The sequence below is a fragment of the Pseudoliparis swirei genome, chromosome 15 (genome assembly GCF_029220125.1).
Source record: "Pseudoliparis swirei isolate HS2019 ecotype Mariana Trench chromosome 15, NWPU_hadal_v1, whole genome shotgun sequence".
NCBI lineage: Eukaryota > Metazoa > Chordata > Actinopteri > Perciformes > Liparidae > Pseudoliparis > Pseudoliparis swirei.
Window position 1 is genome coordinate 5907067 of NC_079402.1, and position 60948 is coordinate 5968014.

The 60948-nt window shown below is 44.0% G+C and overlaps 3 protein-coding genes across 3 annotated transcripts; 1 reads left to right on the forward strand and 2 right to left on the reverse strand.

Annotated features, from left to right (window-relative positions):
* The first annotated feature begins 29627 nt into the window (after window positions 1-29627).
* On the forward strand, window positions 29628-30940 carry ppp1r3c2a (protein phosphatase 1 regulatory subunit 3C2, duplicate a). Its single transcript, XM_056433010.1, has 2 exons — window positions 29628-29686; window positions 29801-30940. The coding sequence occupies exons 1-2, from the start codon at window positions 29673-29675 to the stop codon at window positions 30780-30782; spliced, it is 996 nt and encodes a 331-aa protein (XP_056288985.1). The 5' UTR covers window positions 29628-29672; the 3' UTR covers window positions 30783-30940.
* An 8145-nt stretch (window positions 30941-39085) lies between these two features.
* On the reverse strand, window positions 39086-39728 carry LOC130205666 (phospholipase A2-like). Its single transcript, XM_056433166.1, has 3 exons — window positions 39589-39728; window positions 39368-39501; window positions 39086-39204 (listed from the first exon to the last, which is right to left on the reverse strand). Exons 1-3 carry the CDS (start codon window positions 39726-39728, stop codon window positions 39086-39088), a joined length of 393 nt encoding a protein of 130 aa, XP_056289141.1.
* Window positions 39729-41377: 1649 nt separating this feature from the next.
* On the reverse strand, window positions 41378-49877 carry LOC130204895 (phospholipase A2-like). Its single transcript, XM_056431883.1, has 4 exons — window positions 49825-49877; window positions 49563-49710; window positions 48618-48751; window positions 41378-41708 (listed from the first exon to the last, which is right to left on the reverse strand). Exons 1-4 carry the CDS (start codon window positions 49871-49873, stop codon window positions 41587-41589), a joined length of 453 nt encoding a protein of 150 aa, XP_056287858.1. The 5' UTR covers window positions 49874-49877; the 3' UTR covers window positions 41378-41586.
* Window positions 49878-60948: the final 11071 nt, after the last annotated feature.

Genomic DNA, 60948 nt, shown 5'->3' on the forward strand with positions numbered 1-60948 from the left:
AAAAAATAACAAACCAAATGCCTGCAGGCTTTGCTTGTGTTTATTGGTTTATTTTCAATAAAAAAATATTCTTTAAACATTCCCTTATTATTGGAGAAGCTTTTGTTTCTTATGTTTTATTATAATTAAAGAGGCATTTTCATCATTAATAGGCCTAAGGGGGTAAAAAAAAAAAAACATTGGGAAAGCACTTGTGCGATTTGTTTTTCCAAGTAAATATTTCAGTATTTTGTGGTCAGCAGAGTTTGGGTCTCAGGCTTCGTCCCGATCAGTATAATTCTGGGGATTCCGTACCATCAAATTACAAAATCAAAGCAAACAACTTTCTGAAAATGCTGGTTTTGCCATGTGAGTCCTCCATTTGTCTCTCTCTATGACTCTCTCTCCCAATAAATCATGCTCTCGTCTCCGTTCTTGAACCCCCTCTCATGTATGAACAGTATTATAAAACCGCTGTGCCTTTCAGAGAGGATAACCAAATCCCCCACAGGAGATGCTTAAGTAAATGATCGTTGGAAATGGGTGTACTTTAAAAACACGGCGATACTAGATCCATGTGTGGGTGAAGCCTTAGCCAGCTAAATCCTCTCGTCCCCTGCAGGTGTTTACCCCCGGCACCCTATCGCTCCAGATCTGAAATCCTGACCATCCTCAAAAAGCCATTACGGACGTTAAACCCCCTCCGTCTACGCCACATGCTCCTCGCTCAGGGAGGCATTATGGTTAGACTGAGTAATTTCATTTCTACTCTCCATGCAAACAATCTTGGATTGGATTTTTTTTCTCCCTGGTGTATGAAGTTCTTATGGGGGGGGATACAGTATGTATGACAAGATAGTGATGGTAAACACTGCAGATGATGCGGTATTTTCCCCAGAAATGTTGTTAAAAAGCAACGCAGACAAGACATGAAAGGCAAGAAATGCACTTAGTTTTGTGGCTGTGTACTTTTGTGATTCTTGTGACACAACAGTGGAACACTTTGGATTTAACAAGGCAACATTTAAATAATGAAAGTGAACCAGAAAGAGGGCACAAAAAAAGGGAAAAAACTTTGTTATCACTTTTAAAAATTGTCTTTAGGGAGTTAAGTTCAGGCAGCCAAGTCGGATATCATTTCTACTATTTGGATATGTTCCATGCTAGGCTCACTGTTTTATTCCGACGTGAGGGGAAATCAAGATAAGTAGCCGACAAAGAAATAAGGAAAATATCCTCGTAGAACAGCCGGAACAGACACATGGTCACCGGGGCTGAAAATATGAATGTGTATGAGAATATAATCTAATGTGTCTCCTGACATGGATGTCATTAGGGCTCTGACAGAGAGATACTTTTCTGAATTTCCCTGAGCAGTTCTGCATGCACACTAAGGTAGAAACAACTTTTTTTCAAAATAGTCACATGCTGCAGTATGCGTAAGGCTTATTATTATGGATGTTTTTTCTCCAGAAAAATAAACAATAAATTCTGCCATTTCCTGTGTATCTGTAATCATTTTAAACACAAGTTAAAGTTTTTCAGTTTTATTTATTCAGGTGGACTCAGATGATGGATTAGCAGATTATTTTTATACATTACAAAAAATGTTTTTCCTTTCGGTGTTTTCTATTTCGACAACTTTGTACATATGCACGACCGTTCAAAAGTTTGGGGTCATCCAGACAATTTCGTGTCTTCCATGAAAACTCACTTTTATTCATCAAATGAATTGAAAATTGAATAGAAAATATAGTCAAGACATTGACAAGGTTAGAAATAATGATTCATATTTGAAGTATTAATTTTGTTCTTCAAACTTCAAGCTCAAAGGAAGGCCAGTTGTATAGCTTATATCACCAGCATAACTGTTTTCAGCTGTGCTAACATAATTGCACAAGGGTTTTCTAATCAGATATTAGTCTTCTAAGGCAATTAGCAAACACAATGTACCATTAGAACACTGGAGTGATAGTTGCTGTAAATGGGCCTCTATACACCGATGGAGATATTTCATTAGAAACCAGACACTTCCACCTAGAATAGTCATTTACCACATTAACAATGTAGAGAGTGTATTTTTGATTAATGTTAATCTTTATTGAAAAAACAATGCTTTTCTTTGAAAAATAAAGACATTTCTAAGTGACCCCAAACTTTTGAACGGTAGTGTATATATATATATATATAAATGTATATATGTGTATGTATTTGTATGTATATATAAATGTATATATGAATATATATATATATATAATGTCTATATGTATATGTATATATATATATATATATATATATATATATATATATTCATTCAGTCTGGACATTGCTCTCTTAACTTTTTTTTTTATTTTTTTAATTACTGAATTGCTACTTATTATTAAAATAATAAATAGTACAGCAACTTGGTGAAAGATATACTAAAACACTGATTCTGATTCTGATTCTAAATATTTCGGGCTTATTGTCACTGGTCTCGGATCTTGCCAGTTGAGTCTGTATCGGCCTGATATCTGTGACGGTGCATTCGTGGTTAAAATTGTTCAAGTTTAAAAAACGATAATCATATAAATGCAATAACTGTTTGTATATTTTTTGGCCACTGGGGGTCAACGTGAACCAGCTGCAAACACCACGCTGATGATCACTTTTTTTACCTTTAAATATGGGGAACAAGTCAACCAACATGTGGCTGTATACACATCAAGAAGATACATAGCAACATTAGCATTAGCACTTGATGAACGCAAGTTGAATATGGACTCCTTTGTTAGCTCTGTTTTGGTTTCTACCAACTTTTCAGGGAAGAAATGTCTCTTTAGCTGCTAAAATTAGCTTTTATTGCTGACCACAGATATGGCTGAGAGCAGTGGAAGCGAAGCAACAACGCAAAGATGCTAAAAAACACAAACGATGGGCTAAAAAAATAACTTGCCACATAGAACTTGAGGGGAACTGCAATAACGGCATCATCAGGGCATCTCCTTTCACATTACACATGGCCATTTGATGCAATTATATTGCATTATTGATGATTTTAGCCACTTTTAAGTGTTCAACATTCAAGGTACCATGCGGGGAATGAAACTATTCCCATTCAGCTCACATCCGACTGCGTAGCTCTCGTCCGAGCAATGCAAAGCTCCCCATTTTCCTGCGGGAGCTTGCACTTAAATAGGATCAACAGTTCCATACAGGCTATGAAACGAGATCCTGCTGCATTTAAAAGGAAACATATGCCAGATCAAAATCCTTCTTTTTCTTTGCTTTTTTTCATTTTTTTTACATTGTTCCATTACATTTCTTGCTTACCTATTCAGGTGGGGTTTGTCGAGGGAAATACAAAGAGCTGTGTTGTTGTCATAGAAATGCTGAGAAGAATAAGAAACCGAGGCCACCGTTGCAAATTAATGAATGACGGAATGTCTGCATACGCAGCCGAATAACCTTTTTAAGATGTTTACAAATCTGTATAGGTCATGGTCAGGCACCAAATGACAGACGATGTCACCAAATGAAGAATCGCTAACAGATGCGCTGAGGCCTGCTGGCACACTGCCGGTATCGGATCCTCTCGGACCCCCTCTAAAACCTCCTCTGGGGGGGCCTTTAATGGAACAACAGCTGTGCCGACGCTATTTCTCATTCAACTCACTTAGAGGCTGCATTCTTATTACAGCCTTAGAACCATAACACGAGGTTGACCCTTCCAGCGTTCTCACCGTTTCTCCACAGCTCCCTAACGTGATTGGAAACTTTTAAAATTTGATCGAAAGCCCCCGCTCGAGAAAGCGAATCCGAGGGCTCTCTCGGAAGCAAAGCCCCCTATCCCGGCCCACAAGACGCCGAAAGATCGCAGACGCCGCCGCGCTCACGTAATCATAAACATACAAGCACACACCCAAGAGGGCCACTAATATAATTAGGCACAAACCAATTATTCAAGTAGTCAGTCTCAGTTTGATGATGTGTCAACACTCCTCGTCAGTCCTGTTTGCCAAACTGTTCTTGAGCTGCAACTCTAATTGTTGCATTCATACTCTGCATCCATAAAAGCTTGCACTCCATCCTCAATTAGAATCGTTGTAGCCTCGGCGATCAATAGCGAGGAAAACACGTCGACAAGAGGTCACAAGTCGAGTCGTGAAATATTCTGAAAGTGTGAATTTAAATGAGACACTCTGCTCGTTATCCTCCCATGACAGACGCTCCAAATGGGCTACTTAAATGCATATTGCCACCTTCACACGGAGGTTAGGAGACATTTGAAAGGGTAGAAACTTTGGAGACCAAAATAAACGTGGATAAGAACCCCGAAGAAGGAAACGCACTGCAGGTGAAGGAAGGTAATGCACCTGTCAGACAGGAGTTTATATCCGTTTATTCCGTTGCTATCATTGAGGATGTACTCATTAGGCAACTTAGTGTGACATCATTCCAGTTCAGATACAGCTTACACAGAAATAGCTTTAACATTTCCACTGACGAAAAGACAAATGTGTCATTGCGGGCAACCAAAGACTTTGTAACGAACTTCAGAATCTTTTGGACCTAGACTTCAGATATCTCTGTGACTTGTGAGATCAGAAGTAGTGGGTTCATGAAGTTTTCCCACGACCAACATACAGCACACACAGACTCTAAAATTCTGGCTTCCTCCCCGGAGTCTTTGTGACCTCACGTCTCATAGGGTCCATTGGACCCGGCTGTGTCGGATGCCTCCTGCCTGGTGGGTCGGCCTCCTGCAATGGCCCTGCTGACGCCGAGGCAATGTCGGTCAGTAGGTCCACCACTTTGGCCCAGACTTGATATATTACACACTTAGAAACGCTTTTGTGTTTCCCAGAAGACGAATCCTAATCACTTTAGCGAACCTCTTATTTTTCTTCTATCGCCACCACATGTTGACATTTGGGGTTTTTAACAAGCCTGTTCTCAGAAACCACTGGGTGAGTCGCCTTGAAATCTGGGGCATACATTTATTGTGCCCAGAGGACGGTTCCTAATCAGTTTGGTGATCCCTTGACTTTTCCTCTGGTGGCATCGGCAAGAAGAGATTCAATTGTTGTGCTTGGTTTATGACCAAATAAAAAAGAAAACTATTAAGGACTATTCCAGCAGCCTCAGCTGTGCTTCGTGTTCGGTGCTAATTGCTAACATGGAATCAAGCTAAACTACCTGCTACAGTAAACAGCAGCATGTAAGAATGGTCAGTGTGAACATGATGGCTTGCTGACATTTAGCGGCGGCTAGAGACTCTTATTTTCTCTCCACTGGCTTGTCAATATGTATTTAGCAACTGTGAAAGTTGACAAGAAAATATTTATGAAAATGTCTCGCCAACTCAGTGAGAATATTTTCCTTCTACACTGACTTCCACTTCTTATGCCATAGAACACTTTGTGGTTAAGTGGTCTTGGGTTTTGTGTGTTGCATTTTGGGAACCAGCGCTGCCAGCGAAAATACAACAAATATGTATTTTTTTCTTCTTTTCCCGAACCACTTCTCCTTGACCTCGATGGGAAACCTAATCAGGTCAAATATCAATCAAAGGTGTGATGAAAAATTCCGAAGAATTTTGGAAAAGATGACCGCGGTGCTACCTGCCAATCATAAGATAGCCCCGCCCCAAAGCATAAACCTGCTTTAAGGTCTATTTTACTCAAAATGAGATCATAATGTATCAAATGATTATTATGCTGTTTTGAACAAGACTTGATTGAGACCATAAACTCATGTTGACGGTGTTTACTTAGGTAATGAATCAATTGAGAAGCAGGGCAATTTTCTCTTAAACCTCCCGTACAATCAGCTTTTCTTTTGGCATTCAGGAGTCGCCCCCTGATGGCCATTAGAAAGAATGCAGGTTTAAGGCACTTCAGCGTTGGCTTCACCAGACCGGAGTGTGTTGCCTTGTCTGCGCTCTACTTGTGTCCACTGCTCCAGCTCCTTTGACAGCTCGGTGGTTCATAAGGACAGTTTGACAGCATCTCGTTTGCCTCAAGTCCTCGATAAGCCCGTTCCAGATTGCAGCATGACCACCACTTCTCCACCTCACAAAACACACACACACACACCTACTCTCTCTCTGTCGAGTCAACTTTGGCTTGCAAACTTGTAGAGGATCGCAAGTGAAACCCACTAATGAGGATGCTTCAACAAATATTTCAGCAGGCTTTGTCAACTTCTGTTGACATGCGACCTAGCTAGCAAGTAATTTGCCCTAAAATAAGATGTTTTTGGGAGAATCATTCTTTTAAAGCATCCTCCATCTCGCAACATGCCAAATAACTCAGCGGTCCTCAAGATGATGGAGATGTAAAGAGAAATTTAAAAAAATATGAGCAAAAGATCACTTAATGACTTAGCTAAAGTTAGCCTGATGGAGTTAGCATGCTAACTTTTTTTGCAAATAAAACCCTTTTTTGACAAGCTCCACCTGAGCTACAGCAAGGCTGCCGACTCCAGTTTGGTACCAGCCATCTGAGCCTTTTCACAACACAGCCCCCACTTTAATTCAACAACTGTCAGGTCTGGCGCCATGCAGTCAGTGCAGCTCAGTTTATTCGTGTCGTGTCAAGGAACACACCAGCGCCGCCATTCTTTTTGAAGAGCAGGCGACGAGACACCCGTACGCGTCCCTCCGGGACTGTGTCGGGGAATGGGAGCAACGAGATGGCATCAAAGGGTCTTTCTGAACCTTCACCATCGGGTGCTCATTTGGGAGCTAAATTTACGTCTGCCATTCTTATTTTCCTTATTGGAGTCTTAACTTGGGGCTAACATCACCACTTAAGATTCACGGGGAGGGGAGCAAAAAAATATCAGGAAAAAAAATTCTTTTCTGAGAACAATTCCGGCAGAGATTTTGCAAGGTTTTCTCTGTGTCTTGCACATGAGAGAGAAAAAAAGAAGAGATGAATCATGAGTGTAGTAACTCTTGATGACTAAAGAATCCCACGTATTTCCCAGTGGACTAGCGGCTACCAACAAATCACTGGCGCAGACGCTTTATTGACAGCACAGGTGAATGACAGCAACTCCCCGGCCGCTCTGCACCACATCGCAGGGCCCTGCTTCCCTTTTGAGTGGCGTATCCCCCCTCACATCACACACACTGCGCCCCTTAGCACTCGCACACACACACACACACATCCTTCAGACCATCTCATAGCCCGCGCTCCCTTTTTTTCCCATTCCTCATTCCATTAAACCCTGAATTATTCAAAGCAGATGAAATTGATTTCTTGATAGTTTAATCGCAAATCAAAATCCAACCTTGGGCGCAGTTCATTCCCTCAGGGCAATTTTTGACAATCAAAAATTCATGGAGAAATGAAATGTTAGCAGATCATTCCTGCTTCTGGCTGATTAGGCAGACACAATGAAATCCAGACGGAGAAAAGAAGGGGGCATGGAATTAACTTTCGTCAATATGCCACGGAAAAACAAAATTGAAAGGGAGATAAGATTTTCAGACTTCATTCTGTGATCCAGCTGAAGCCCCCGATATTGCCCTCTCGTGTTACAGCAAGGCAATCTGATGCATAGAGTAGCACCGGATTAACGAGTACACATCAGACCCTCAGTTCAATTTATTTCTGAGTCCTTAAGCTTTTATCAAACAGACAAGTTTGTAATTACCTTCGCATTGAAAATGCGGAAGGTTATGTTTTGATCGCTGTGTATTTATTTATTTATTTATTTGTTTGTTTGTATGCGTGTTACTCGCAAAACTAAAAAAGTATGAAATTTAGTGGGATGATTGGTTACTATCCGGGGACCATTTGATTAGATTTTGGGATTGATCGGGTCAAAGGTCAAGGTCATGAAAAGGTCAAATTCTTCTTTTTACCATAGCGCGGTCAATTTTTATCCAATTGGCATGCAACTAATGCCAACATGTTCATAATTCAATGCCCAATCTTGTGATATGCGAAGGTATGCGCTCTACTGAGTGCCCATTCTAGTTGTTTAATGAATCACAATGTTGCAAAAAGTCATCAAATGATAGACATTGCTCGATAGATATCCAGTCGGATGTTTCCTGAATAGTTTCCACGTCCCTCGAGACCGGGTGAACCCCAATTTGACCCCATATCTTACCCCATCTCCAAGCTTAAACCACATGCATCTCAGATGTATATAGATCCTTCAGATAATAGGTTGGTATCAGCACTCGGCTATTCAAATACAGAGCCCCAGATGTTATCTAAGCTTTCTTTTGAACACCATATATAACGCACAACACCCAAAAGAGTGTGTTATAAAGATGTTCACCCCACAGCTGTAGGCTACTGTAAAAGATGGCTCACGGGTACATTTTTTTTTTAAATCTTAGGACACTGCATATATCTGGAGCACATTATTTTTGGAAATATGCTCATTGTTGTCCTTCATGAGAGCTGATCAATACAAACCACTGTGGCATGAGTTATCAAGCTCCACTTTTTGGAAGCAACTTCCACCATCAGTCCGAGAGGCAGACACAAGCCGTTTCTCAATTCCAAGTTCACTGAGTACAGACTTGTGTTCTTTTGGAGTCTGGACTTGGGAGTTTGGTCTTGAGAGTCCAGACTCCAGAGGACGGGAGGATGGGAGGACGGTTTTTCTGCGATTGGAACAGCAGCTGACTTGACGTCACCACATCAGCTGTTCATGGTCATGAGTTTACTCCAATTATTCACTGTAAAGTATTCTTTATGACAACCCTGATCTTTTCATTATCTTTTAAATATAATTATTTTATTTTGAATTGTGTGTGTGGATATATATATAAATATATATATATATATTATAAATATTTAGATCATATATACATATGTCATGTGTATATATATATAATAAATATGTTATATACCTACATATATTTGTACATATATATATATATTTGTGTATATATATATATATATATATATATAGTTATATTAAACATGTAACTGCAAACAATTCGGTCAAAAGTGAAAAGACACCATTATAGTTCAATGTTAAAGTTTAATTAAAATATGAAGTTATGAATCTTAACCCTCAGTCAAACTGACTTAACGTTATCTGTGAATAAATAATAAACTCTTTGTGCTCGTTAGATCCTCCGAAACCCAATTATTTGATCTCATGTTTAACCGCTACGGAGACATCAGAGCCAGCGGAGCATTTTAAAAAGTCCTGCTGAGATCAGGCTGCTGTCGGCGGCCACACAGCGCGCTGACCGCCCGGCGCTCCGGAGCTCACTGAGCGAGCAGAACCTCAAATCTACGGCGCAGATCTTTATTAGGCTGAATCATAACAAACCGACCACAGATTTCATTTTTAAACTACCAACTTCTCGTCTGAAAACATCCTAAAATTACATTCCGTGACTTCAACAACAGTAGTATTTTTTAAAAAGTCATCTGTCAGTAGTTTATTTTCTCGTCCGCTATTGTTTCCGGTTGATGGTGTGAAATGCATTCTGGGATGTCGGCTGGCCAGAGTACGCACAAGTCTCCTCTGATGCATCCTCCGGAAAGTGAGAATCAAGTCCCATACGGGTATTTTGACCGTGCTTTGCGAGAAGAGGACTTTGAATTGGAACATGTACCCGGGCTGCGACTGATGACGTTTCACGAGTCCACGAGAACACGAGTACAGAGAAGTACAGACAAGAACGCATATTGAGAAACGCCGCACGTCACCTCATTTAAGAGTAGACTCTGCCCGTTACGACCCTGTTTGCCTGTTGACCCGACTTAAGATTTTAGCCTGCCCTTTTTGGATTTGTTGCCCTGTTTGACGGACCACCCGGTTTTGACCCTGCCTGAATCACCAAGTAAAGATCCTCCTCCTGCAGTCCTGTTTACGAGTCGTGCTTTTGGGTTCCAGTACCTGTAACCATTACAGGTCTCTTCATTGCAAATTACTAACCCAGTCTTAGTCTTTGTGCCTTCTCACCTCACAGGGTCCAATACGACTTGGCTGTGTCTGGAGCCAGCCCTGGCTCCTGGGCCTTGCTCCCTGTCACCTTGCCCCTGCTTCCTGCCTCCTGCCCCTTGGCCCTGGCCCTGGCCGCCTGCCTCATTGGCCCCGCCTCCTTCGCTGTGCCACCTGCCTCCGTGGCCCTGATGATGCCCCTTCTTTGACCTCCTTCTGTTTACATGAACTGTGGTTATCTGGATCGTGATCCATGCCTACGACTCATTATTCATAATGTCTGTCATATTCATTGAGTGTGTTGTAGCTCTGTAAACGCTGTCCATCTGTACACATTACATCGATTGTTTCTGTCCATCCGGGGAGAGGGATCCTCCTCTGTTGCTCTCCTGAAGGTTTCTTTTTCTGGGAGTTTTTCGTTATCCGATGTGACGTCCTGGTGGATGTCTTATGTGTACAGATTGTAAAACCCTCTGAGGCAAAATTGTAATCTGGGATTCTGGGCTACACAAAATACACTGAATTGAAAGAAATGTTGAAAATAACATTGCAAATCCGCATTCAACGATGAAGGTCAAGGTCTGTGAGTGAATGCCTGGGACAAAAGAAGCGAAGATAAAAGCAAAAGTTAAGATTAAATTGTCGAATATATCTGTTCCCGAGGATATTCCGTCATTTCTCTCAATATGTCGTAGATAGAGTTACGCTACTTAAAGGCTTTTGTTTATGTTAAAGTGGAAGTTTGGCAACAAGGCTACAAAGTGAAAAACTTCAGAGCTCAACACCACTTTGTCAAATATCTCCGATTTAAGGTGGTTTCATCCTTTGAAGAGCAAGTGGTCACAGTTACTGTTCCTGAATTGGGCAGATATGAAGGCGGGCACAACAAAGCGCTGGTATTCTTTTTTTATTTTTTAAAATAACACTGCTATCTTCTAAAAAACACTATACCTCCAGGTGGGGAACACTGTCGGCAGATGCATCTTTTCACCGAGGATTTCAGCTTGCAAGGAAATGAATTTCTCACTTTAACAAGATCCATGGTATTTATAATTCAGGGTAGAAGAAAAGATGAACACGTTCTCTTTCATTTATTTTTAATTTCCTCACTTATGTCTATTGTCAACTCTCAACATTCTAAACCCTGCTTTTATTTATGTTCATGGGCAGTGTCTTTTATGAAACAGATCAGTGAGTAATTTTTCATTTAGCGACGATTAATGATTCAGAGTTTCATTTCACTAATCTTAATGAGCTATATCATTGAATTTCATTAAATCGTAAGTGTGCTATCAGCATCATCACCACTTTCTTGATTTTTATTTAAAGGGCAGACAAGAGTGCCATTACATTTTCTCCTCACTCATCCACAGAATGAATTGCCTGTCCATCACCAAACAAAAGGAGGCTTGATATGACTGGAATCCTCCTCCTGAGACGTAACCCTCCGATGATTTTAATGTCCATTTGGGTAACTTGGAATTGCACAATAATTCCATGGGTTTAAATGTTTTGATATAAAGAGGAAATGAAGGAGTGGTTGGGGTAAAGAGCGAGGGCACGGAGAATAAAAAGGGGCGAGATCAAACTGCATCACAGGAAATGAGGAAATAGAATTTTTGAATACAGTCCGGCCTACCTGCGTGGATAATTCCCTCGCGTCTCTTTCCAGCCGAGAGCCGCTCCAATCCGACTCTGTCTTTTCGAGGCAGAGGGTGACTTACTCGCACTGACGTGCAGAGCGGTAAAATCTGATATATTAGTTCGACTGATTGCATTATGGCTCGGAGCACACATTTTGCCCAGCTGCTTTCTGCAGCATCCTTCCTTTCCCAACCGGGGTTATGTTACAAGAAACACAATCTTTAGATGACTGCAGGATTACTTTTCTTATTTCAGGGTCACAACATATTGATTAAATAATACTTCTGGTTCTGGCCTAAGTTCTTCTTCTATGTGCTTTGTTTTAGTATTCACTAGGGCTGTGAAACGATGACAAATTGTAATCAAATTAATCACAGGTTTCTGTGGATTAATCATGATTAATCACATATTACCGATATTCTCGGTATATTTTTGTGAGAACATGAAGATTTATGACAAAAGACGGATATATACATTTATACACAGGGATGCACATAACTGCGAGCCGAAAAGAGTTGTTGACGGGGGGACGGGGGGTGGGGGGGAGTGCAAGTGACTTTTTTTTCGTCCCAAAGTCGCCGGCATCGGAGTCGTGTTAACGCGACACGTAGAGACAGAAATGACTTGCTGCTGGTTAGAGACAACCAGCAACAGACGTATTGGAAGCTCATTCTGCGCATGCGTTAAATGCGTTAAAAAAATTTAACTAATTAATCCTGTAATTTAATCATAACGCGTTAACGCGTTATTATTCACAGCACTAGTATTCACATGTCCAGTGACATCACAACCTTTTGGTCATAAAGCAACAGCCTCAACTGTCTTAGGCTCCCGGTGTCTCAATAATGCTGAAATCCACTGGCATGAAACTGGAAGACTTCGCCACGCAATGCCTATGGGGATCATGGCATGCGTTATGGGAAATAAGCTGTTCGCAAATTACCCTGCCCAAGGTCAACACACTGCACCATGCCACCGCAGAATGCGGCGAAAGGAGCCACATATAGCACTCGAGATGTTTGCATTCCCCCCGGAGCTCGGCGGGGATTAGAATCCATTATTTACATGCAGTCGTCTTTGGGCCACCACGTACATGCCGTGTATACGTTTCCACCGCAGCATGGAGGTAGTGCTGCCGCAGAGCTTGATACGACTGATACTGGAGACTGTGTGTATTCTACTCGATCACCGGGGGCAACGGCTCATGCTACCGAGCGAGCCGTGGATGGGAAGTGCTCTGGCATACTTTCCTATTTGCATAATGTTTTAATGTGTTCAGTTTATTAAATTGATATTTTCTACTAGGCCCGGCAAGAACATCGGAAGGTCATTATTACCAAGAGTAAAAAAATAATAACGCAATGCATTTACATTTCTGAGAAATCAATTCAATTCAGTTTATTTTGTATAGCCCAATATCAAGAATTACAAAATTGCCTCAGAGGGCTTTACAATACAGACACATATGACATCCCTGTCCTCGGACCTCACATCGGATCAGGAAAAACTCCCAAGAAATCGAAAAAAAAACCTTTCATGGGGGAAAATAAAGTGAAGAAACCTTCAGGAGAGCAACAGAGGAGGATCCCTTTCCCGGATGGATAGAAGCAATAGATGCCATGTGTACAGAAGGAAACATTAGAGTTAAAACACATTCAATGAATATGACAGAGTGTATGAATAGTTGGTAGTATGTATATTCCATGATCCAGACCTATGCAGTATGGTTGCTCTGTGCCAAAATACAGACAAAAACAGTGTCTGGCAGAGGACCAATAGGCTGTTGTTTAAGCTCCAAACAGCTCCTGCTGGTATAGTCGGTCCAAGGTTACAGAAGTTGCTTGCGTTTGTGGAAAGTATTTCATGAAGCTGATTGAGCCGGAGCAATGGGGAAAAAAACGCACCTGTGGGCCACACAGGCCAATGTGGGTGGTGCTGTTCGTAATGAAGAAGAAGAAGAAGAAGAAGACGGTGCAGCGGCGTTTTGTTTGCTGTGCTTGTGTTTGGTGCATGGGTCTCAATGATGCAGATGAGAAAAGGAGGCTTGTGCTGATTGCCATGACTGATGCTCTACTGCCATCCGGTGGAGCCGAGAGAGACTGCACGCGACGTAGTGCACATTCTGGGTGAATCGGGCACGAGTAAAGATGTTGTTTCCTTTCATTTGTGTGTGTGTATAACACGTGATTGACACACATATAAAATCAGATATGTGTGTAACAAGTTATCTGCCATTTCCTTTTCTTCAAATATCTTCCATCAAGATTGGTCAGAGTTTAATAGGTGGAAGGCTTAAAGGTTCTATAACTTTCACCTGGATTCACCTGACCGGTCCATTTCCTCCCCAGCTGTGGAAGTACACCCAACAGAAAACCCTCAGTACTCACAGCTGTTTGGCAAAATGGTCCGGCGGGCTGTAAATTAGGACACATCTGGTTCTGGAATATCGAGAAGTTTCAAGGTGGTATCTAGTTGTGTGTAAAGGCTATTTCATCAAAAGCTTTATGGGGGTTTCTTCTCCCTTAAACTCTGAAAGTTTCCTTTCTATCAATACTCTAAAGGCTTTGTGAGGAGGGTTTTGGTCGGATAGCATTTATAATCTAAAAGCTGGTTCTTTTATGGGACTAGCTTACACTTTCAGTCCAGGAGGCAGACACAGTCACCTCATTTAACCCTTGTGTTGCCTTAGGGTCATTTTGACCCGAATCAATATTACACCCTCCCCGTATTTTGACCCGATTCAATGTTTCACCCTCCTGTTACCTTTATATTTACTAACATATTTTACCCTTTGGGTTCAATTTGACGCCAGCAATTAAAACCTCCAGAAAATTATTAGAATTAATATTGTTTTCCAAGTTTAAGTGTGAGGCACTTTATGTTTGTTTGTTGACTACCGAAAGAACACCGACATTAAACATTGAATGGGGTCAAATAATCCTAAGGCGGGGAGGGGTGTATTGATTCGGTCAAAAATAACCTCAGGCAACACAAGGGTTAAGAGTAGACTGAAGACTTTCCTCTTTAATAGTCTTATAGTGAGGGCTGAATCAGGTTCACCTGGTCCAGCCCCAAGGTACGCTGCTATAGGCTGATAGGCTGCTGGGGGACGTTTTAGGATACACTGAGCTCCTCTCCCCTCTTCTCTCTCTGCTCATGAATTAATTTACATCTCTCCATCGCACATTATTGACTCTACCTCCGTGGTCCTGATGATGCCCCTTTTTTTTCCCTCCTTCTGTCTAAATGAATTGTGGTTATCTGGATCGTGGTCCATGCCTACTACTCATCTCTCCATCGCACATTAGTAACTCTGTTTCGTCCCCGGCGTCTTTGTGACTTCACGTCTCATAGGGTCCATTGGACCTGGTCTGAAGCTGGTCTTTGGTCCTCGTCCCTGCTTCCTGCATCCAGCCCCTTGGCCTTGACTTGCCCCCTAGAACTGGGGAAATGTCATGGCGTTATTTATTTATGAATTTCTTTCACCTTATTCACTCGCGGTTTCTTCACACCATCTTTCAAATGGCTGCTGTTTTCGCACCCTCCATTATTTTATTTTCAATCTATCGTGGAAAGAAAAATCCTCACCTCTAAAAGAGAAAAACTCATTCAGAGCGGCAGCAGATCCACAGGTGTTTCAAGAGGCATCTTAGGACGGCGAGAAGCAAAAAGGTCACTGCAGAACACAACTCATCACACGCCGAACCAGATGAGCAGCAGCTAAAGACCACGCTGGTTTTCTATTCCCTCAGATAATAACAAAGCCATTCGGATACAGTAAGTGAGCACATAATCGCAGCTCTTTTTTATTGAATTTCAGAGTTCGTGTGAATATGCAAAAAAGCTTTCCCGCTCCCCCAATAAACATCCATTACTCTCTCCTGTCACACAGTGATGGTAAACTGGTTCTATAACTTGGAGGAATCTGCAACAGTCGTGTCCACAGTTAAATACCATACTTAATACAAGGCAATGGGAAGTGAAATTGAGAAATAAAAAAGAGATTCAGTGATAATTAGAGCAATATCCAGGTGTGTGTCAAGGGTCGCTATCGTGACATAGTCCTTATTTAATCTTGTACTTGTTTGGACAAGAAAGTCCACTCAGGGTGCGTGGATCAAAAAAATCTGTATTTATACCGGTACGTAAGGCAGAAAAAGCCTGCTAGTTCTGTCTGTCTCCCCGGTGACTGTTGATTGTTGATTCCCTACACCTGGCCTCAGCCACGCCTCTGGCTCCCTGATTGCTCATGCAGTACACCTGTGGTCCTCCCCCCCCCCCCTTATATATCCCTTGCCCCCTGACAGGTTGTTGTCATTCATACAAAGCTAAACAATACAATGTACTTAATTAAAAAACACCCAACTGGACTGTGCGAGTCCTGCAAGACAGCAGAAACGGTGGATCATATCATGTGGCATTGCCAGAAATTTGGAAACGAGCGAGGCAGGTTGAAGAGGAGGCTGGCAGTAGGAGGGGTGCAATTGAGGGATGCATTATCCTTGGGAGCAGGAAGGGTGCTGCAGTATTTGAAGGAGACAGGGTTAAATAGAAGAATTTAGGGCACTGAAGTTGACAGGGCTCCCTTCTTAGTTTAGTTTATTTTAATTTTATTTTAATTTCTTTTCTTTTCTTTTTGAGGGGATAAAGGGCTTGCTATTTCTAGTGCACAAAGAAAGGCAGTAGGTGGCGGTAATGCACCAGTTTGGATGCCAGCCGCCTAAAAACAAAAAGAAGAAGAAGAAGAAGAAGAAGGTTGTTGTCATTGATGCCTGTTGTTTACGCCTGTTCCTGTTGTAAATTCCCTTTTTATAAATCCTGTGTGTCAATTTGCCTTTCTACTAAGTTCCATGTTTTACCTTTTTTCTCAGTAAAAATAGTTGTTTGTTTCCCCTTTACCTGGACTCCTGCCTATTGCCTCTGCGCCGGAGCTTCTGCCCCGCCACACCCCGTGACAAAGGGAGTCCGATTGTCGTCTGTTATTTATTTTTAGAAATAACGTAACCCTAACCATTTTGAAGTAAAACCATAATGGTATTTTTTCTAACCTTCAACAAGTGTTTGTGTCGCCGAAATAAAAATGAGTGCAACAAATGTGATGTGACTTTTTTTTAAAGATACCCCATGAACCGCTTTATGAGGATACGTCGCACACGGTTTCCCACGTGGCAATGGGGCGTTTCTGCAAAACAAGATCCGAAATGAATATGAAACATATCTCGTGGTTAGAAGAAACGTGCCGTAGTAAAGGCGACTTCATGTCCCCCCTGCAGGGTAACAAAAATAGTTTTCTAGGACATTTGTGACCCCAGCTCCTGTTTCAATGCACTGATAGCAAGCAGAGGATGTATAAATGCAAAAATAAATACAATTCTAGGCTTGTATCAAGAGAGGAGGCATCTCTTTGGTGGTAGAATGGTGCAGGCAAGGTAATGTTTGGGTTAAAAAGTTGTACCTTAAACATATTTTCAATGGCATTGATAAGAAAAAGAGCAAAAGGTGCATCCCTTCAAGGCCACCGTAGACTTTCTTTATGCTAATGTTTTTATGCTAATGTCGGTATGCGCCGTCGTCTCAAGATCTGGAGCGTGTCAGTTCTCGCGGGTGTCACTTTCTCATGTCTTTTTTCAATCTCCAGGCTTAGCTGCAGGTGACACTTTTGGGATGAGGAAGGGAGGAAGACAAAAAAAGGGAAAGTGCAGGAATCGAGCACTACCTTTTTGAAAGAGCGTGCACCGAGACAAAACCATTCCAGCTTGTGTGTATGTGGCATCACAATATAAGTTATTCTTACTTGTGTAAGGGGGCCTTCCTGACTACTTCCCTTTTCTTGCACTCGCCAAATATGTGCTGTAGAATTAATTTGCAACGTGTTTTTTTCTTCTCCTGAAAAGCCTTTAAGTACCTTTTTACTCACTCTATTTCACTGAATGTCGTCATTTTCAGTCCTGGAGGGAATACTGATGCTATACATTATCCATCATGCTAACACGTACTCACTTTACACCCCGTGTGAATTTTCCTTTCAGGCATGAAATGAAAATGAGACAATCTGAGTAGATGGAACCAAACTATAAAAGATCACATAATAAAACCAGAGCCTCCATAGAAACCGCATTAATATCATATGTTTCATGGGCTACATGAGTGTTTTGATGAGCGTCTCCAGGGATATCGCACGACTCTTTTATTTCATTTCCCACATGTGTTAACATCAGAGTGATCACAAAACAATAAACTGCAGCTTCTGTGTCTTCAGAAGGTTCCCGTGTCACATCCGTTTGGGTTTAATCACTGTCTCATATATATTTCAGGAGGAAACAAAGCGTTTTATGGAGAAAGCCAATGTCCGATGTCACTTTTGTCATCTTTCCATTTATTGCTCCGTTGACTCTATTTTCATAAATGCACATAACATTAGGGACCTCCCCCATAACCGATGACAGTGACAGCATTATGATTTGTGTCCAAAAATATTGCATTTTGGCTCAGCTGCTCGTTCCAACGCGGGGCTGTCTGCTCGTCTCCTTGTGAGTGAGGAGCTCCTGGTGGAAGGTCACAGACGATATCAGATGGCCCGTGCACGACGGCGGCAAGCTCCTCGCATTCCAGCTTTATTTGATCCAAACTCATTTACTCTGGGTTGCAGTGGCGGGACATTTCTATATTGTATTCTGCCTCCAAAGGAAAATATACCACGAATCTGTTTGCTAACCTTGGCGTTATCACGTTGTTACTGTGCCGTATGCAAAGCTCGATGTTCGGTGGCGGATGACATCCTCGTTAATAGAAAAGGCCGCTGCGGCAGATGGGGTCTGGCCGCGACATGAGGATGATGGAAGAGCTGGACAGGGAACTAGTGTACTAGCTTAAGGAGGACGAGCAGCTTGGCTCGATGGTCCTGCTATCGCATCCATGCTTGCGACTTCATAGATGGTTGGAGTTGGACCCCGGGTGTCCCAGCTGCTGCCTCCATCCAAGCTGAGGACCCCTGGCAGTGGGGGCAAGACTCACTGCTGAGTTTACAACTACTCAGATCTCTCACGCCACCAAACGAAGCCAGCTGTAAAATAAATGTCAAATTGGGTTAGGCAACAGTGCAAATCTCACGGGTTAATCTCGATTTGCCCGGACCACATTTCGCTGAAATCGACGAGCTGGCATCCACTGCTTCTTTCAGTCTGCTGAATGTAACATGATGCTCCCTGTCATAGTCATATTTAAATGATTACCAGTGCTGCTTCACATTTTATGACAGAAATCGTAGTTTCCCAAACCTCCAGGGAAGACGTCACTATGATGTGCAAACCGGCTTCCGAAGGCGTAAAACTCGCTCATCCAAGAGCAGTTGATGGAAGAAGGACCCGTGCATTTGACTTAAAGGGATACTACACGCATTTTCAAGCGATGTTGATATCATACACAACTAGGTGAAAGTTGAGCGGTATGATCACGAGTATAACAAGCGGGGGAACGTCCATGAGGAGCGGGTGGGTGGAAAAAATGTAAGAAACCAAAAGGTTATAGGACTATATATGTTGGTTTCGTGACATTGGTCGGCATGTTACATAACATTCGGTCAGAAAACCCGCTAGTTTCATTTGTGTACTTTGTCACGCACAATCTTCTCACACAGCATTCACAGGCACACTTACAAAACTGTATCCGCTGTAATTGGTAGGTATCCCGATATTTGGATGTATTACGTAACCATGAACAAAGTCAAAAGACATGACGTGTAAATGCACCAAGAAATTATTCTATTATTATGACATCATACAAATCCTCAACTGTGGAATTACTCAATAGAAAGTGGATTGGGAAATATGTCCTAGACCTAGATCACACAGAGAGCACCCGCAGGTGTTTACGAGCATATGTCCTGTTTCGCAACTGTCAAACCGACAATAGGAGAAACATCAGTTGGATATCAAAAAGTTCTTTGAGTTCTTAATATTGTCGGTGTTCCCGTTTTTAAGTAAAATTGGTAATAGCAGTAGAAATTGCTCAAGTTAAAGAAACTATAAGCTACAGCAGAGCTACTTCCAAATTACACATACAGCTGATCAACAGGACCGTAGCTCTCTGGGAGAGGAACAATCCAGCATGTAAAGACACACTGATGCTGAGCCATTTAACATAAAACCGCAATGAAGATTGTGCATATGAGATGTATCAGTTTTTCCCCAACCAAGCAGAAGGACAGAGCAATTAGGTGAAAAGGCCTGTCTTTGTGATGTGATCATGAGAACTTGCCAAAGTACACAAAACCAACTCTGCACGGCTGAATGGATTCAAGGTTGAAATGTTCAAATATCAGAGCGTTCCCAGAAGCTAATTGGCGTGAATTGAAAAGACAGTATTTGCCCTCGTGTCAGTAGAAGCGGGAAATCGGAAAGGCCTCAGCTTCAATGGAGCGGATGTTTTAATTCAAATGTGTGTGGCTTCTTTGTTTTCTTTCTTCTCATGTCTCCGAGCACTGTGAACGACTGGTCATATCTCTTTTTCTAATGCTGATCTATCGGGAGACGTTTCACAAAAGAGTATGCGACCCTGTTCCCTTTGCTGTTTTTCACAGAAATTGACATAATATAGACATTGACAAGGACATACATATATGTTTATGTTTTATATATATATATATATATATATATAAAAACATTTGTAAAATATATACCCCCCAAAAAAAATGGTGGGGTGTATATTATATGTTTCTTGGTATATTATATATATATATATATGGTACATATATATACAGTGTATATATATATATATAATGTACAGGACTGTCTCAGAAAATTAGAATATTGTGATAAAGTTCTTTATTTTCTGTAATGCAATTAAAAAAACAAAAATGTCATGCATTCTGGATTCATTACAAATCAACTGAAATATTGCAAGCCTTTTATTTTTTTAAATATTGCTGATTATGGCTTACAGCTTAAGAAAACTCTAAAATCCTATCTCATAACATTTTAATATTTCCTCAGACCAAGTAAAAAAAAAGATTTATAACAGCTGAGTGTTTGTCAAGGCTCAGGAAACCCTTGCAGGTGTTTCGAGTTAATTAGACAATTCAAGTGATTTGTTTAATACCCTACTAGTATACTTTTTCATGATATTCTAATATTTAGAGATAGGATATTTGAGTTTTCTTAAGCTGTAAGCCATAATCAGCAATATTAAAAGAATAAAAGGCTTGCAATATTTCAGTTGATTTGTAATGAATCCAGAATGCATGACATTTTTGTTTTTTTAATTGCATTACAGAAAATAAAGAACTTCATCACAATATTCTAATTTTCTGAGACAGTCCTGTATATGCCAAAAAAACACAAACATATAATATACAGCCCAAAAAAAAACGTTTGTATATATATATATAAATATATATATATACATAATATATATTCTGTATATATATATATATATACCAAAAAAACACATACACATATAATATACACCGCCAAAAAAGTATCTATATTATTTTATTTTTTGGGGGGGCATATGTTATACGTTTTTTTGGTAAATATTATATCCATGATATGTAGCAAAAAAACACAATTAACTCATCTGCATATTTACTTTTGTCCTTGTCAAAAGGGGGGTATGTATTATATATTTATGTTTTGGTATATAGTATATGCATGTCGCAATATTATATATATATATATTTATATCTATATATATATACATATATATATATAATATATGTAACCAAAGTGTAAATCCCAGATGTGCATCAAATCTTTTCTTTGAAGTACACCTATTGATGTTTCTGTTTCACGAGTAAGTGCAAATCACTGAGTGATTCTGCAGGAGAAAACACTCTATAAAAAATAAAAAAATCCAATGTGCGAGAGCACGGGACTTGATAAAGAAGGAAATGAGACCATAAATAAAAATATAGCATCACCATAAACCCCCCAGCTTTTCAAGATTAGAGACACAGAGCCCCTGTCCTGTTACATAAACACTGCTGCTCGCTCGCCTGCCCCTCACAGAGGAGAGGAGTCCTCCCTCCTCCTCCCACAGGGGGGCGCTACAGCCTCGTCTTTTCTGGCTGTATCGAGTCAGCACAAATGATGATGGAGGTCTGCAGGGTGTTATTGGGGTTACACTGTGCACTGCCCTGCTCCAGCTCTGCAAGCTCTCACCAGCCTCCCTCTTCGTTCCTCTTAAAAGCAGAATCCTAATCGTTCTGCCGGCAGAAATACAGTTTGGGCTTTGAAGATGTTATGCCCCCCCCCCCCTCCCTCGCCATCAAAAGAAATATAGTTTTGGGCTTTGGAAATAATATTATTATAGAAATATTTATTTATTTATTTCCCCCAGTGTGAACGGACTTGAGTCTTTAAAAGTGTCTGAGGCGTTTTGGATTTTGAAAATGAAAACTTCAAAAGTGTTTTGAGTAGAAATATCGTCAGAGTTGCAACAGTGTATTTAGATTTCCAGAATCAAATTCCAATAAGTATAGAAATATTCTCAAGAAAGGCCGTCACTTCTTAATCGTGATTTGAATTCTAAAAATTATGCATCCATGAATACATAAATAGACAAATAATGGAAAACCACAAATAAACAACAATCAATTTGGACTTTTTAATATGTTATTTTCCATCAGTTAATTCATTAATGGATATAGAACTTTTAGTAGTCTCCGATTAACTGAACAGCATGATGCGTGTTGGGCCAAAGAGTTTCCTTGGCATTAAATATGTCAATGAAATTAATTAAAACTTTCACTTTTTTTATTTTTTAGATGAATTCGTATTAAGAGCTAAATTATTCCCATTACAAACTTCTTTTTATTTCCATTTCCATATCTCTCTGTCTGTCTTTGAAACCCTTCCCAGGCTCTTTCCTCTCATAACATTTATATATATCTTACAATTTAATTCCAGCTGTGAGAGGTATTCTAGTTTTAGCACATTGGGAAAGTAAAATAAAAAGAATAAATTGCATCTAAATTATTACACTGCACATGCTACACAAATCAGACTCCAACAACACTCCTCCATCTGTACGACTCTACGTCTAACTCAGCATGACACGTTGCATGCCAACATTAATCATCAAGGACAAACCGCTGTAATAAATGAAAAGAACTTTCAGTATATAGAGTCACTATCATGGGAATCAAAAGTTGTTATCCATAAAAGGTTAGCAATTAAATAACGATGCGGGTACATGTAATCTGCCAGCTTCTGTACTTATTTGGAATGCTCGCAGGTCGGTTCGTTTGATTAAGGAACACCCAGTGACGTTTTCACAACTGTGAGTTATGTAATTGCGTCAGGAAAACAACGATTATCATTCATGTCGAGGCTTGAAAGGCACAGTGTGTCAAAGAAGAATGTGGCTGGTTACTTGCTGTAAAAGTTAGACAAGTTAAAGTCCTGCATTGAACATGTTACTTCAGTAAAACTACAAAAATATTAGTATTGGAAGATACTAAAAATAGCAAAAGTAAGTCTGATATCATAATTGATGCATTCATGTGTCCATCCTGTTTTTTATATTTCACTTTATATACTGATGGGTAGTTTTTGAATTCCTCAGTGGGGACTGATACAGTCTTATTGATACATATTATTAGAATGCATTTCTTGATTGTAATGCTGAATTATTAGTGTGACATGGGCTTTAGGGGAAGGGGTTCAAGGAGACTGGCACTCACTGCCTCTATAATACTAGGATTAGTTGAAGGTGGAGGCAAAATTCAACTGTGTTGCTGTACAATGTGGGACATTTAAATGTAGAAAGCAAGCATTCAAACAAATGTAGTGGAATGAGAAGTACAATATGTGCCACTGACATGCTGTGTACTAGAAGTATTAAGTAGCAGAAAATAGAAATATGGAAGTTAACTACTTCGAAAATGGCTGTTGCTACATTCCAACACTGGTGGATGATGACAATACAATGAGTCTGTCTACCTTTCTGTCTGTCTGTCTGTCTGGACTGTTCATGAGGGCGTACTGTAAGTGCTGCGGTGAGGTTACAAGACTGTGATGACAGATGTGTCACAAGGCGAATTCAAGAAGATGCAAGCCGACAGACAGACAAACCAGGCGCTATGAACTGAGGTTAATGATGCATGCCGTATGACTCTATGTGAGCTCATTGAACATCTGCATGCGGCAGACATCAGCCAATTGGTATGCATCATGACTTTCTCAATGACCTGGGGGAGAAACCAGCTGGAGGATGTCATTACGGATCAATTTATTTTGTCGCGTGGCGTACTGGATTCAAGACGTGTTCATGTGGGGTGAACAAAACAAAAAAACTAGACAGTAAGAGAACACAGACGGAACACAGACCGCCACCTGGTAGCGTTGATGACTGAAGAATGAACCGTGTCTGAATGATGAATAGATATGGCCACATGTAGAAGCATATACAGCTTCGCCCTTCTTTCTCAACCCTCCTGTTATGTTGCGGGTCAAATTGACCTGTTTCAAAGTTTCCATCATCTAGGAAAAATATTTGCAAGTACTTTTTATGTATACAACTTCTGCTTACCTTATTTAATTTCATCAAAGTTTTAAAAAATCATGTATTTGCAACTCCCCCCTGCAGGTTTATATAACAATTCAATTCAATCTCAATTCAGTTTCTTTTATATAGGCCAATATCACTAATTATTAATGTGCCTCCTTGCTTTACAATCTGTACACATACAACATCCCTGACCCAGGACCTCACATCGGATCAGTTCAGTAGGTAACCAAGAGAGATTTGACAGAATTTCTAGGAGCTGCCTCAGGCTGTGATATCAGAAACTGGTTCAATCATGTTGTACTCAAACAATCATATTTGTGTCGGCGATAAAGATCAGGTTCTTGGCAGAGAGGTTTGGGGATCTGTCCAAAAACGAAAGGCCCAGGACCTCACGTTGGATCAGGAAAGACTTTCACAGGGACGAAACCTTCAGGAGACAAAGTCGATCCCTCTCCCCGGATGATGTCATGTGTACAGATCAACAGCGTTACAGAGTTAAAACACATTTAATTAATATCACAGAAATGTATGAATAATTAATAGTAGTAGGCATGGACCACGATCCAGACCTCCACAATCCATGAAAAGAGGTAGAATGGGGGGGGGGGGGGGGGTATGCAGGAGGCACAGAGAAGGAGGCAGGGAAGAATTTTAAAAGTGATTCTTGATTTTACTGGGAGCCAGTGAAGAGCAGCTAATACAGGAGTGATGTGATCTCTTTTCTTAGTTTTAGTGAGAACACGAGCTGCAGCATTCTGGGTAAACTGGAGGGACCTAAGAGATTTAAAAGATGATGTTCGGGTCAATTTGGCCCGGCAGTGAGAGTGGATGCTTTAAGTGATCAGAAGTATCAAGTTTGGACCATTTCTTTCTTTGAATATGTGAGACAGTCTTTCTTACTCCCTCCATGCATGTTTCACCACATTTTTTTCTCTCACACAAACACACACACACACACACACACACACACACTCACACACACCTGTTCACAGACCCATATATATAGTTGTAAACATTTCAAATGAAAAAAGCAGGTGTTTGTTATGGGAGGCACACTTTCCAGACTAAACAATGTTTCTTATCATCTCACTTGCCCCCTAAATGCACCTTTATTGGATCGAGAACACTCATGTGAGGGTTTCCTTCATGTATCTCCTAATAAATATGGTTCTAAGGGATTTATAATTAGAGTAACTAACTAAGTGACACACACCCTATTTCATTACAATCTCAGACGCACGCACACTCTCTTTCTAACAGCCCAACCTCTGAGAGAAATACTGATTTTTCGAATGGGAACCTTTTTTTCCCCCGCAGTAAAACTCCACCCACACTACGCGGGGGAGGGGTGAAATATACAAACGTTTTGCTTAGAAGTCCTACCAACAGGACACTCTGCAGATACATACAACTACACCAGGAGAATGACTGCGCTCTGGCCTTTCATCATCTTTTAGAATATAATGTATGTATCTCAACGCTAGAAATAAAGTTTACTTTCAAAACAAATCCTTATAACTCATTTGACATGACTTTGAGTGAGCGGGTCAATGTGACCCTGAACAGCAGAGATGTCTCATTTCTATCTACATCACCCCATGAAAAAGTTTCAAAATGCAAATCAAATTTAGGAAAGAATACATGTTATGTTAGACTAAATTTATATCTCGATTTTTCCGATGTACTTCAAAAATTGTTTGAACATGTATTTTTCCAGAAAACTAGTGAATTATCCTAATTGAACTATGATATATGGAGGAGTGAATAACTCCATTCCACTAAAAACTGATTGAATTGTTAGTATTGGTTAGGAGGTACAAACTATTTTTATTAGCATTTTGGATGATTCAAAATGGGGGACATCATCACCTAAGAAACAACCTTAAGGGTTAACAATGATGATGGTAATAAAATGACTTGTGGAAAAAAGTAAGCGTCCATTTCATACTCCAGCATCAGCACCCCACACAAGCAACGCGCCTCTGGATAAGAGGTATAGATTTAATCCTGCATTTACCATTTCACCAAACCTTTATTTGTCATGTTCACCTTTTCTTAAATTCACAGCCCCAATAAAAGTTGACGAAGCGGCATGAGCGCTCTAATTTTTTTGAATTTCTTTTAAATTTGTACCCATATTTCGCTGTGGATTCTCCGGCGCGCACCTTTTTTTTATGATTCATTCCCAAAATGTCTGTGTGTCGTGTGTTTGTGTGCCATGTCGCACGTACAGAACACAGCCTCGTACAGGATACACCCTCAATAAGCATTTGACACACACACGCCTCCTGCGCGCCAGCAGGTGGAACAACGAACAACCGGCCAATCGTAAAGAAGGAGGCACGCTAAATATTATTCTGTTGTCTTGACGATGGAAGCTGAATGGTATGTTCTGCCAACACAGATGCCGGAGGACGGGCGGAACAATAACGAGAAACTGAACTCGGAGACGCTGACTGCAGTGGGAGGAATGTGTAAAGCCGTAATCACTGCTTCAGTTTTCGGTGACCTCACCTCACCTCACCTCACCCATGCATGTCTGCACAGAGGGCCTGTGCTCCCAAGTATAGACAGTGAGTTCATACTGGAGCTGATGTCAGCTCTGCTTTCTGGGAGGAGGTGAAGAGCTTGAGGCTAATGAGGAAAGACGCACCAGATTCCCCTTGTTCATGAAGCGCGCCGTGCAAATGCTCTGTACATTATGCAACATTGTTGTTGTTGTTTTTGTTTATTTCTTTTCTGAGATTTTTCATGATTCTATATAATGTCGTTGTCATATTTTTGCATCATATCTTAAATCTCAATTTATACTATTATTAATTCATTTCTTTTTTTCATGGAGCTTCCCAGCAAAGCACAAGTGTAGCAGAGTGACAATAAATGAAACTATATATTTGTTTTGTTTCATTTTCATTATTTTAAATCAGAAGAATCGCCCAAGTAAAAAGTATGAGTGCACTAAACTGTGAACATAAAAATAAAAAATAAACACAAACAAAACGTTTGTATCCACAGTAAAAGTTAAAGTGTGTGGAAGGTTTTAAGCAATATCAATACAAAAACACTGGCTTTGGTGAATATATGTGTGAATTAAACAAATACATAGATGACAGATAAGAGATTCAAAGAGTGATTGTTGAATGTGTTGCTCAATCGAAATATCCTGAACACATTTATCAAAACAAACAGTTACAGTTGGAACAGCCAGAAGTCAACAGCAAAAAAACATGCTGGGCCTTTAGTTTCTGGATGGATCCCCAAACCTCTTTGACAAGAACCTGATCTCTATTGCCTGCTAAGATATTCTTTGAGCATAACATGATTGAAGCAGTTTCTGAAATAACAGTCTGAGGCAGCTCCTAGAAATTCTGTCAAATCTCTCTTGGTTACCTCCTGATCCCAAGTGAGGTCCTACAGCCGGCATGCCGTGTGTGTACAGATTGTAAAGCCCTCTGAGGCAAATTTGTAATTTGTGATGTTGGGCAATACAATTGAATTGAACTCTAACCAACCATTGGAATGTTCTGGCCGCTTCCCAGGGTGCAGCCTGGTGAAGACTCCCAGTCTGGAGTGAACATGCGCCTCTGTTTATCAATTTAGAAATTGACTTTGTTTTTGTATCTATTAGAAAAGGCCTAATGTTCGCTCATTCAGTCCCGCTGTGCATTTAGTTCCGTGAGCAGTTAGCTGGATTAGCCCTGTTAGCTGTTAGCTTCGTAAGCCAAACACACCCCGCGACTCTGGAGTGCAAATCAAGAGAAAGTTTGTGTCGAAGGTTGGGAAAAGCTGACCAGGACGGCAAAATAAAATTCAAAACAAAGTGGATTTAATTAAGTGTGGTAGAACAAAAAGTCCAAAGACACAAAACATTTAACGTGCAGCACGGGCCTGGATGATGTCAGCTCAATGCATCGTTCAATAACAGACTGCAGTTCTCCAAGAGAACATGACTCTTTATATCTTTAAGAGCAAGCGTGATTAGATAATATAGATGGAGACGTCACTCGGTTTAATCTTTGTCTGTCTCATCGTTGGAGCTCAGGGTGGAGCTCAGGGTGGAGATCAGGGTGGAGCTCAGGGTGGTCCCACCCTCTGGGCTCACGACAGCAGCAGTGATTGGTTAAAACAGATGGAGGTGTTCCTGGTTTAGACTTTGAACACCTTCTGATGGAGCTCAGGGTGGTCCCACCCTCTTGGCTCACGATCTTCTCGCCATCATCATAATCAGTGTGTATGTGTGTGTTGTTCTCCATCTAAAGCAGGAGCTGTGCAGTTTCTTTCATATAATAGAAACTAAAAGGCATTGAAACTATCTGTTGCTGTCATAAACAAGTTCTTTGACGGTGACAGGTACGGCTCTTATTTAAATCTCAATTCTACGACTGAGCGGTCAGGGTGAGGTCAGAGCCAAGGGTTGCACAGAGTTCCTGATTATCTTCCCTGTGTGGATGTGTCATCTTCTGACCGAGGTCAAGAAGTGTTTGTTCCTACAGTATCTGTGCTTCTTATCCAGCAGTGTCAGTATGTTCCAAAACATGTGGGTGAGCATGCGTATGAGCTGTTCTCTCAGGTCAGATCCCTACTGCCATAGGAGGACACACGGTTTGGTGCTTCGGGGCCTTAATGCAAAGTGAGGGACATGGGGGACTATGTATGTATTTTTATATTCTTAACATTTGTCATCTGCCCTCGTCATGAATGAGTGCACAAAATATTTCCGGCTGACGGGTCCTGTGTACAAGATTAGCCGTGGACAGACACAAAGACGCACTTACGCATACTCACACACACATGGCCGACAACACAATGTGCTGCAACTAGATTTTGGGCCAGTAAAAAACTAATCATATAAAGTGTTAGTAGTATCGAACAGTATCGGAGCTAATATCGTTATTAGTGCTACACATTACATTATAAGACATTCCTGAAAACAGCGGGGTGACGCTGTTTATTGTCTCACGTTAAGCATTTCTGATCCGCGGCAATTGATATGTTCAAGGCATAAATTGGGATTCTGGAAAACACACTTATAATCCAAAATGTATATTTCAATACCACAATATTAGCGACAGTGTCTCATGAGAAGATTTTTCCCGCTCTCTGTCCATTCATGCATCCTTAAGAGTTTGATTGATACATGCTTCATCCAATCATCCTGTTCCTGCCCCCATCCAAACGGCTTCTCTGGGGGGTTCTTAGTCCATCATCTGGCGGGTCAGGGTTTCATTTCAACACATTACACTTAATTAATGAGGGGAACAAATCTATTAATGTATTCCACTCTATACTGTATCTTGTCTGATCTGCAGTGGATACTACATCTTCTTTATCGACGTGCAGAAAAAGACAAACGCTGGATTGGGTCACGGCGTAGGAATTCTATGAAGGGGAAGCTGAGAGGCTCTGCCTTTCTGGCAGCCGCTCCTTTTGGAGGCAAGACATAAACAAAGGAGCTGAACTCCATTGGCTAAACTCTACCAATATGTTAATGTGCTGTCAGAGAAGGTTCAACCTTGTGTCAAAACTCTTCACACCTACACACAACCTCCCAGAGAGAGAGAGAGAGGGGGGAGGGAGGGAGAAGCATAGCCGTCTCTGGCAAGAACGGCAGACTTAACAAACACAGCCAGAAAATGAGTTGTGCAAGGTGAGCTTTTAATTCTGCTTTTAACTCCTTTCACTGCAACGACACCGTACTTCTGTGTGAAACATGTCCTTGTCACAAAAAGTCTCCTTTTCTAAACCACCTCTTCCTCCTCAGAGTCCTCAATGCCGTTGGGAGTTACCGCCAGTCTGCCAAAATGCCGGTCGACCTCGCCGTGGGCCTCAGCCAGCATCAACCTCTCTACCAGCGGCTGTCCATTTCTTCCCTGAAGCCAGGACCGCGTCAGCATCAGCTCACCGGCCGTCACTCTCTGCTCCACTCCTCCTCCTCCTCCCTCTACTCGTCCTCACCGCGGCCCTCCTCCCCCGCGCCCTCAGAGCCCCGGAGCTGCTTCCGCAGGGACGCCGGCGGCAGTCCGAGCAAGAAGCGCGTGGTCTTCGCCGACGCCATAGGACTGGCTCTCACCGCGGTGCGGCTGTTCATCGCCGAGCCCTCTGCCATCGCCGCTACGCTGGGGAGGAGGCCCTCCTTTGCCCAGCTGCAGAGCCAACAGTGGACCTCAGACAAACTCCAGCGCAACCGGCTGAGCTTCCCCCGGCCGACGCTCGCCCTCCCAGCCTCCCTCGCACGCCAGCAGGACTCGTGCGTCCAGTTGGAGAGCTGCAACGTTTCGGGGCAATCCTTGAGCGGCAAAGTGCGCGTCAACCATGTCAGCGTTGACAAGACCGTGCACGTGAGGGCGACGTTTGACTCCTGGCGGAGCCACCATGACATTCCCTGCACGTTCCTGCAGCGGCAGCAGCTCGGGGGTTCCGAGGTGGACCTTTTCTCCTTTGATGTGAGCTTGCCAAAGCACAAAGAGCCAACGGAGCGAGGGGAGTTCTTTGTGGAGTTCTGCGTGGCCTTCAGGCCGCGACCCGGCGCGACGCCACACTGGGACAACAACGGGGGTCAGAACTACAGGGTGTGCGTGGATGCAGGCGGCTCCAACGGTCACCGAGGCAACGCCTTCCGTTGTCACCCCACGCTGTCACAGCACCGGCCACCGGCGTCCCCCACCGTGCAGAACGCTGCCGATCCGCACCACCTTCAGGGGACGTTATCGAGCCGAGTCAGAGGAGAGTGGAACACGTTGTAAGCCCTCTCGACAGAACCGTGAGAACAATAATGTGACTCTATTTATTTACACATATTTAAGAAAGAGTACGGGCTGAGCCTCCAGTGTCGGATGCTCTGAAGCTCTACCCTGCCGAGATGTCGTGTCAATGTTGTGATTAAAACCATATTTATAAAGAAGCTTTGCTTTCTCTTTTCTTCCCTCTGCAGAAGTCAAATCCCAATCATTCATCATCACACATGCCACTTTATAGAATTGCAGCTTAAAGTTGACAATGCGTTTATTTTTGGTTGGATACATCGTGTACCGTGACACGTAAGCCCTGGTGAAGACACAGGGGGTCCTGGAGGAAAAGCACAAAAAAAGGCGTGTATCGATACAGAGAGAGATGATTTGAGCTCACAGTTAATAACCTTAACTGTTTCTCTCTCTCCTAATGAACAACTGACTTTCACACGGGCATTAATTCTCTTGGCTCAGATTCCCTGTGTGCCTTTTCATGTGGGCATGTCGTGCAAAGGAATAAGTCAACAGAGTAAAATAACTCTGAGACACTCCCCGGAAAGGTGGAACAAACACGTCCAGAATTGTTACTTCTGGCATGGTTCTTGATGGCAAGTCACTATGGCTGTTGTGTACAATGAATAGAGGTTGGTTCCTGTGTTTATACACGCCAAAGGTGGAGTCCTCCATAATGGGGCAGCCACAGTGAGAAAAGTGTCTCTGTCTGACTCCTTCTTAATCACCTGACAGTCGGACTTGTTTCCTTGTCCTTCATTTCTTTTCTCTCAGGCCGGTGTCCTCCCAGTGTCTCCTGCAGCAGGTTTATCCACCTTATAGCACAAAGTATTTTGTCATGAGGCCAGTGACCAGTGTTCAAGGAATGACACGCTAAACAAAGCCATGCAGCACAAGACATGTGATCACGCATAACTATAGTAAACTGTGCAACATATATCCTCATCCAGCGGCTCGTATGATATCTTATGAAAAAGGCTGTTTTCTTATTTTTTTGTGGTGTTCATAATGATTCAAAAGGAATTAACTTAGTCAGGTTTAGACAACAAACAATTTTTTGAAAAGAACTTTGGTTTGGGATGAAATAAGCTACGTGAACTATTAATATAAATCAATGACGAGGTCTCCTCGTATGTGACCCATCCACCGTCGTTCTTCACACTTCCTGGTTTGCGATTACTTGAATGACACATCGAGTGCAACCGTCAGTTGTGTGTCGCGGCTGAAGAGAGGAGGAATAACCAGTGCTGCCAGTAAGACAGAAGCAGCTGGTAAAGGATTGTTTGTCATCCGGTGCTGTGCATGTATTGCCGGGGCCAAAAGTGGCTCCTGGTAGATGTTAGCAGAACAAACTCATGGTTTAGAGCAGCAGTGCCCAACCTTTTTTGAGCCACGAACCGGTTCCGTGACAGAAATTATTTCCACGGAGCGGCCATATAAATATGACGTAATATAATTATACGACCGGCATAAAGTGCAAAAATACAACTCTCCGTTACGCCGAATTAGTGGGAGACCTGTGATTGTTTATGTGCAACGAGCCGCTGATGGGAGACAACGACACCCGACGTGTGTTTGTGATGTCCGGTCTGCTCCGGAACTTAGTTCTGGTCGCTGTCACAGAAGGACACCGGCAGAGGTGTTGCGTGAAATGTCCCTTTAAGGCCACCGTCATTTGGGATCTCGAGCAGTTCTTCTTCTTCTGGCTCGGACGGGCTCGATTCACCGGGTGTGTTTTTTCACAAACGGGTCGCGGGTCTAATCTTTTGCATTCGGGTCTTTTGTGGTCGGGAAGTACCGCTCAACCCCTTTGAAAGCAAAGACAAGTGATGGAGCTCCAGCTGGAGAACGATGGCTCAGCCTGTTCCACCCGGTCAACGTTTGAAACCTGTCCCATGTTCCCCTGTTCACAACAGCAGTTGAGCAGGTTGAATATGTTTGAAGATTCTTTGTCACTGAAATGTGCCGCCAGCAGAAGGTTCAGCGCGTGAACCTCGCCTGCAGCGATAAACCCAAACTTTAAGACTCCTGATAATGTCTTTGAACGCAGCTTTGTTTTGAGGCTTTTCTTCTTCTTCTGTCTCTTTATTGCCCTCCCCCCCTCGCCTAAGAAGCTCACAAAGACATGTGTTTCGTTTCACAAATTTTCGCTACCTTGTGGGTTTGTTATAGCTCGTGCCTTTGCTGGCTTTTTTTTTTTTAGGATTACGTGACCTCTTGAGATGTGCCAGATGCACACATAGGTATATCCAGTGTTTTTTTAAATTTTTCAATTCAATTCAATTCAGTTTATTTTGTACAGCCCATTATCACAAATTACAAATTTGCCTCAGAGGGCTTTACAATCTGTACAAATACGACATCCCTCTTATTCACTTTTTCTGTGCTGCCCGGTACCATCAGAGCTGCGGACCAGTACTGGGCCGCGGCTCGGGGGTTGGGGACCGCTGGTTTTGAGCAGTGGTTCCTGAGCTTTTTCTGTCACTGCCCAGTTTGGAGGAAGAAAAATGTTCATGCCCCACCGCCCCAACCACATTGTAACAAAACGGTCCATGGATTGTTATTGAAATAACGTTTTGTGACTCCTCCATCTGTGCTTTTTCAAATAATATAATTAAAACTTTCAATTAAACCAGATCAGGTAAAAACTGGCAGATAAAATCTAATAAAATGTGCCATCACCTTTCCTAATATTAGTACATTTATTCGGGAACAGGACGTGCTCAGTAAACGTTGACGGGGTGGGACCATCCATTGTTAGTGTATCCCCCGGCGTGAGACTTTACTGCTGGTGAACTTCTTTATTTCCTTTCTTTCGTTGTATAAACATGAACCAAAACTCTTGAATAAATACCAACTTGTCACCACCGTAAGAGCGTTAGCCTCATACGGGTCCATTAAAACTATGAAAACTTTATATCAAATGCGCCTCCGCCCGTCACACTTAGCCGTACCGTCAAGTTTGTATATTAACATAAAATAAAGGTCCGCTTCCTTTTAAAATTTCAAAATAAAGGTCAAATTGAGCTCAAAGCGGAAGTAGATTAAAACATATACAAAGTCATTAAAACAAGACAATATAAAAAGGCATACATCAAAACCAATAAAGCAGATACAAAATAAGGCAATCAACACAAAACAATAAACCTTTTAAGGGGTTATTTACAGTTAGAAAAGAACATCAACACTGTTAAACTGTTATTGATCCATGTGATGAATTCTTCTCTGCATTTGACCCCTCCTTGGTTTTCCGAGAGCAATGAAGTGAAGTGAAACGCCTGGGGAGCAACTGGGGGTTCAGTGTCTTATTCAAGGACACTTGGACATGCAACTATGGGGAGAGCGGGGATCGAACCGGGTACCTTGTGGATATGGAAAGACCACTCTTCTAATAACTAAGCATCAACTATTTGAGACGCCTCAGGGAGATCACGATCTCAGGAGGGACCTCAGACATCATGGCATTCAACGGTACAGCTACAAAATTCAGTAATCACACCAATTAAAACGAATTCAACTATCCTTCCAAGTAGCAATAATAAGGGCGTTCCTCATAAAAGGGCGTTCCCCATCACAAATATTTCTTTGAGGGACTTGTATGACCGATGGATTGGACGTGTTTGTTTGTAGGCTATGTTACGGTAATAAGGTGGAGGAACCAGTATTTCCGATTCCATTAAGTAGGATTGTTATCTTGCGTAATAGGCTAAATGGAAATGTATGGAACTACTTAACGCGTGATGGTTTGTAAGGTGGAGCCGAGGTACGATCTGTTCCAATATGGCAGAGACTTAATTACATAAGTATCCGCAAGAGAGGACAGAGAATTCATTTCGACAGCTAACATGCGGGTCGACTGTATTGCACGTCATAATTTGCCCCACTGTGATATTAAATATTGGTCACTCAAGATGCAAGTTACGCTCATCCGTTGGACCGAGGCTCCGGACACGTCTACCAACCGCAAATGACACCGTAAAAAGAAAGAGATGCACAAACGTGGCGTGAGGTATGAGGTTGGAGACCGGACTTCAAGGGGTTCAGGATATATTTCTGGATCCTTTGCATTTGTCTTTTTTCTCATTTTATCTGTAAGCCAAGCAGCAGCCGGAGCTCACGGCCAAGAAGCCATCGACCGGCTGCTGGTGCTGGAGCTACTTCACTGATCCAGTGGGCTGCGGCGGGGATTGCCGCGAGGGAGCAAGCGACGGCCGCGGCTGGTTGACCCCGAGACACTGCAATTCAATTCAATTCAGTTTATCGTGTATGGCCCATTCTCACAAATTACAGATTTGCCTCAGAGGGGTTTACAACCTGTACACAAGCACTGCAGTGGCCGTGTCTGTTTTTCAATCTGGTGCCAAGTGATCTGAAAAAAATCAACCAGAATCTCACCTGCAACCCCCGTGGATGATCCGTTCTCAAACAGTTTGGAGGAATACAAATGTTCATGCTCCAACGCCCCGACCAGATTGTAAGAAAATGGTCCATGCTGACTTGTGATTGAAATAACTTTGTGTGACTCCTCCATCGGTGCTTTTTCAAATAATAGGAAAAAAAAGGAAATTGCAATCACTTTCAAGTAAACCAGATCGGGGACAAACTGGCGGACAAAATCAAATTAAATGTGTCATCACCTTTCCTGAGGGCTATACAGTCATAACATATATTCGTCAGGGAACAGGACGTGCTCAGTAAGTGTTGACAGGGTGGGATTTTTTCGAATATATCAAATATCTTTTTTAATAGTGAAATGATTCTTTAAATGTTTTGCATTTAACATATAACAACACATACAAGTATGTGCTGCCGCTTTCATCCTGCAAACTAGGGGGAACAAAAGGAAGACTGCAGTGCCCTCTGTGGTTAAAACGACAGGTGACATGTTGAGAGGTGCACTCTAAAAAAAAAAAAGTTGAGGCAACTTAAAAAAGTGAGGCAACCAGCTGCAAAGCCTTTTTGAGTTCACTCAACTAAGGGCTAATGTGTTGTGTCAATTTATGATAAGAAGTTCACTCAAAGTGATATCTTAAGTTTGTCAAACGTAACATTACTATTCAGACGTACTTATGTATTTAAGTTAACACTACTTAAAATATTGCATTTGATCTACTCATGTACTTAAGTTCAGAACACTTAAAATATTAAATTGGAGAAACTTTAAATTGTGTGTTCTTGTAGATTAAAAACATACATAAACAGCACTTAACATTTTTTGTTGAGAAATGTTTTGTTGAGAGAACTTACTTTTAACTTAAAATGTTTTGTTACTAAATTTCACTGCCCATTATTTGAGTACACTCAACATTCTTTGCAACGTTGCCTTCATTTAATTTAATTAAAAATGTACACTGTTTTTTTCGGAAAAGTCAACAGTTAAAGAAAACAAATTTCTTCAAACACAACATATTTATTAACAATAACTAAACATTTGTTTGCATAACTATATGAATTCCAGGTGTCAACACTTGAACATAGACAGCAGAGGGTCAACATCCTTAAAAATCAAAATGGCTGCTTAAAGAAAAAAAAAAAAAAAATCTGTTTTGTGAATCCAAAATCAAGGCCTTGAAACAAGCTTTGGAACATGGTTGTGACACGTGTGTAGCCGTCACGAGTAGGTTCCCCACCCTAAAGCACCAATAAGCAACAAGTAGCCAGAGGGATATTCGGTAATAAGGTTTATTCCGACAGCAGACTGTGTCTCTGCTCTCCACATCCTCTCATCTCCTGTCTGTCCAGCTCCTTTATGGAGACAGACTCAGATAACCAACACAGATCGTCATCAGCTGGACTGATTACCAATCTGATTACCAATCAGTCCAGCTGATGACAATCAGACACCGTTCCCTGAACCACACCCCCGCTCCACCCACTCTGCAGTATTCCCAGTTCAACTCCTTTCACGTAAGATTCCTCCGAGTCTGTATTCTACACAAAAACAAGCATACAGAGATTATAATAAATATTCACCGCCTCTTTTAAATTTTCTTTTTTTCTTCCCATTCTGTAACAATACAATTTAAAAGTCAAAAGACATTTTTATGCAGATTTTAAAAACTAAAATAGATAGATAGATAGATAGATATATACTTTATTAATCCCCAAGGGGAAATTTGTCGAGTCAGTAGCAGCAACACACAAGAATAAAAAACCAAAACACAAAATATAAGAAGGGTTAGGGTGATCTGGCAAGAGGTGAACTGTTGTAGAGCCTCATAGCCGTCGGCAGGAATGTTCTCCTGTATCTCTCCTTGTGGCAGCGGAGCGTGAGGAGACGTCTGGAGAAAGTACTCCTCTGTCCCTGTAGGAGGTGGTGGAGAGGTGGTCCGGTTGTCCAATATGGACACCAGTTTCTTCAACGTCCTCCTCTCCACCACCTGTTCCAGGTGCTCCAGCTGGCAGCCGATGATGGAGCCAGCCTTCCTAACCAGTTTGTTAAGACGGCTGGTGTCACCGGCTCCGATGCTGCTCCCCCAGCAGACAATGGCAAAGTGCAGCACACTGGCCACAACCGACTGGTAGAACAACTCCAACATCTTGCTGCACACGTTGAAGGATCGAAGCTTTCTCAGGAAAAAGAGTCGACTCATCCCCTTCTTGTACACAGCGTTGATGTTGGCCTTCCAGTTCAGTCGGCTGTCGATGGAGACGCCCAGGTACTTGTACTCCTCCACCATGTCCACGTCCACTCCCAGGACACTCAGAGGTGTAGGAGCTGTCGCCTTCCTCCTGAAGTCCACCACCATCTCTCTGGTCTTGGCCACGTTCAGCCGCAGGTGGTTCTCATCGACCCACTTTACAAAGTCACTCACCACTGCCCTGTACTCCTCCTCCCGTCCATCCCTAATACACCCGACCACTGCAGAATCATCAGAGTACTTCTGCAGATGGCATGACTCCGTGTTGTACTGGAAGTCACTGGTGTACAGGGTGAAGAGGAAGGAGACAGAACAGTTCCTGTGGGCTCAACATCACTGACCACCGTTCCAGACAGCACACGCCCATTCTGACAAACTGTGGTCTGCCTGTGAGGTAGTCAGTGATCCAGGAGATGGTGGACGCGTCCACACGCCACCCAGCTTCTCACTCAGCAGCAGCGGCTGGATGGTGTTAAATGCACTGGAGAAGTCAAAGAAAGTGACTCTCACAGAGACATCGGTTCCATCCAGGTGCGACTGAGGTCGTCGCAGCAGGTAGATGATGGCGCGTCCACTCCCACATGAGGCTGGTAAGCAAATTGCAGAGGGTCCAACGATGATTTCACCTGCGGCCGGAGGTGGGCCAAGACCAGCCTCCCCAGCACCTTCATCACATGGGAGGTGAGGGCGACCGGTCGGTAGTCGTTGAGGCCAGATGGTGCTGACTTCTTTGGGACAGGGACCAGGCACGACGTCTTCCACAGCACCGGGACTTCCCCCAGCCTCAGGCTGAGGTTGAAGAGGCGCTGCAGGACACCAGACAGCTGGGTGGCGCAGGTCTTTAGGACCCTGGGGCTGATGCCATCAGGACCTTCAGCTCTGCGCTGGTGTAGTTTCTCCAGCTGTCTTCTCACCTGGTCAGTCGTCACAGAGAGAGGGAGAGGGGGGAGGGTAGAGGAGCCCATTGTTATTGAGGGCTCGGTGGATGTGCAGCTCAGCAGGGGGGACATACAAGAGTCACCTCCTACACATTAGTATTATTGTATTTCAATCTTCATAGTCTGTTAAATTAAATAAATAAATTGAGCAAAATACAGGGAAACATTTGCTCTCACGGTACAGGCTCCCTTTAATTCAATAAGTGACAAAAACCTGAACTGGAGCAAATCTGCCATTAAACAATGGACAATATCCTTCCAAATCTAATACATATCTAAATATAATAAACAAACAATGGTATCAAAAACCAATTAATTTTAAACAGGGGCTAAAGAAAATATTTGTATATTATTTTATTATTTAAAATATAAGATTAAAGTAGTATATATATGTATTTACATATATATATATGTATTTATATATGTATTTGTATATATATATATATATGTGTGTGTTTACTGACATACCTGCGCAGTGGCCTTAGTTACCTCAGCAGATGCCCAAACCACTATATTAAGTTTTCTCAACTTAACATGTTAAGTGGATTCCACTCTTTATTAATGAAATTGACATTTTGAGTTCGTTCAACTTTTTTCAAAGGCATTTGTTGACTCAACTTTAAAAAATGTGTTAGGACAACAAATTTGAAGTTGGGCTTTTAGAGTGTGCACACAAACATGTTTATTACAAACCTAACAACAAGGGTATTTCAGCCCTCGGCGGTCTTCACTGGCAGCGGTCGCTGGGCAGGTGCTCGTGCTCGGGGATCCAAGGCGCTCCCCCAAAACACTCTGCGGCCTTCCTGTCACACTCGCAGATGAGCATCTCGCACTCGTTGTTGTTTGCTGAGGAACATATAGCAGTGAGAGAGAGAGAGAGAGAGAGAGAGAGAGAGAGAGAGAGAGAGAGACTCTGTGATTCACGAAATGCAAACATTTCCTAGAAAGTGAGGATCAAATTGATTAATACAGGATCCGAGGAAAGTCCCCGTTGTCTCGGCGTACTCACGGCCACAAGTGACCTTCCTGTTCTTCTCGTCACAGCTGTAGTCGTACAGCTCGGTGTCAGGATTGTCTACGATGGGCCAGCACACATCGTGCTGCACGGCGTGGTCGTAGCAATAGTCGTGCACTTGGCAGCACCTACAGGTTAAAAAAAGACAGATTTAAATGAGACTGGACAAGGTCAATTATCTTTCCTTTTTTTTATTCATGAAGCAGAGTGCGTACCGATCCAGATCATCCACGGGTGTGCCGGAGCCTCCCTTGCCGCAGTAGCAGCCGTAGTCGGCGTAGTCGAGAGCGGGCCAGCTGTCGGGCATCACGCACAGGATCATCCTTCTGAACTGGTTCAGGGCCTTGGAGTCCATCGAGTGGGCTGAGGCACGACAGGCAATTCAATTCAGTTTGTTTTGTATAGCCCGATATCACAAATTACAAATTTGCCTCAGAGGGCTTTACAATCTGTACACATACGACATGCCTGACGCAGGACCTCACATCCCAGGCACCGTCAGAACTCCCATTCGCAGACGTGTTACCAAAAGGCCAAACCAGTGCGTGCGGATTGTGGCGTGGTACTCGCCAACAGAGAGGCCCACGGCAACGAGAAGCATCGCCCGGAGGGTGTTCATCCTGGAAGTCAGGAGGGTTGAGTCAAGTCGCTCTTAATCTAATATCACGCCACTCTTTTTATATCAAGAGCGAGACCTTGGGAGCTGTCTACAGAACAAACACAAACCAGCATGTGTAGAAGCAGGGAAGAGTTCCCACACTCTCAAAGTTCTGCACCCTGAGTCCAGTGTTTGAGCTTCTCTCCGGACTAGAGTTGCTCAACCTAACCACGAGTTATTAGGGGGTCTGGGGGGCGCTAGATATACAAGCATGATTACTAGTTATGTTATAAGGCCTTTGTTGAGGGAGGTGCTCATTTTCTTGTGTCCGCGTCGTGTATTTGCTCTGAACAAGACCTTGAAATTGAATTACAAATTTGCTTCAGAATCTGTACACACACCTCATCCTCTGTCACAGGGCCCTTGCATCGATTCCCCGCAAAAAAGGGAGAAATTCAAAATGTGTTTGATACACCCAGAACTCCAAGGCCTCAAGTCCCAAACCTTCGATGTGAGCTCCTGCAGAGGCTTAAAATTGTAAAATATTAATGTAATGGAACTATCATGTGACACTTGACTTGACATCATGACACCAAAACACGTTATGTACAGTTCCCTTTTCTTTTATTTCCTGCCTGATTAGAACGTTAGGCTTTTGCCCTATGAGACTATATATTTATTTTGTATAAATGGCTTTAATTAGCAGAATTGAATCGTTGATGAATACCCCATGTGTGTGTGATAAAAGTCTCCACTTGCATTATTCTGGTTTTATGTGCATCCTTTTTATTTTCCATCTTAAATCCTTCTTGTTTTTGTGTGAGAGCCCTTTAAGAACTTGAAAATGACGGAGGCTCAGCCCTCAACTTTTCGGGAACACAAAGCCCCAAAGCTCATGTGAGCAATGCCAGGTGAGTTTATTGGCACAGCTGGTGCTTAATGACGAACTACGTTTCCGTATGAATGCAGCAGTGAGCTGGACCACCGGTGGTGTGTGAGCAGGCCTGCAAATCAAACATGGGGGGGGGGGGGTTCTTATCGCCCTCGTCAATAGTGTGGGAATATTGCCATGTATGAAGGGGGAAATGATCATCAGGCTGACAGCAATTTATAATTAAAAAAATAATTATCATCATCATGCTGTAGTTTCTATTTAGTTCAACTTGTCATAATGATGTAATACCCTCATGCTGCTCCAGAGATAAGCGTGTTCAGAGACACGGAACACGCCAGCCTTTGAGAGTGTTCAGGGGAGGAGTGCACAGAGGCTGTGGAGGAGGAAGTGTCTGATTTCCCAGAACATCTGTGAAATCACAAAAGCGCCCCTCTGTGGTAACTTGAGTTCAGATTATGCCCCTTTTTAAAAAGAAATTATGGTAAATAGCATGTGAGATGAAATCAGAGAGTCGGATCAGAATATGTTTATTGACAGAATGGCGTCGTCATTACAAAAACCACACGTGTAATTCAGCACAGGGATGGAATGGTGGATGGTTACAGCTCTAATACGTCAAGGATCCTCAGTAAATTCATCTGTCACTTGTGAAAACAAAACTAAAATAATGATATTCTGTGCCGAAGCATGGATTCATATTGTGACACGGTTGCCTGGTCCTCAGTGGCATCGGTCGCTGGGCAGGTGCTCGTTCTCGGGGAGCCAAGGCGCTCCGCCGAAACACTCGGCGGCCTTCCTGTCACACTCGCAGATGAACATCTCACACTCGTTGTTGTTGTTTGCTGAGTTGTGTAGGGGAGAAGGGGGAGTGGGGGAAACCAGAGAAAAATTCAGTGGTTAGTGTTGTATGTTAATATTGAAGAAAATGATGATCAGCACTTGATAAGAATACAACGTTTATTCTACAAGACACAGGTCAAAAACAGACGCCTAGAACGACTGGAGACTTTCAGGAGCCGAATTGAGAAAATCTAAAGATATGGCATTTTGCTACAGGTTATATACGAGGAAGAAAAGAGGCGTTTATGTTCAAATCTAGAAGCCGGCCACCTCAGTTGGGAGGGCTTCGAGCGGGCTTCTCGCCCCCACCCCACATGATCATCTTCTACACACAAGCCCCTCACCACAGAAACATTGTGAACCTCTGGGCTCAGAGCTTCCTCCGACCTACAGATTTTGATACCTGACACCTTGTGTAGTGGAAAATGACACGACATTAGCAAAAAGGCCGACAATCCTTCCTGTATATTCAAGAAACGGGAGTGAGATCTAACAAAGGATCGGATTGCGGACTCTGACGGCACCGCGGATGGCGCGTCACTTGCGAACGTGCCATCCGCCTCGCCTCAGAGTCCGATCCACTAAAGACATTGCGCAGGATCTTGCCAGATCCTAGTGCAATAACTGTAATAATAACTTCATATTTACACGATGTTGATCTGCACTTCACACATACACACACTTTGCACACTGTCTGTATTTAATATTTAATTTAATTTGACACTGCAGTCATTAGTATTGTATTGTGTATGCATATATGTTGTATATATATATACATATATATTTTATTTTGTATTTTATATTTTACTTTGTATACTTTGCACAGTCATTGTATTATATTTGTGTTTGTGTGTGTGTATACAGGACTGTCTCAGAAAATTAGAATATTGTGATAAAGTTCTTTATTTTCTGTAATGCAATTAAAAAAACAAAAATGTCATGCATTCTGGATTCATTACAAATCAACTGAAATATTGCAAGCCTTTTATTCTTTTAATATTGCTGATTATGGCTTACAGTAGGAATGCGCGATATAAACGATATACGATATAAACGATAAAAAATGGCCTACGATAGAGATCTTAGTTATATTGCTCTATCGCGATATTGCATGTTTGACGCGATCTATCCATGACCCGCGAAATATAAAGTGCCACGAGTGTCACGATGTGTACAGGATGTGGACCCAGCGGATGTGGACCCAGCGGGACGGGCGGTGATCGCGGGAGGCGCGAGGCAGGAACGGGTAGGCACTAGGCAGACGGATGATCGGCTGGCTGCTGACGGAACGAGTAATCCTCTGGCGGGTGTACATTACGTATAACAATAACGCATGTGACAATAGTACAATGATCCCACAACTCGTGGGTGTCAAGCTGGGGTTCTTATAGTCCCGTTGATTTGTGATTGCTTGCCGGTGTGTGCGCCGCGCGCCAGCGGAGTGCGAAGCCACGCCCCCCACCGGTGACACGGTCGCGACCGTGACAACGAGCTGCAACCGTCTGCAACGCATCGTCCGCGACCCGCGAAATTTAAAAAGAGCCACGAGCTGCGACCGGCATCAACGCATCATCATCTAAGTAAATATGGCTGAAAGCCAAACGGAGGAGCTGGTGAAAAAGAAAGGTGCAACTTCCATCATTTGGAATTGGTTCGGATTTAAGCGGACCGACGAGCAGCAGCAAGCTATACTCTGTAGAGTGTGTGGGGCAACAATTCTGGCTAAGAGCGGTAACACGACTAACCTGTTTTACCACCTCAAAACGAAACATATTGGTGAATACCATGAGAGCCAGGCAATGCAGCCAACCCCAAGCTCAAGTCCGAAGAACGCAGTAAAGAAAAAACAGGAACCGATCCAGTCCTCCATCCAACAATCATTTTCAAAGGAACACCTTACAATAGGAAGAGCCCGCGATGGATGGAAATTACAAGGGCCATAGGGGTCTACTTGTGTAAGGACATGGTCCCCTTTCAAGCAGTAGAGAGGCACGGCTTTAAGGCCATGATCAGAGCTATTGATCCACGATACGAGGTGCCTAGCCGCAAATACTTTACAGAAACAGAGATGCCAAAATTGTATGCCGAGCTCCGAAAAGGTTGAAAAAGAGCTGTGTGACTTGAAATATCGCCACTACAACAGACCTGTGGTCGAGCCGTACCATGGAGCCTTACCTCAGCCTGACCATTCACTATATAACGGACGATTGGAATCTTGGCAGCCGGTGTTTGCAGACGTCGTACTTCCCCTCTGAACATACGGCCGAGGAGATAGCACAAGGACTCAAGGAAGCGCTTGAGTCATGGGGTTTTAAAGAAGAACGCCAAGTGTGCATCACTACAGATAATGGATCGAACGTGGTCAAGGCCGCGTCTCTGAATGATTGGACCAGGCTGCAATGCTTCGGACACAGGTTGCACCTTGCCATCGGTAGGTTAAAACATTTTGTCCATAATATAATAATATTTTAACATGATAGCAAAATTTAAATGGACCCTTCTGATCCGATTATATTTCTAATCGGAATAGATCTATTCCTATCATGCAATCTTAATGTAAGCTACTGTAGGCCTATATATGGCATTCACAAAAGTGGTGAGCGTACGTTCGTATGTCTCTCGCGCTGTTATGTTGGTCTTGACTTATATGATATATGTAAGGGATAATGTTGTCCAGAACGCCGGTCATTATCGGGAAAATAAGCACTGACAGGGCGAACCGGACCCCGACGCGCAGTGGGTGTGGGTGTGTGTATTATAGATTAAATTAACTAATAATATCTTACAAATTTGTCAACAGAAAAAAGCGTGAAAGACCCCCGAATCGACCGCGCGGTAGCCTTGTGCAAGAAGATTGTGAGTTCCTTTTCACACTCTTGGAATAGAAGAAAAGAGTTGAAGAAAGCCCAGGCAGAACACAATCTTCCCTTACATCGACTCATCACAGAAACACCAACAAGGTGGGGTTCACGCCAGATGATGATCCAGAGGATGCTAGAACAAGAGAAGGCCCTATCACAGGTACTGAGGGCAAACAGGAAAACCAGGCACCTGGTACCCACTTGGCAAGATACAGATGTCTTGGAATCTGTAAGCAAGACCCTCGGCCCACTGCTGGAATTCACAGACGCGCTGTCTGGGGAACAGTATGTCAGTGTGTCCTACATCAAACCTGTTCTCCATCTTTTTAATAACACTGTTCTTGCTGCAGCTGAAGATGACACTGAGCTGACCAAGGACATGAAAAAAATCATCCTGGAGTACCTCAACGAGAAGTACTCGGACCCAGAAACGGTTGACCTTCTGGATATGGCCTCCTTGGTCGACCCACGGTTCAAAGATACATATATAGCTGATGACCGCCAGGAGTTCATGAAGACCAGAGCGGTGGCAGAAATTCAGTCACTGTTGGAGGTGCAAGCTCCAATGGTCACAGAGCCACACACAAACACAGAAGTTGCAGCTGACGGTGCTGAAGCTGCTGATGTACCTGTTGAGAGGCAAGCCAAGAGGGTGAAACGGAGCCTGGGAAGCTTTTTCAAAAAGGCCTCCGATGGCACAGCCGCTCTCGCTGACAGAAAGGCCATCAAGTGGAGCTGAAAAGTTACCTGCAGACAATGCAGGTTGATGGAGAGACTGACCCACTGGACTGGTGGCGGCTGTACCAAACTAATTTTCCAAGGTTGGCAAGACTCGCCCAGAAATATCTCTGCATCCCGGCCACAAGTGCTCCTTCTGAAAGGGCATTTAGCATTGGTGGTAACATAGTTACATGCCATCGGTCTCTGTTGAAGCCAGAGACTGTGGACAAGCTTGTGTTCCTGGCGAATAATCTTTAGACCTGTAACAACTGAAAAACGGTGTAAACACAAAATCTCAGTGAGTTCCCATTCCTAAGATTTGTTGTTTTTCTGTTCTTTGCATCTTTTTTTTACCTACATTTGGTGCGTTCTGCATGGTTTTTGCACTTTTTACTGTCTATGGCACTACTGTTAAGAAATTGTATACTTGAAAGTAAACATGTTCTTTAGTTGACATATATGTCCCTTATACTGGAAGTGTATTCTTTATTCAAAAAATGTATTATACTAATTTCATGTTCATTTCAAAATTGTATGTGCACAATAAATGTTCTCAAAACGACATACTAAGTTTCTTTCTTCTTTTGTTTTATACATTTAGCAGTTTGGCTTTCCTTAGAGTCTATGTAACCTGTTCTGAAATGGTTCTATTATGATTTACAGTATATATCGTGATATATATCGTTATCGCAATAGCTGCAATGTATATCGCAATATGGATTTTAGGCCATATCGCCCATCCCTAGCTTACAGCTTAAGAAAACTCTAAAATCCTATCTCATAAAATTTGAATATTTCCTCAGACCAAGTTAAAAAAAAGATTTATAACAGCAAAACAAAATCAAACATTTGAAAATGTGTTTCCAGGTGTTTCGAGTTAATTAGACGATTCAAGTGATTTGTTTAATACCCTACTAGTATACTTTTTCATGATATTCTAATATTTAGAAATAGGATATTTGAGTTTTCTTAAGCTGTAAGCCATAATCAGCAATATTAAAAGAATAAAAGGCTTGCAATATTTCAGTTGATTTGTAATGAATCCAGAATGCATGACATTTTTGTTTTTTTAATTGCATTACAGAAAATAAAGAACTTTATCACAATATTCTAATTTTCTGAGACAGTCCTGTATATATATACATATATGTTTCATTTTATATACATATATATACTTCATTTTGTATTTTATATTTTACTTGTATACATCTATATCTTTCATCCCTGTTTTTTATATTTTATATTTTATTCTTGTGTATTTAGTTTATTGCTGCTGCTACTGTGACGACAAATTTCCCCTTGGGGATTAATAAAGTATATATCTATCTATCTATCTATATTGCATCGCTAACACGCCCGTGGAGATTTTCTCTTTTTCGTGTCAGATTGCGGTTATCCATGTGGCAAAGTGTAAATGATGCCTTTACGCCAAGAAAATAAAAAATAGAACATAAAAGCGGAGACGGGTCCTGAACGGCGAGGTGCCGATTCATTGCTCAACGGTCCGGTCAAGGAGTTGAACTGGGGCGGAGAGGATCCGTAGTGGGGTTTTAATATGCCGGTTCGTCAGGCGTGTACGTTCAGACTGTAAAAGAAGACGATGCCTTCGTCCGGCTACGATCACTACGGCCGCGACCACTGGGAAAGTCTGAGCGTGACACCAACTCTTTCAATATCGGACTTGAGGTGCAAAAAAACAATGACACTAATGCTTTCAATGGCGGCTACTCGCACTGGTCTTTGTGAGTTGGACTGTTTTACAATGAGGCTTATTTGCATCGAATAGAAGAGAAATCTATATTATAGTAGATACAGCCCCGTTTAAATACATGCTAATAGACGGCACATTTTCTTTTTGCAAATTTGCACCAGACCGTTTTGTAAATTTGCTTTTATGATCCGTTGCACCACGAGTTATACCATCTTGCTGTGTTGTGGTATGAGGAGGAGGAAAAAGCCCCCAATACGATTTGGGGTTCACGAAAAAAAAGGACAGAGTACGACGAATACCACAATCTATTCCGCGAATTGTGTCTCGATGACGAGCGCTTTCAGTTGCGCTTCCGGCTGAGCAGGAGTCAGTTGGAGTCGTGTTTCCATTTAGAATTATAAAGCTCTTCGGAATTAAATACCGCTAATATGATTGTCTCGTCGGGAAAACGGGAAGGAAAGCCCGCCTCCCTTGATCCGATTGGCTGCCTTGGGCCTCTCGCTTGATCCGATTGGCTGCCTTGGCCGAGTGTGACATTGATGAGCGGTGCGCCTCCGTGCCTCGCGCTTAAAGTTGGGAATGTTTTAACTTTGAAGCACGCCTAAAGAACGCGAGAAAAACGTGCATTTAAAAGGCGTGCCTAAAAGGCCGTACCATAGGGAATCAATGGTTTTGCTCGCGATGCGTTTGGTGTGATCGAGCCCTTAGAGCAGGCCCATTCAACTAGCGGCCCGCGGGCCGGATACGCCCGTTTGAGTTTAACTACGGCCCGCAAGACTGCCTGCAAATCAGTATAGCTTGGGAAGAAAAAATAAAACTGACGGACACGCCTCTTTTATACATTGAGACATCTAACCCAGAGCCATTGAGTTTCACTGTTGCCTCAACCAAACCTGTATGGTTACATCTTTATGTTACGCACCCGTGTTGGTTGCCGGTGTTACACCCCTACTGGTTTTCAAACCTACTGGTTTCCCTACGCGTGCGTGCGTTGTGTTCTCTTCACATCTGCAGCGGGGCTCTGTCTCGCTCACCAGACTCGTCACACATTCACCTACATATTGCTGGAGATCTTCAAGCCACCGTTCATATCCATTTCGGCGATTACGATTGTATAAGTGAGCAGTGCATCACAGCCACGTATGAAGAAATACATTTTAGAAAAAATTTAAATAAAAAGATCGCCCGACCTGGTTTCGATCCCTTTCACGCAAAAGGAGTCTGCACTCAATGACATGCAGTCTGTGCGCTGCGCCACCAGACATTAGTTTCATCCCAAGTCATTTATATATTGATCCATAGTGATGCTTGTTCGTAACACTTTTGCCACACAATACCGACGCATTTTCGTGTGTGACTGTTTACCTGTGGAAATATAAATTACTGTTTTTCATTTTTAGCCATTATTTGATCAATATTCTGTGCGGCCCTCACACCCCCTGTGATTTTCTTATTCGGCCCACTTGCTACTGAAGTTGAATAGCCCTGCCTTAGAGTCTTAACCAGTCACTGAAAGTTAAGCCATGCAATGGAGACAATGTGGCTGCAGGTATTATGAGCAAATGAACAGATTCATACGATGAAGAGCGGGGGAGTCCCCTTTGACTCGGCGTACTCACGGTCACAGGAGACCTTCTTGTTTTTCTCGTCACAGCTGTAGTGATACAGCTCGGTGTAGGGATTGTCCAGGATGGGCCAGCACGCATCGTGCTGCATGGATTGCCTGTAACAAACGTCATGCACTTTGCAGCACCTACAGGTCAACAAAGAAGAAGAAAAATAAGTTTGAAACAAGGTGAATTTCAACACGTCGTCATTGCAGCTGGTCACATGGCGACGATTGGTCGGACCCCCCAGCGCACGGTCGCAGGAAACACGGGGTTAACGTGAATAAAAACGAAAACCACTTTTAAAACCACTTCGCCAAGTTGAGGAAAAATGCACAGTTGGCCATTAAATAAACAGGTAAACAAAAAAGTAACCAAATTGACATAAGAATAGTAAACATGCACCTTAAAAAATAACTTTAAACACAGTTCTCCTGGTTGACAGTCATGTGTTCGTTTGACTATTTTTGGCCTTTATAGTTATACTACGTCATCACACTGACGCAGCATTTTCTCTGAGCATCTAACAATGAAGCTGATGTGCTTATATTGAAAACCCGGTGCGTCTCATACAGATGCTAAAGGACTACGGGGAATGAGAACGGGCTGTGAATTTTCAACCAGACTAAAAAAGAAAGTAGGATGTAGTTTGCGTACTACATGTGGTATAACCCTGTAACGCTGTTCCTTCTGTACACATGACATCTATTGCTTCTCTCCTTCCTGGAGAGGGATCCTCCTCTGTTGCTCTCCTGAAGGTTTCTTCCCTTTTTTCCCTGTGAAAGGATATTTTCTGTTTTTTTGGAAGTTTTTCCTGATCCGATGTGAGGTCCTGGGACAGGGATGTCGTATGTGTGCAGACTGCAAAGCCCTCTCAGGCAAATTTGTCATTTGTGAATTTGGGCTATATGAAATAAACTGAATTGAAAAGTATGAAGCAGAGTGAATCATTATTACCTATCCAGATCATCCACGGGTGTGCCGGAGCCTCCCTTGCCGCAGTAGCAGCCGTAGTCGGCGTAGTCGAGAGCGGGCCAGCTGTCGGGCATCACGCACAGGATCATACTTCTGAACTGGTTCAGGGCCTTGGAGTCCATCGAGTGGGCTGAGGCACGACAAGCAGGCACCGTCAGAACTCCCATAAACACTCCACTAGAACACCCGTCTGTTATTCATACAATGTGTGCAGATGAAGAGCTCTTCATCGAGTCGTACTCACCAACTGAGAGAACCGCGGCCGAGACCAGCAGCGCCTGGAGGGTGTTCATCGTGTATGTCCAGTCAAGTAGCTCTCACTCAAACATCGGCCACCTCTTCGTGTGTGTGTATACACTGTGTATATATAGTATGGGACCTTGGGACCTGCCCTGTCAGCTGTTCATGCTGCACAAACTATGGACTCTGAGATTCACAAAAAAAACAACATGTGTAAAAGCAGGTAAGAATTCCCACGCTCCCTGAACGGCCTCAACCCTGTGCTCACATAATGTACGAGCGGTGGAAAGTACTCTGACTGGAGTACAGTCAAGTACACATCTAAGGCACTTGTGCTATACTTGAATATTTCCTTTTTTTGTGACCACTTTATACTTCCATTCCACGTGAGCTCATAGGGAAATACTTTGCTTCTTGCCCCCCCCCCCCTCTCCTGCAATTAGTGGCTACTTTATCTTTTTGAAAACAATTACAGCTGACACGATCTGTCAATCAATCGGCTGGAAGAACGATTTCAATAACGGTTCAAAGTAACTTCATTTGTGCAAAAATACCAAACATTTCACGGTTACATTGACTGAAATGGCCTTTTCATTCTTTGTTATCATTTTTTTTTGATTTTGGTCTCTGGGTAATTGTGATGGCCTTTGTCACTATTTCCAGAATTTCTACAAACTACGAATCCATAAAAAAATTGTTTTTAATCTTATTAATCCACCATTTACATAATCATCAGTTGCAGCCCCATACAAGTAATAGTTAGAATGAGCTCCACCTCAACCGTGGTTCTAGCCCCCCCCCCCCTCACTGTAATACACCATGCCTGTGAATGTGTTCTGTCCCCTGGCCTTCCATACGTGACCATCGAGCAGGACAGCAACGTGTCCAATCTTCAGATGAACATGGGACCCACTGCAGACATGTTCCGCCACATGTACAGAGGCATGGAAAATCCCAGAGCAACCGTGATATGAGGTTGGGGTGTGTGAGTGTGTGTGTGTGTGTGGTGGAGGGGGCGGGTTAGGCTTCGAACGGAGTGTCCTGTCCAGCAGCTTTACGGAGGAGGGTGTGTCCGTTTTCCCGGCACATCTGTGACTTCATAACTGTGTTAATTTTTTGTTTTATTGACTTTTAGTCGTGGCGGCATGATTATTGATAATTGACGGGTCATTTATCTGGATTACCTGACGGTCTGTGGCCTCTACAGCTGCAGGATGCTCCGTCTCCTTGGCGACCGCAGCGGCCATGCTTGGCTGTGTCTTGTGCTTGTCCCAGTTGACAGGAACAGGACGACAGCCGGGCTCCACATAGTCCAGACCGAATCTCTCTCCTGTGTCTCCGTTGGTGACCTGCAGCGCTGGATATTTTGCCTTTGCCGTCACCTTTGCAGACAAATTGTTCAGCTCTGCTATCAACACGGGGTCGAACACGGCTGGCAGCTCCACACCGGGCAGCTTCAGGTCAACCAGTCTCCGGAAGTTCCAGCGCACCACCCCTGTCACGGCCTGCGCCTGGAATAGTTCACATATAAATAAACATACAGTCGACATTGTATTTAAAAGCTTCATCCGTAGAGGTCCAAAGCTCTGGAGACATTCTGGACGAGGTCAAATCAGCATCCACCACCAAGGCATTTGGTTCTCGCCTTAAACGCCATCTCACTTCATTTTGAAGGTTAGTAATATTGATATACAGCCTGGCGGCACAGTACACAGTACAATAGAGGAAAGATATTTAAAATAAAATGTATATACATAATTTGATGTTCGTGATATTATTTTTTTCCCCTAATTTATCAGTAGTTCACATTTGCCTTTTATTATTATTTTTACAATGTCTCTTTCTTTTTCGTTTTCTTTTGGTTTTCTTTTTCCTGTTCTGGTTTTGTTGTTGTTGTACATACGACATTTTATGTTTTGATCCATTTGTGTGTGTACTGTCTGTGTGCCTGTAGTAGTTGGGAGGGGGGGCTAAAGGGTTAGGGGAGGGGCCGTCCAACTCCTCATCTCAGAGGAGCCTACAGACCTCGGTCTTTGGACGGTCCTCCATTCGTACATTTTTTCTGTTGTTAATGTCTGTCAGTATGTACACGTTATGTATGTACTTATGGAAAATAAATTACTTACTTACTTCACAGGAAACCCGGTTCCCTGTGACCCACTGGGCTTGGTGAAAGTGGAAGCCCTCCTGCTGAGAGGGGCCTCTCAGGGATCCAGATGGGTGCAGCAGCTCCCTCTCCCTCGGTGTAGTTCAGCTGCAAGGTGCCACCAAACCTGTACAGGGTTCCCTCCCCCACCTCAGGGTCGCTCAGGCAGCCTCTCAAGATGTGCACCCGCTGAATCTTTCATATCTTTAACATGGAGGATTTGAAGAGGAGCAGGTCATAGCCATCTTTTACCAGGTAGAAGTGAAGCAGGACGTCTTCCACCCTCTGCAGCAGCTCTCGGGGCTGTGGCACCTTGCACCTGCAGCGCTCTCATGTGCAGCTTAGTGGGATTTGGAGGAGAGATCCCACAGAAGGTGTTCGCCTCCTTGAGCCTCTGGAGATCTCCCTGGTCCACAACGAGGAAGGCTGCAGAGAGGAACTGGCAGAAAGGTGGAGAGAGAGTGATGCCCCGAGACTGAAGCGCCGCATGCAGTGGAACAAGTCCAACTAGATGGTTCTATCGTTGTTGAACTTGGTCCTTGAGGCGCTGGTGTTCTCCAGGTTCCCAGACGATGCCTCTGAGGTCCTCCAGCAGTACCACAAGAGCTGCTCCTGAGCTCCAGCCTGCAGGACCCTGAAGGCAGCGCAGCAGTCCCTAAAACACGGGAAATAAAATCACAGCTGAAAACATCTCAATTTATTGAGTACAAATTGAGCCTCAATATATTTTACAATATAAAATAAATCAACCTGAAGTGTTCCAACTCATTGTATCTTTTCATTCAGAAAAAGACAAGACAACTAAACTATATAACATCCACGTCAAATACAAAATGATGTTTTGAACTGAACAGGCATGAAAACAGGTCATGGGTGAAAAAGGTGAGAAGGATAGGCGCGTGCAAGGGGGGGGGGGTGACTTCCACGAACATCGATGTTGGACGTTGTATGATAATCTATAGGTCCTCCATTCTGACACCAATATTGTGTATAATATGGTCATTCATGAACCAACTTCCTTTTTTGTTGTTGGCGTGAACAAGTCTTCAAGTCCTGTGTGCTCTGCTGAGCCTCGACTCTGGTCCTTGAGTCTGGTCCTTGACACACACATGACACACACACGTGACATACATGACACACTCATGATCGTTCTTTATAGTGTAGTTTTTGGTCCTGGTTTGCTTTTCCAACATAGTTGTGATTTTGTACTTTGTTAAGTCATTTTCCAGCATAGCTGTGATTTTCTGTTTTTCTTATAAACCCTTTTTGATACCCCTGAACTTTGGAGTCGTGCGTTTGGGTCCTGCTTTTTGAGTCGTGACACCCTCTCTTCACAGGACCAGCCAGCTCCTCCAAAGCCAGCAAGAAAGAAAGGGTGCCCCCCGAGGCTCCACCACAGGCCGTACGTGAAGAAGCCGCTCAACGCCTTCATGCTCTTCATGAAAGACCAGAGGCCGAATTATGCGATCATTGTTAGGACTGAGTGGTGTTTGAACCCAAAATGCAGTACTCCGAAGGCAGGGAATGAGTTAATGCCTAACGAGGCGTTTTAATGTCCAACAAGGCAATTAGATGTATATATATATATATAAATCTACCTGAATACATAAAACTCACAGGCTGTTGTTAAGCATACGTATTTAGGTAGATATATAAAATATACTTAGGGGCATTCGGAAGAGTAGTCAGAGTCCAGGCAGGGGGTCGTGGCACGGCAGGTCTGGAGTGAAAAAAGGTGTCAGAAGGAATGCAGCAAAGCACTGAAAACAGCTCTACAAAGTACGGACAGCAACAATGTAGCTCTAAGCTTCTACTGGTACTTGCCAGGTGATTCTATGGGATGATCTGGCGAGGAGCAGGAGTGAAGACCGGGTTATTGTAGTCTCTGGAGTTGATTGTAATTGAGAGCAGGTGTGCAGTGCCAACGCCCAGTCAGCTCGTCACCAGGGAGGAAGGCTCAGATGAGCCTGAGTGTCTAGATGGTAGAGTGTGGACGGCGCAGTGGATAGCGCACAGGAACTCCAGCAGCAGAACGCAGAGGTGGCGGGTTCGAACCCCGTGGCGGGTTCGAAACCGTAACAGGACCCCCCCCTCGACGGGAGACCCCTGGCGACCCTCCAGGTGCATCAGGATGATCCCTGTAGAACTCTCGCAGGAGCTCAGGACTCATGATGAGGCCCCGGGAGACCCAACTGCGCTCCTCAGGTCCATACCCTCCCAGTCGACCAGGTATTGGTACCCACGACCACAACGGCGCACTCGCAGTAGCCGCCGCACTGGCCCACTGAGGATGCCCATCGACCATCTGTGGTGGAGGGGAGCAAGGGTGGAGGTGTCAAGGGACATGAGGAGATGGGTTTTATCTTGGAGACATGGAATACTGGGTGGACCCGCTTCATGGAGGAAGGGAGCTGAGACGACAGCAACAGGATTGATGATACGCTCAATCCTGAAAGGTCCCAGGAACCGGGCGCCAGCTTCCGGGACTCCACTTGTAGTGGCAGGTCAGACGACGAGATACACCTGCTGACCCACCCTGTACTGCGGGGCCTTGGTGCGCCGACGGTTGGCCCTCGGCAAGCACGGGTGTTTGACCTTAGTAGAGCTGCACGGACAGTCCTCCATATTCTCCGGCATCGTTGTAGGTGGGCTTGCACCGAGGGGACGGCAACCTCCGCCTCCTGGGCCGGAAACCAGGGAGGCTGGTATCCCAGTGAGCACTCAAAGGGTGACATACCAGTGGCATCACAGACAAGGGTATTCATCGAGTACTCCACCCACGGCAGGTCCCTACTCCAGGATGACGGATGAAGAGCAGAAACGCATCGGAGGGCTGTCTCCATGTTCTGATTGGCCCGCTCCGCCTGTCCATTTGTCTGCGGGTGATACCCGGAGGAGAGACTGATGGTGGCGCCAATGCCCCTACAGAAAGCCTTCCAAACTTGGGAGGTAAACTGGGGGCCACGGTCACTAACGATGTCGGCTGGGAGTCCGTGTAGGCGATATACATGTTCCATGAGCAACTCAGCGGTCTCCCTTGAAGAAGGTAGCTTAGGGAGGGCCACGAGGTGCACAGCCTTGGAAAAACGGTCTACCACCGTGAGGATAACAGTGTTGCCCATGGACGGGAAAGACCGGTGACGAAATCCAAAGAAATCTGTGACCAAGGATGACCCGGGACAGGAAGCGGGCGCAGGAGACCAGCAGGAGACTGATGGGACGCCTTGCTTCGAGCACATACCGTGCAGGCAGAAACGAACCTCCGAACATCCTCCACCACTTTAGGCCACCAGAATCTCCGGCGCACAAATGACAGGGTGCGGGTGATCCCTGGATGACAAGCCACCCGGCTGGCATGGCACCATTGGAGAACCTGGGACCGGACCGCATCAGGAACGAACAGTCGGTTGGGGGGTCCAGTTCCCGGATCAGGTTGAGTGCACTGAGCCCTCCTGACCGCTGCCTCGAGATCCGTGGTGATCACTCCAATCACCTGGGAAGCGGGGAGAATGGTGTCCGGAATCCCAGGGTCTCTCTCCGCTGAGTGCATCCGAGACAGTGCGTCAGCCTTAGAGTTCTTGGAACCCGGACGGTACCTGACGGGAGTTCAACCGTCTGGCCGACCTGATGTAGGTGAGGTTCTTGTGGTCGGACAGGACAGTGGTGGGATACTCTGCACCCTCCAACCAGTGCCGCCACTCCTCGAAAGCCTCTACAACAGCCAGGAGCTCCCTGTTGCCAATGTCGTAATTCTCCTCAGCTGGAGAGAACCGGCGGGAGAAGAAAGCACAGGGATGCAGCTTCTCATCGGAGTCAGATTGTTGTGAGAGAACTGCACCGATGCCAGTGTCAGAGGCATCCGCCTCTACTACGAAGGGCCTTGAGGGGTCAGGGTGGAGCAGGATCGGTGCAGAGGTGAATCGCCTCTTGAGGGTGTCGAAAGCGGTGCTGGCTGCAGGTGTCCAGGAAAATGGACGCAGAGATGAAGTAAGGGCTGTGAGGGGGGCTGCCACCCTACTGTAGTTTCGTATGAAGCAGCGATAAAAGTTTGCAAAGCCCAGAAAGCTCTGTAACTGCTTCCTGTTGGTCGGTTGAGGCCACTCCACAACCCTCTGGATCTTCCGTGAGTCTGGCCGAGTCTGTCCCCCCTCAATTATGAATCCCAGAAACTCTACTGAGGGAGTGTGGAAGGTGCACTTCTCGACCTTGATGAAGAGGCGGTTCTCCAGGAGGCGCTGGATGACTTGGCGGACATGTTGGATGTGTTCCCTCTCACTCCTGGAGAACACCAGGATGTCGTCCAGGTAGAGAACTACAAAAATGTCCAGCATGTCCCTCAACACGTCGTTCATCAATGCCTGAAAGACTGCAGGGGCATTGGTGAGGCCGAAAGGCATGACGTGATATTCATAATGCCCCCGTGGAGTCTTGAACGCAGTCTTAAACTCATCCCCCTCACGAATCCGGACGAGATGGTAGGCGTTCCGAAGATCCAACTTTGTGAAGATGGTAGCGCTCTGCAGAGGCTCAAAGTTGGAACTGATGAGGGGGAGAGAGTACTTGTTCTTGACCGTGATCGTATTAAGTCCCCTGTAGTCAATACACGGCCTGAGGTCTCCTCCCTTCTTCTTGACAAAGAAGAAACCCGCTGCCATCGGGGACCGAGAAGGACGGATGAGACCCTCGGCCAAGCACTCAGAGATGTACTTGTCCATCGCTGCCTTCTCCGGGAGTGACAAGTTGTACAATCGACTAGCGGGATAGGCTGCGTCCGGGAAGAGATCAATGGCGCAGTCGTACGGACGATGGGGAGGCAGAGAACGCGCTCGGTCCATACTAAAAGCCTCCCCCAGGTCATGGTAAACAGGCGGAACCGTAGACAGGTCCGGAGGAGAGGGAGTGTCAGACGGAGACTGTGAGGTGGAGTAGGTAGCAGCACGGAGACATCGGGCGTAGCAGGCGGTACTCCAACTAAGTATGCGCCCAGTACTGTAGTCAACATGGGGGACATGCAACCCCAACCAGGGTCGGCCTAAGATGAGAGGTGTGCCAGGGGACGGCAACACATAAAAACGAATGTCCTCGACATGATTACCGGACAAAGTCATCTTGAGGAGTGCAGTCTGATGAGTAATAAGACCGATCTTGTGTCCATCAAGAGCAAAAGCAGGAATGGGCTCAGTCAAGGCAATGAGAGGAATGTGAGCCTGACTGGCCAATTCATGGTCAATGAAACTCCCATCGGCACCGGAGTCAATGAGGGTGCCGACTGTGAGAGCCCCTCCCTGCCAGTCAAGATGGACCTTGAATCCATCAGGGCCGGTGGATGTAGGAGAACGAGAGATTCGGCTCACCTGGAATCCCCTGGTCTCCGGTGAGCCTAATCTTTTGGCCGACTGGGACAGTCGTCTCTGATGTGACCCCTCTGGCCACAATACATGCAGAGACCCCTGGTCCTCCGATGCTCCCTCTCTGCAGCAGACAGACGTAGTCGGGCGACCTCCATTGGCTCAGCACCTGAGTCTGAACCGAAAGTCCCAGATGAACAAGAGAGAGTGGGAGTCAAACGCGAGGAGCCTTGATGTGAATGTGCCCTGGTCCTCCTGCGCTCACGGAGGCGTTCGTCAACATCACTGGCAAGGCTGATGAGACTATTGAGATCAGCAGGCTTATCTCTAACCAGCTCATCCTTCAGAACCTCCGTGAGGCCATCTCTAAAGATACAGCGCAGAGTGGAGTCCTGCCATCCCGCGCTGGCTGCGAGTGTGCGGAACTCGATTGCATAGGCAGCAACAGTGCGAGAGCCCTGCTTGATGTGGAGTAGCCGTGAGCCTGCATCCTGACCGGCGACGGGGTGATCAAAAACTCTCCTGAACTCCTCCTCGAAGTTGGCATAGTTGTGTCTTGTCCCCGGGTTGAAGCTCAAGAAAGACTGGACCCAACGAAGAGCGTCACCGGTAGTATGAGTGGCAACGTAGGCTACCCTGGCTGCATCGGCGGAAAACATGCTGGGCTGCATCTCGAAAACAAAATTGCACTGCAACATGAATCCCCTAAACTCTGTGAAAGCCCCATCATAAGGCTTAGGGCTAGCTAAGCTAGGCTCCCGGGCTATAGGACCAGGAGGGGGAAGTGGACCCGGAGCTGTAGTGACAGGAACTTGCGGGGCTGGTGAGGCTGCGGCACCCAGAGCAGTCAACTGGGTGGAAATGGTGTTCAACTGAGTTAACAGGGCCTGTTGTTCGCTGGCTAATTGCAGTAGTTGTTGAGAGTGGGTCTGCTGCTCCCCAGCAACGCTCTGCATCATACCAGAAGCCTCACGAAGTAGCCGGGCGTGGTCAGCAAGCACCTTGTCTTGGCGTTGAATAGCAGCATGGGCAGAAGAGAGAGGCCTGACCTCCTGAGTTAGCTGAGTTCATGTTGGCCAGATCATCTGTTAGGACTGAGTGGTGTTTGAACCCAAAATGCAGTACTCCGAAGGCAGGGAATGAGTTAATGCCTAACGAGGCGTTTTAATGTCCAACAAGGCAATTAGATGTATATATATATATATAAATCTACCTGAATACATAAAACTCACAGGCTGTTGTTAAGCATACGTATTTAGGTAGATATATAAAATATACTTATGGGCATTCGGAAGAGTAGTCAGAGTCCAGGCAGGGGGTCGTGGCACGGCAGGTCTGGAGTGAAAAAAGGTGTCAGAAGGAATGCAGCAAAGCACTGAAAACAGCTCTACAAAGTACGGACAGCAACAATGTAGCTCTAAGCTTCTACTGGTACTTGCCAGGTGATTCTATGGGATGATCTGGCAAGGAGCAGGAGTGAAGACCGGGTTATTGTAGTCTCTGGAGTTGATTGTAATTGAGAGCAGGTGTGCAGTGCCAACGCCCAGTCAGCTCGTCACCAGGGAGGAAGGCTCAGATGAGCCTGAGTGTCTAGATGGTAGAGTGTGGACAGCGCAGTGGATAGCGCACAGGAACTCCAGCAGCAGAACGCAGAGGTGGCGGGTTCGAAACCGTAACAATCATAGATAGTCAAAGACCATAGAAGAAGTATTTGCCATGTTATACCAAGTCGTAGAGGATTGCTCCGTGTTTTTGTTCGTTTGTACTGCAGAATTTTTATCGGGAAAGGTCAAGAAGATGACTGATGACATGCCAGCGCCCCCAGACATGGATCCCCGAGACATGGACCCCTATACATGGAGCACTTTGACGGGGAGCCCCTATACATGGAGCCCCCACACCTGGAGCCCTTATACATGGAGCCCCAGACGGGGAGCCCCTATACATGGAGCCCCGAGACATGAAGCCCCCCGGACATGGAGCCCCCAGCGGAGTCCGACGACAAGGTGTGTATACTGCCTCTGTGTCTGCGTGGGTTTTCTCCTGGTAGTCAGGTTTCCTCCCACAAAACAAAAATCATGAAAGGGTTGTACCTCAATCCCCAAAAGGGAAATCCAAAGAATTAAACACCAAATAATTGTCCTGTCCTTCTGCTTCTCTGGTTCAATATATTTCAGTCGGACGAAGAGGATTTGGAAAAAGACGTGGAGGCCGTGGCGGCCGAGGAGGCGAACCCTGGAAGAGGCGGATCTTCAGCCCGCGTCACTCATGTTGCCACGCCCCTGTAGTTGATAACACGCTATGCATCAAAGGAATTCCGCAACTGAATAAAAATGATATTTAACCCTCACAAACTTTTTATACACCTTTTTTTTATGTTAAATTCATTGTTACATTTTTAAAAGTTAAAGAACAATATTTTTATTTGGTTGAAAATTCCCAGGTTTGTGGGCCCCTATACCATCTCCAAAGTGGTTAATCCTGTGTCTGTCCGTCTCCCCAGGTCCCTCCGGGTCCACCCCACGTTTCACGTTTCAAACATCAAGGAGAGTCCCCTAGTTCCGGCGGCTAAACCACCGCCTCCTCCTCGGATTTTGGAGGGGGTCCCGTCTACACGGTGAAAAAACTGTTGGATGTCAGGAGTCGGGGTCGGGGACAACAGTTCCTGGTTGACTGGGAGGGGTACGGTCCTGAGGAGAGATCCTGGATCCCGGCTAGGTTCATTGTGGACAAGGGCCTGATTACAGACTACTATGCACAACGCTCACAGAACCCTGGGCCGTCTGGAGACGTCCCTAGAGGGAGGGGTACTGTCATGTCTCGTCGATTGTGTTAAGTTTTAGGTTTAAGTCCTGTTTTCCATGTCTGCTTTTATTTTGTAGTAACTGTCCTCTCTCATTTCAGAAACTTTATTTCCTGCACTGGTGTTTCCTCGTTAGTGTGATTGTCTGCTCCACCCCTGATTGTGTCCACCTGTTCCCCATTTCCTCATGTATTTAAGCCTGTGTCTACCTGTGTCTTGTGTCAGATCGTCTTGTCTCTTGTCTCGTCATGATCGTTCTTTATAGTGTAGTTTTTTGTCCTGGTTTGCTTTTCCAACATAGTTGTGATTTTGTTTTGTACTTTATCCAAAGTCATTAACCAGCGTAGCTGTGATTTTCTGTTTTTCTTATAAACCCTTTTTGATACCCCTGAACTTTGGAGTCGTGCGTTTGGGTGGTCCTGCCTTTTGAGTCGTGACACCCTCTCTCTTCACAGGACCAGCCAGCTCCTCCAAAGCCAGCAAGAAAGAAAGGGTGCCCCCCGAGGCTCCACCACAAGGCCGTACGTGAAGAAGCCGCTCAACGCCTTCATGAAAGACCAGAGGCCGAATTATGCGACCCTGATGAAGACGAGCGGAAGTTGTGCGGTCAGCGTCATCCTAGGACAGAAGGTATGTGTGTTTGCTCTGTGAGACACTGAATGCTACACAACCTTCATGCAGGGTTCGGACGCTCACGGAAAACCTGGAAAAGTCATGGAATTAAACAAATGTAAGTTATTTCCAGGCCTGGAAAAGTCCTTTATCCCAAAAGTTTTTGAAAAGTCATGGAAATTTGATATATTCACGTTTGATTTCAAATAAACATTTATA

Coding starts and splice junctions, on each gene's coding strand:
- LOC130205666 (XM_056433166.1), bottom strand. CDS start 39,728: ATGGACTCCAAGGCCCTGAACCAGTTCAGAAGGATGATCCTGTGCGTG. Junction 39,502..39,588: donor CCCGTGGATGATCTGGATCG/GTACGCACTCTG, acceptor TTTAACCTGTAG/GTGCTGCCAAGTGCACGACT. Junction 39,205..39,367: donor CAGGAAGGTCACTTGTGGCC/GTGAGTACGCCG, acceptor TATGTTCCTCAG/CAAACAACAACGAGTGCGAG.
- LOC130204895 (XM_056431883.1), bottom strand. CDS start 49,873: ATGAACACCCTCCAGGCGCTGCTGGTCTCGGCCGCGGTTCTCTCAGTT. Junction 49,711..49,824: donor GGCCGCGGTTCTCTCAGTTG/GTGAGTACGACT, acceptor GTCGTGCCTCAG/CCCACTCGATGGACTCCAAG. Junction 48,752..49,562: donor CCCGTGGATGATCTGGATAG/GTAATAATGATT, acceptor GTTGACCTGTAG/GTGCTGCAAAGTGCATGACG.